General features: G+C 38.1%; 4 protein-coding genes across 6 annotated transcripts in view; 1 reads left to right on the plus strand and 3 right to left on the minus strand.

Annotated features, from left to right (window-relative positions):
• Window positions 1-396: 396 nt before the first annotated feature.
• MCUB (mitochondrial calcium uniporter dominant negative subunit beta) lies at window positions 397-32,749 on the plus strand. 3 transcript variants are annotated; one of them, XM_087962953.1, is made up of 8 exons: window positions 397-723; window positions 23,138-23,213; window positions 24,209-24,379; window positions 25,733-25,837; window positions 26,081-26,241; window positions 29,171-29,374; window positions 31,057-31,173; window positions 32,376-32,749. In XM_087962953.1, exons 1-8 carry the CDS (start codon window positions 586-588, stop codon window positions 32,451-32,453), a joined length of 1,050 nt encoding a protein of 349 aa, XP_087819079.1. In that variant the 5' UTR covers window positions 397-585; the 3' UTR covers window positions 32,454-32,749. The 3 variants fall into 3 exon arrangements, with proteins under 3 accessions (XP_087819079.1, XP_026524470.2, XP_087819078.1); XM_026668685.2 differs by having other exon boundaries at window positions 417-735; XM_087962952.1 differs by having other exon boundaries at window positions 424-813.
• Window positions 32,666-48,056, minus strand: CASP6 (caspase 6). Its single transcript, XM_026668686.2, has 8 exons — window positions 47,930-48,056; window positions 44,027-44,068; window positions 43,008-43,050; window positions 41,312-41,464; window positions 38,609-38,685; window positions 37,337-37,512; window positions 36,720-36,879; window positions 32,666-33,959 (listed from the first exon to the last, which is right to left on the minus strand). The coding sequence occupies exons 1-8, from the start codon at window positions 47,970-47,972 to the stop codon at window positions 33,724-33,726; spliced, it is 930 nt and encodes a 309-aa protein (XP_026524471.1). The 5' UTR covers window positions 47,973-48,056; the 3' UTR covers window positions 32,666-33,723.
• Window positions 48,057-55,878: 7,822 nt separating this feature from the next.
• Window positions 55,879-61,996, minus strand: PLA2G12A (phospholipase A2 group XIIA). The gene is made up of 4 exons (XM_026668687.2): window positions 61,539-61,996; window positions 60,009-60,085; window positions 58,010-58,175; window positions 55,879-56,994 (listed from the first exon to the last, which is right to left on the minus strand). The coding sequence occupies exons 1-4, from the start codon at window positions 61,798-61,800 to the stop codon at window positions 56,876-56,878; spliced, it is 624 nt and encodes a 207-aa protein (XP_026524472.1). The 5' UTR covers window positions 61,801-61,996; the 3' UTR covers window positions 55,879-56,875.
• Window positions 61,997-68,033: 6,037 nt separating this feature from the next.
• CFI (complement factor I) overlaps window positions 68,034-72,089 on the minus strand; it is a 19,373-nt gene continuing 15,317 nt past the window's right edge. The window contains exons 11-13 of the mRNA XM_026668684.2: window positions 71,181-71,458; window positions 69,553-69,654; window positions 68,034-68,832 (exon numbers count right to left, since the gene is read on the minus strand). Coding sequence (XP_026524469.2) covers window positions 68,615-68,832; window positions 69,553-69,654; window positions 71,181-71,458 — 598 coding nt within the window. The 3' untranslated portion in view covers window positions 68,034-68,614. The remainder of the gene's footprint in view (window positions 68,833-69,552; window positions 69,655-71,180; window positions 71,459-72,089) is intronic.

Genomic DNA, 72,089 nt, shown 5'->3' on the forward strand with positions numbered 1-72,089 from the left:
GCCGAATCACTGGAAGTCGAAGCCTTTGAGGAGCTGAAAAGCGTGAAAAGGGTTCTTGGCTCTGATCGTGATAAAATCTTTTAACTTTTCGGGGTGACCGGGTTACTTGTTTAAGGACTGCAGCGGGCACACCCGCCTTGTCACAACGTCTCTCGCTTCACGCCTTGCGATTTTCAATAAACCGCCCAGTTCACAAGCCTCCCCCCGCAAGCCAAAGACAAAAAGCTGCCTTCGGAACGGAAGAACTCCGAACCTCCGCTTCGAAACGGGACTTTCTCTCTCTCTCTCTCTCCCCTCCCCCGCCTCCACTTTTCCCTCAGCCCCACCCCTCGCGCGCCTTTCGCCGACCCGAAGAAGGGCGGGAGAAGGAATAGAACGCGAGGAAGCCACGCCCTCTCCTTTAAAAGCCCGCCCCTTGTGTTTGGCGGCAGCGGCGTTGTGGAGATCCGAGCTCGCGACGGAGTCTCGCGCCCGAGCGAGCATCGCCTCAGAAGAGCGGGTGCGCACGCTCGCCCCGATGCCTCTTTCCTCCTAGCCTAGCCAGACGAAGGGCGCGCTTGGAGGGAAAGACGCCGGGAGGGAGAGATGCTCTCTGCGGCTCACCGGTTGCTCCGAAGCTGCCGAGGGACATGGCGAGCCCCGTCTCGGATTCCGATGCTTCCGGGCCCTCCTTCGGCCGAGGGAGGGCGAAGTCCGGGCGGCTGCTTTCTCCTCCTCCGAAGGGTCCGGTTGCAGGTGAGGCTAGAAACTCGCCCTCTCGAGAACGGCGGCGGACTTCATTGCTCTCCTTCCCTTTCAGGCCTTAGGAAAGAGGTTGTTTTTATTTATTTTTTTGATTGCACGCTTCCCGTCAGGCAAAGACGAGAGTTGGGCAAAGGGAGGGAGGCTGGCTGGCAAGCGGCGTTAACTTCTCTGGCGTCGCTTCAGGAAAGCCTGGAACTTAAGCCTCCCTGTGGAGACGCTGGGCTAGGAATAGAGAAGGCGAAAGTTGGAGTTCGGCTTGGAAATGAGTCTCCTTTCGCTTTCTTCCGCCCCGGTCTAGCCTCCCTCCTTTATTTTTCTCTCAAGCTTTAGCGAATGCAATCGTCGTTTCTCCCCCCGAGGAGAAACCCGGGTCCTCCTGCCGCTGAGGAAAGCGTTTTTCTTCTCTCTTCTTGCAGACATTTCGCTGACTTGGACGTTCAGGAAAAATAGCATCCTTGTTAAAAGTTTTCCGTTTAAAAAAAAAAAAAAAGTTTATCTGCTGGCATTCAAACACAGTGCGCGTCTCGAGTACATTTTCCACAGAATCGGATCAGAAAACATCCTGTTTAGAGAGCCTTCAATCATGGCCTCGCTGGTGGTTTGTAGTCCATTTTAGAATAATGCAAACCGTCTTGTGTTAAGTTAAGGGGAAATAAGGACAGCCTCAATGGTGTCCGCTAAGTTGCCATAGATCATGAAAACAATGAAGAAATGAGCTTTATTCTGCCAGTGCTCTGAATTTGCAATATAGGCAGGCAATTTTTAAGCTAAGCTGTTGTGAATTCAGCTTGTGTTGTTGGTAAATTCAGAAAATTAGGTTTGTTATCTGGAGGTTGGTGTGTTTTACAGAGTTAAGCCTTAAAAGATTTTATTCACTGCTGATTAAAAATGGATAAGTATGTATGTCAGCCCATATTGTTTTCTTCAGTGCTTAGAAACTGTGTGTAGTTTCAAACTAGGCATTCATACTTCAGTGGTCTCTGCTTTCTGCTAACGCTGAGAAAATTCATAGTTTTAAGCCAACTTTTTTCTATTAATGTATTTACAGTTTGGCGAAAGTTCAATAGTATACTCCTTTTGCAACAGAGTAAAGAATGAAGAAATGTAGAATTTGATTAACATTTTAATCTGTAGCTCTGCCTATTTTTGAAGGATCTCCTTGTTAATTAGGCTCCAGAACACGTAGAAAGTCTGTGGCAGTTACTAGAAGGGACTAATCACTTCAGCTGAAGAACATTGTGATCAAATGAAAAAAAATGAAATTTAGAAAAAGATGCTGCAATAATAAGGGTACTAATGAATCACTATCCAAATTAATACAATTTTCCATCATAATGTTACGTGCTTTTGAAACCCAATGATTCCAAACTGATCAACAGAAGTTCCCCTATCAACAATTTTATAGATACATTTTGCTAAGCCATCATACAATCTAATAGGAATTTGTGAGTTTCTGGACATTTTAGGAACAAATGTAATTTGGCAGCGGTTATTGCATTGTTTGGGAAAAATAGGAGTGAAAGTAATCAGCATCAAAACCTTTTTGTTTCAAAATATCTACCCACCATAACTACCACTTTTGAAATAAAAACAATTGTGCATTAAAGTGAAATTTCTAAATAGAATCTTATATCTGAAGTTCCTAGTGAGTTCCCTTGCTATTACAGAAGACTTGGCTAATATAAAAAGGTTAATCTTGTTAACATTAAGATTGTATATATCCAGCATTTTTTGGATGTGTCATTATGTAACACAAACTAGAACCCCGTCATAACAGTTTATTATCCGTGTAGGTTTCTATTTGATTTTCTCTTAGTATTGAGTAGTTCAGTAGTCATGTAGGAGTAGAATTGGAGGGGCAATCATATTCGCTTACAGTTTTATTACTGGGATGAGCATCTTGTAGTCCCAAGGCTCCAGACCTCCTTTTTATTTAACCCTTTAAATCCCTTTGACTACAATTGCTGAAAATAACAGAATTTCCTTCCAGTGTGAGGTGGGAAATGTGCGAGAATTTGTTTTGAATATCAGAACTAAATGGTAGTCAAAGCACTTTTGCACATAAATCAGATCTTCCAGTTATCATTGTCTTTTATGTCAACGGTCCCCAATCTTTCTTTCTTTGTGGACTGACAGGGGAGGGGATGATTTTGCATGAGCGCAGTTCCATTTGTGCAAGCAGTGGACACACACCCACCTGCCGCTCACTCGAATAGAGCTTCGCACTCACCCATTATGCACTCAAGTGGAGCTGCACACATACTTGCCTGCTGCTTCCACAGCCCGGTTCCAATCAGGCCATGGCCCTGTACTAGGCCGTGAGTTGGAGACCCCTGTTTGAGATAATATTCGGGAAGGAAAGTTACCATATTTTTCTGATTATAAAACGTTCTGGACTATAAGAGGCATCTAGCTTTTGGAGAGAAAAACAAGAAAAAATCTGCCTCTTTTTATTATTATTAATATAAATAGAGCAACATGTTCAAAATCCATATAGACAGTGTGTTGTCTGGCTTTTGAACATGTTGCTCTTTCTATTTATATTAATAAAAAAAATCTGCCTGTCTCCCAGCATCCATCCGGTATTCTGGCCCATATGCCACCACCGTGGTCTGTTTGCACCGCTGCCACCAGTTCTAGAACAGCTGATCGACGCCACACCAACCCCTTCACCCCCCCACCACCACAATATTAGCTGTATAAGACGCACAGACATTTCAACCCACTTTTTTGGGTGGGGAAGTGAGTCTTATACTCCGAAAAACAGGGTATTTGTTATGTCAATTAAATGGCATATCTTCATGACAGTCTACAGCAGATAATTCGGAGAATTAATTTTTGCTCATTCCTGAGTTAATGCTTATAAGTCAGTGATCAACAGTATAGCAGTTCTATTAAACAGATCTCCAAAATTACTGTTATATTCTTATGTGAGCTCATGTAATATTTGATTGAAAAGGGCAATTCTTCTCTTATAGGGCAATTTCTAAAAATTGAAAGGGGAACTGTACCATTACTGATTCATGAAAAGCTTGCTGACTCCTTCTACTGGAGACAGACACCTTATATAAGTGAATCACAGTACTGTATTCACTCTGTTTTAACCATGGTTTGTTAAATAACACACAGGGGTTGGGTTGACACACATGATTTAAAACTTGTCAAGTGCCAGAGAAATCAGGAGATCCAGGCAGTTCAAATGGGTATATAAATTTATTTCAAGCTTAATCTCTATAAGAATCTGAATTACTAACAGCCAAAGGAAATTGGTGGTAGAGAAGAGTAGAAGGCATTCAAGAAGGGTTGGACTCTTTTGTGGGCACGAAGGGACTCCTGACTGATGATGCATTTCATGACTCTTCCCAGCCTGGTCATCTCTTACAAAACCACCGAGACTGGGATCTCATGTATTCTTTAAAGATTTGTTTCAATTGGCTTTAAAAGTGCTGTTATAAATATTAAAACAATATTGATCCAATATATTTTTATTGTCTAGCTTTATACTATTTGATCCTGTGGGGTGACTATTGTCTTGTAAAATAGTTTTTTTAATGGTAGGTTGGACTGCATCCAGGTGCTTAACACTGGTTCTTGTGCTGATATAATATCTGCAACATGTGAAACAACTGTGCTTATTTTTTATTGAAATATAAACCTGTCATTGTAAATTCTTAAATCACTAGCAAATATCCATAACAGAGACCCTATAAAAACAAAAATACCATGTTGGTCTATGGAAAAAGTTCTGAAATATTTCTCATAATAATGTCAGCAATATACTCTTCTAGTCTGATGCATAGTTAGCAATCTTTTTCAAATTTTGCTAGGTTTCAATATGCAGATATTGAATTGGAAATAGGCCACCAGACTTAAGTTAATTTTTTTATATTTTTACGTTTTCCCCACAAATGCTTATATAAACATGAATTTGCATGTTGCTTTTGAAACTAAGTATGTGTACAAGTGTAATTACAATTCTGCATTTAAAAAGAATGCTACAGCTTCAAGCATTCTGGAACCAATAAGCATAACTCTGTAAAACTTAGATAATCAGATTTATGAAGAGTCAACTGAATTCCTTTCTTGGAATTATGGAAATGTATGTATGCTACTATTTTGTGAAATTCCTTTAATTTTTCTTTTCTACTCAGTAGTTCACACATCATCCCTTCTGTTTATTAATACTCTTGCTTCAGTTTGAAATGCAGTTAAGCAGGTTTAGTTAATTTGGAAATATTATTTGCCATGTTTCAATAAGAATTCAATGAAAAGGTTTCTAACAATACCAAACAAGGTGTGTCGAATTTTTCTTTCTGAATCAAACTCAATTCCCAATTATCAGATAGCTGCAAACCACATTCAACAGTTTTCACAACTGCTGCTCATATTGGCTTCTGGGTAAGGACTAATGGCAGGTTATGTGCCCTGTGAGCAGCTCTGTGTGGGGACACCCCTACAGTGGAATCATTGGTGTGATGGAATATACAACTGCAGACATATTTAGTTTGACTATGTCATGTAAATCAATATAATAACCCCACCCAACCACCAATACTCTTCTACCAGATTTCTATCCTAAATCTATTCATAAAATGGGATTATTTTGCTGCTGGTTCTAGTAGAATAGATTGCATGGATCATGGATTGCATGCACAGTAGGTTACAGTCTGAGATAATTTTCATTTTTTTCCTTATAGTTTTACCATCCATAAGGCAATTACAGGTAGAAATATCAAAAGTTATTGTTGGTCAATCATCTTTAAAATGTCTTATTTAATGAATTAATATCAGTTTTATTGCAAGCAAACTTTTAAAATAATTTGTAAGAAGCTTCTATTATAGATCATGTCTGTTCCTGATTCTTGTAATATTAGAATAGTGGTCATAACAAAATCTGTTTAGGGCATCTGGTACATTATGCTGATGTATTAAAAATAATCTTAATGCTTTTTGGGATGTTACTGCATCAGTTCAGAAACTGGTTTAAAACAGAGTGAAGTTATACTTACATATTCCAACCAACCTTCTGTGAACCAATTAATAAAGCGGGATTAAATCATGATGTTATTAATCCAGTCTTTTTGTTTGCAGATTGTGTCTTGACATGCTGGTTTATCCAGTTGATGGATAAACAATGTCTTGTGCACAGACTAAGTCATTTTGTATTCTAGTCTATGGAGATTCTTAGTCTTCCAGGTCATGGCTGTCACAAAGCTGCTTTTTCAAAAGGCAACTGGATGTTCTTGAATTTTGATCACATGACCATGGGGATGCTGCAATGGTCATAGGTGCAAAAAATGGTCATGAGTCACTTTTTTCAATGCTGACTTTGAATGGTCACTAAATGAATGGACTATTTGTATTTTGAGGGTTTTACTTAGCAGTTCCAGAGGCTTGAAAATAGGAAACCTAGGAAAAATTACTCCTATCAGTGGACCAATCGACATTTTATTTTCCCAGCTTCCTGCTGCTGGATAATAATGCGTTTGAAAAATAAAGCTTCAGGTGGCATCTTCTCACGCCCTGGTGTATAGTAGTGTAGGTTTTTCTATTTCTCAAAAGTGTCTAATGTATACATAATTGTACAGTATCATGATCACATCTCAGGATACTGCTGGCTGCTTTGCACAGTCCTTTATGTGACTAGTATTTGCTAAGCCCATTATTGTATGTCTATCCAGTTAATATCTTATTAATGTGCTGTTATCCCACTGAGTTCATTTTCTAATAGATTTTATTTTGGGGTAAATGGGAAAGGCATTATATCTAATCAAGGTATGAAATCATACCTTGATTAGATACAATCAAGATATATGCCGCAATCTCCTTTAAAAACAAAATTTAATTGCTTGGAAGTGGTCAGATTGCCTTAACACATTTTTACAGGTGACAGATCTTGTTACTCATAATTACCCAGTCACAAAGTAGTTTGACTTAATGTGCAATGTTTCTTGGTTTGATAGATCTGTCAATGAACAATTCATTTTCCCTAATGTGTTTCTGGTAGAAATGACATTTGAGCCATCTTCATCTGCAGTGGAGTAAAAGAATGGGTTAAGTGTGGGATAAAAATAGATATTTGTCATCTGGTTTCACAATTATAGTGACTTCAGGTTTGCCCTGTTCTTTCCACAAAAAGTAATGCAGGCTTTCACTTCTATCTGTGATGCATTTATTACATTTTTCACCTGATTCATATACATGTTGAGCATGTTAAATGCCAGATGTTGATATATTAAAAAAATCTCAAAGCAAATTAAACACATTTGTGTGTTAAAATATAAAATTATCCTTTTCTTCTAGGATATTTCAGCATTGAGGAAAGCAATCAGATCATCTTATTTCAGTTAGAAGAGATTTGCTTCCTTCAGCACTTCTAACAACAAAATTTATCCATCTTCTGCTTTTTCTTCTTCTTCAGCATAATGGAATTGAAAGTGGCATGCTGCCATCACCGTGTTTGGCTGGAAGAGAGGATGCTGCTACTTTCAAATGAAAAATATTTGCTTATTTGTAACTTTAATTACATAACATTATAACCATCTCAGCTTTTCTTGGAATTAATTGCAGAAGCCCACCATTGAAAATAATTTACAAAAACAAAATGATCTAAAATAAAAATCATGTTTGTTGCCAGCCAAATAAATATTTTATTATTATATTTTAATCATACCTTTATTACTTTATAAGTAACTCAAGACAGCGAACATGCTAATACTCCTTCCTCCTCCTGTTTTCCTCACAACAGCCCTGTAAAATAGGTTGGGCTGAGACGGAATGTCTGGCCCAAAGTCTGTTTGCTTTCATGCCTTAGGCAGGATTAGAACTCATCATCATCTTATTTCTAAGCCACTACCTTCATCACTAGACCAAACTGACTGTCTATTATTCAATAGGAATCATAAATATTTCTGTTGAAAGTTCTAGCTAGTACACTTTTAACAATTTGGGAAGGGGAATTTTCACTCTGAAAATATTTTATTGTTTTCCAAATATTTATGTTATGTTAATATTTATTTTATAGGTAGTCCTCAACTTCCAACCACAGTTGGGGCTGAAATCAGGTTCTAAGTTACATGACCAGGCCTTTTTTGCGGAGAATTTTTGTAGCGATTATTAGCTGAATCACTGTGATGGTTAAGCAAATTCACAGTCATTAAGCAGATAGTGAAGTCATTAAGTGAACTGATTATTCCAAATGGGCATTTTTTTTGCTGGAAACTGGCATAACTCACAAATTGCAGTTATGACCATGGGATATTGCAACTTGTCATAAAGGTGAGCTGGTTTTCAAGTACGTGAAATACAGCCATGTGACTGGGGAAAGAGAAACATTTTACAATGCCAAGAAATGCTTTACAGGTACAAAGCATCCATTCCAAATCCGTTATAACGTGGAATGTTTGTCAAACAACCAGTAAGTTGAGGACTACTGTAATGTGTTCAGATAGTGTCTTTCTGGTTGTGTAAAGTTATCATTTGGAGACTGAGTATGGTATTAATATATATGAACTATAAAATGTCAGAATTATTTTGTTTAGTAGTATTTAAAATTCACCATATACAGAAGGGAGCCATTGTGGAACACTAGTTGGCAGATTCTGCAATCTCCTGATTTTCCTTTAATGCTGTATGGCAGGGGTCACCCACCCCTGGTCCGTGGACTGGCACCAGTCCGTGGCAGGCCAGCAACCGGTCCACGCAAACAAGTGAAGCCCCATCCGCAGGATGCAAGCAGCACATGAAATCATGCCTCCTCCGATCCATGGAAAAATCTTTCTCCACAGAACTGGTCCCTCGTGCCCAAAAGGTTGGGGCCACTGCTGTATGGCATACTTGGTGAAAACAGTGTGGAAAGCTGTCTTATGATTTTAAAGGATCAGGAAACAGAATTCATTAATATTTATTGATTCCAAGAAGGAATAAAGCTTCTTAATTTTTCTCAGCATAATGATATAATGATTGCAAGTGCTACTACTGGACTGTTGTATTTTTCATAAGAAGCTTATATGCTATAAACGCTACCTTCCAATAACTGGCTTGGAGTAGCTGCATTACAGAGCATTTGAGGCTACCTCAAGCTTCAGTTCTATACAAAAGTGGAACAATGCAGGTGCAGTATTAAATTGGAGATGTATTTGCTGCAGTGCCCTAATTCTGTGGCATAATGAAAATTCTAGGTTTTTCATTTGACTGGGTTTGCCCAGATAACTGTCCCAGATTTGGATTTGATTGAGAAAAAAGGGTATGGAATATGCTGGCCTATGAACAGAGCGTCTGTTTCTGGCTCATTAAAGCAGTTGTGCTTTTTCCCAAGACTCAGTAACTTTCATGAAAGCCTCACTGCAGTAACCATCCAACTCTGATGCTGCTACAGCTGCTTTAATGGATGGTAGACGGGTTCTGAGTTCCAAAACACTTCTTCCACACTGTATCATGACAGAATTCAAATAAAGAAGGAAATATTCTCTTTAGATGCACATTAATTTTACATTGGTCTATCAATGGTTCATTTAATTTGGAAGTCCATTAAAGACCAACATAATATCAAAATGCAAAAGGATATTCTTAGGCACATTGTATGAGTTTGATCTTGGTTCAGTTTAATTGGGTTCCTGTTTATTTTTATACTCAATTCAATATGCTGGACATATTTTTTGAGACAGCAAATGGTTTGGAAGGAATCTTTCCCTTACATCATCTGTTTTAAATTAATCAATACCAGAAACATTTCTGGAGTTGTTGTTTTTTCTGTGATGGCATTATGGCTCTGGAATATTGAAACCTATTGTTATTGTTCTATTTGAATTTACTTAACTTTTTATTTTGGTGGGCTTTTAATGTGTAATATTTCCTCATTTTTCTTGCTTAAGAGTTTTATGTATATAAGTTTAGAACAGCTGGGATTTATATTGATTTATGTTTATTTTTCACTCTTCTCCTCAGAGCATACAGCGAAATGCATCACATAAATGATTATTTCATAACATAATGATCAGTAATATTTGAAATAGTTCTACTAACAGCCTCTTTATTTTTCTGATGGATTCTTATAAAGGCAGACTGGAGGCTTCATCAAAATTATGGAAGTAATTGCCTTCTTTAATACTCCTAAGTTGAGACAGATCATATGGGAGAGTGTTACATGGAGAAAATAGTATTTATCTGAACGTTGAAATGTTCCTAGTATGGATTCCCAGGTTTCTGCTATTATTTTGTGATTGCTAACTCAGTCACAGCTAACTAAATAGCTTTTAAATGTGCTTGGTTGGGCTGAGAGACCAAGCCACGTCCAACAGTAAAAAGTAATCCTTTCTAAATTTGAATAGAGGTATCATGTAAAGAGAACAACTATTATCTATACAGAATCAAGGCTTGTTTTGCCTTTGGTAATATATATTTCTTACTTATGCCTATTGCATTCCAGGAACCTGGAGGAGAGATTTTAAAGAGAAAGGAGCAGCAAAGTAGGATCAGTGGAATGATCAGTAAATGATTTTATCAGAAAAATATAAATTTGGAACTTTAACAATACCTGACCTAGTCCTACATAAAATTAGCTTTTTGCACAAAATGTCTTAACAAAAAATTCACTTTTAATATATTGAAGCATTATTACTCAATTTTACTTTTCAAAAAAATCATATGCCATAGCCACTGCAGATTGATAATGGAGAAAAATTCCCTCTTCTCAGAACTAAACATAGACAAAGAAAGAACAAAAGTAAATTCATGGTAATAAAGCTTCTCAATAGATGTTATACATTTTTATCAGAAGGGAAGGTCATTTAAGACAAAACACTTATGATACACTAGCACAGAGGATTAGGAAGGTATGTCCAATGAAGCAATATTATAAATATGAAATTCATGGCTTGAAAATAGTTTTCAGTATAATTGAAAAGTTTGCAGCATAATTGTTCAATGTATGGATGCTCTCTGTGAAGAATGAGCAATGGTAAATCTAAGGAAGGTAATGTTTAGTTAGTAATAACATCTGTGCTATGTTGAATGATTGCCTTATGGTATCTCTTAACTGTATTACCAAGAATGGCAAAATGTAATATATCATTTCAGGTGTCACTACTTTTCAAAGCAGTGCAAAAAGCCTGCAAACATTGCACGACGTGTATGTCCTTTGAAAATACTGGTATTTCATGCAGTGACTTACAATCCAGTTAGTCATAATATTTGGTATTAGGTCATGTGGTATTTGGTCATGCATTGAGTAATCTTCTTTTTCCCCTGTGGGGCTTGTGGGATGAGCTTGTAAGAAGAACTGAAAACAAAGACAGGAATGTATTTTTGACCAGGGGCTAGAATTGCCTTGCTCTGGTACACGTTCAGAAAATCTTGCTTTTTTGTTAAGTCAAGCTAGGAATCAAGCAGTAAATGTTCAGAATTGCAGCGAGAGAACTAAAATAGTTAAGGCCAGATTATAATCAGGCCTTGCTTATTGTGGATTTCCTGAGGAAACACTCAGCTGAACATGAAAATAGGACAATTGAGTACAAGAATTAAATAATTCTGCAGTTAAATACAACAGTTGATCTGCCTCCTTCCTTAATTAGTAGTGAACAGACTTCTTTTAATAATTCCAAAACTCCTCTTGGCCCGCAAAACAAAACCATTATCTTTTATGTGAGTTTAAATTTGTTGTTTTGAAGAATTATTTTATTTTATTTGTTATAGAAGCTTTTGCTTTTTTATTGGTTGTGCCTATAAATATCCTATAAATAAAGGGTTTCATGGAATTATTTATAATTAGAAATTTCAAATGGGTTGGCTTTTTCATTTGAATGAAATCAAGATAATCAGGTGATGTGATTTCTTTATTGTATTAAATATACTGGTAGGTGGACACTGATGCCACATGACTGCAAGTAGGTATGGGAAGGGGCATTATGGAGACAGATGTGGGGTTTCTGTGGGCGGGCACACACGACAGAGTACAAATCTCTGGGAATCCAAATCCCGCTTAGGAGGCTTTTGGGGATGAAAAACAGCAGGAGCAACTTAGGAGTGCAACTTACAATGTTCTCCATTGACTTTGCTTGTGAGAAGCTGGCAAGGAAGGTTAGAAATGATGATTACATGATCATTGCAAATGTTTTAAGTGCAAGCTGGTACCAAGTGCCTGAATTATGATCATGTGACTGAAAAGGTTGCAACGATTGGAACTTTGTCTACAGTCACAAGCCTGCCTACTTACTGTATATTGCTTACTTTTACTTATTTGATATAGAACTGTTCTGCTTTACTTTTTTGGCTCTTTGAGGCTGACTGCATAATCCACACATTCTCACATGGCAGCCAACCTTCTTTCAAATTCCTACTGCAGAATCATAGTGAAGGTCTTGCTATTCTCCTCCCCTCCCCTGCCCTCCCCTCCCCATCCCTCCCATTCCATTCTTTTTGGCAATTTGTGCTCAATGTAGTCTGAAAGAGGATGGGAAAACTTTTATTTAAGAGGCCCTATTAAAAACACTAAAAATTACGTGTAGTACAATTAATATTATACTGAAAAGCTGATATACTGAAATGCCTAATGCAGACTGGAGCTGGAAAGGCCACCGTTTTGGATTACCTTGGGTCAATCATTACATCCCAGATTATGGAATCAACTCATTTCATATTTGAAGTAGATGTTTGATATTTGAAATGGTTGTTTTGAATTTGAGATTTTTGCATACCCTTCCTTGTGTCTGTTAGAAGGTGGTATCAAGCTGTGTTGTCTTCTACCACCATCGCAAATTGTGCACCCCAATCTCAATGACTCCAGGTTATATCTTGTCTTGTTGATGATGAACAGCTATTTCAGAGGAAGATGTTGTGAGCTATAAAGAAAGACAGCTTTCTGTGAGGGATGCTTTGTACATTTTTGATAAAGATTTATTTGTGTATTTAATTTGTAAAGACAACACTGTTTTTCAGGATTTCTTCAGAATCCAGGTGACTTAAGCATTCATTGCAGTATTTGCCCTGCTTGCATTCCTGACTATGTACAGCCTGGATATTAATAGCTTGGTTCACATGTTGTGCTAAAACATAAATTTCTATGAAGATGATGTACTGAATAAATTGCATGAAAGTATAAACCTTAGTTTGCAAATCACAGTAGCTGAGTTCATAAAATCAAGTAAAACCACATAATTTAATGTATTGTATGGGCCTGGTTGATCCATTTCTTCACTTTCTTGTATAGTTTTAACACTATGTCTTGGTTCCTGTCTTTTATTTGCTTGCCATTAGTGTTAAAAATGTCACCTCCAAAAAGTATTTGCCTGTCACAGACATAATTGATTGGTTGATATCCTTGTGATTATGGGAGGGATGTCTTGATTCACAGAACCAACAGTCAACCTTCAATAGATAACCACACCACGAATCAATTTGGTGGAAAAAGTGTGAGATAACTGAAATAAGTAAGCAGGTGTACAATTATTGATTGGTGTGTAAAATTCATCAACAGGCAAAATCTTTTTGATGTACAAAAAAGAAACAACACCCTTCCTTTCTAAGGAATAGGATTCAATATGACACAGAATTTGTGTGTTGATGACAAAAGGTATGACCTAGATGAAAACTGGATATACATGGATCTTAGCAATAAATGGAAATCAGTACAGTACATTTGAGAAAGTATTTTTCAAATGCTCAGATATTTTTATATGCCTCCTTAATTTCATTTAATTAATATTCTTTGCATTTAAAGCCAATTGAGATAATTGGTAGAAATGAGTAGCGAGCAGTTTTCAGACTATCAGTCTTCCTTTTTGTATTTTCAAAATAGTCAAATGCTATCTTTTCCAGTGTTAACTGTAATGGCATTAGTTTCCTTCCTCTCCAGATTAGAAGAGCTACTTTGAAGAAATAAGAATAAATGAGAATCATTTGTCATTTTTTTTTTCCGTTGAAGAAGTAGGAAACTGTATTAACAATAGCCAATGAGATTTCAAAGTAACAGAGATAAAAAATTAAATTATTTTCATGCCTGCCAATAGTTAATACAAATACAAACTATATATTCCTGAAAGCACTTTATATGACACACACATATCTTCAGTAGTAGAAACATCATTAAATATACTGCTGGATACTAATAATTTCAATTATGTTTTAATACATTTAATTAAAATGGTTATTTTTCCTGGTCTATTCATTTTTTGGAGCATGGCTCTAATATAGTAGATCAGTTAAAGACTGAGTGCAACATTTGGTCACCAAAATTGTGCACCCCAATTTAGTAATTTAGCAAATTCAAATTTTGTTCCTCATCTGTTGATAATCTAAAGTGGAATTACAGCTACTCTTTTTATGGCTGTTGAGAGAATACAAAGTTGTATTCAGAAGAGAGGATCACACAGAACTTTATTTGATAAATATGAGCACTGTCTACTACTGTAAAATTAAACCAATCAGAAAGATCCATTAATTTGTTTTCTGGTATAACTGTCCCAAAGATGCTTTTTCAAAAGGCAACTGGACTTTGTTTGTTTCTCTCTGAAGACATTTTGCTTCTCAAGAAGCTTCTTCAATTCTGACTAAGGCGGAGAATGGAAAGATTTCTTCCTTCCATTCTCCACCATTTAATCGGAACAAAACAAGCTTCTTGGATGAGAAGCGAAATGTTGTCAAGGAAAAACAAAGTCCAGTTGTCCTTTTGAAAAAGCACCTTTGGGACGACTGTGACCTTGGATGACTGAGAATCGCCATAGACATTCTGGTATAACTCCACAGCAAAGCTTGAACAGCTCAGCTCTGTGTAGATACATTATTGTCTTTTTTACTTGAAGTATAGCAAAGAATCCTACAGCATTTTAATAGTAAATAAATACCTATTTTAGCCATGCAATCCTGTTTTCATCTATTTTTCACCAAAACATATCCTTAATTTTCTGCAATCATGATCAAAGAGAAATCCAGGGACCACAACAAGGGGGCTTTAGGCACTGCTAGACAACCATTCCTTTTTATATGATGAATAAGGTTTGTAAAGTATTTAAGATGTCATAATATTATACAAAAGACTAAGAAAGCTATTTCTATGGAAGTAGCATTTTAAGTGGATGTGTATACATATTACAGCATGATGTACAGCCTTCAAATTATATTTATTTAATAAATAAATTAGGGAAATCATATTGAAATTGTGTATTTCACCACGAACCATTGAAAACCTCTTTACAGAATTAGATATTTAATTTATTCATTGTGTTTTGTAATGTGATATTCTTTCTTCATACACACACTAGTTTTAGTATTCTTTTATTTATTACCGGCTAATTTATGTTTGCTGTGGTGCATGCATTCAGCAATGTTCTCTCATTCATTTTGAATAAACAGAAAGTCATTTTTCATCTGCTAGTATGTGTCACACTGGGAATCTGTCTATGGCTTGTGGAAGCAGAAATCCTCAAGTGATTTTAGCTGTTTGTTATTATCTTTGACATCCACTTGGAAAACTAATCTACCTTTTGCCAAATTCTGCCGCTTATTCTATTCGTATTTATTCAAAGCATTCAGGCACTGGCAATTGTTGTATGCAGGAAAGTGAATAGTAATAAAATACAGCTATATTTTGATAGGATCTTTTTGTGTAGTGCAGCCCATTCACAGCATGGTCCTGTACAACTGAGTCCCTTAATGCGGATAAATCTAAGAGAGTGTGTAATGACATCAGGATTTAATTTTGATATTAGATTCCTTGCCAGTTTCATTTAACTAGAAGCTAAAGATTGATATTTTTTTCTTATTAAGAGGATGAAGACAGGCACGTGTTTACAGCAGTTAGTCTTAAAATAGAGTGATGATAAATGAAAATTGACACAACCATTTTTCAGTGCTGTTGATAGTTTGAGTTATTAAAAATCACTTTTTATGTATATACATTGACAGTGCTGACTTTTGAAAGCTACCCAGTGTATTGCATTGCTTTTTTAAATTGCTACCCTTTTTTTGATGCTATGTAATTACATGTAAAATCAAATCACTTAGTAACCTTTTCCTTAATAATGAAACATGGTTAACATTATAGCCAGGTTAAATGGGATGATGATTGAATTGGACTGTTCTTTTTAATTTGTTCATAAGAGAAAATAAATGAGGGTGTGAGCAGCAGTGGTATAATCATGTCTGCTTAAGAGTATGTAATTATGAAATTTAAAAGAGAAATGTTAATGAAGGATTCCAAAAGAATATCTATCAACTGGATACATGGGACTTTCTTAGCTTAAAAAAATAGTAAATGTAGTACAGCAGGCTGCTTAGAAAAATGCAGGCACCTGTGCTGCCTTGCATGTGACCCTGTTCCCCTGAGTCAGCACAACAGAGTTGCTAATGAGACTGCAACCTTGAAACAGATGTGAAAGGAGACAGGGAGAGATGTGTGTTTGGAAGCTCTGCAGCTAGCAGCTGAGTAAAAGAAGGTGGTGTTCCTTCAAAGAGAGTGGATGGTCCACAGGTAAAAAAAATATAGAAGCACAGTAAAGCACAGTTGGAAAAGGTGCAAGTACTTGCTGGCCGTTAACAAGGAAAAAGAAGAGATCCTAGAGAGCGGAATAGGACAACTCACCACCGCCAGATTGCCACCACCAATTTGATGCAGGATTGCCACAGGACAATTCACCACAGGTGGCCAGAGAGAGAGCTGGTGAGCAGGCAAGAGCATGAGTGGGCAGAACTCAGTGTGTGCGGCGAGTGGGTGGATAGAGTGGTGGGGTATGTGAGTGAGTAGGCAATGCCTTGTGCTGCTGTGCCAAACTCCAGGACTGAGGACAGTGGATGTGGCAATGGTCACAGGCAGCTGAAGGGGAGAGCCGAGAAAGGGAGTGAGCACAACACGTGGGGTACAGCTGGTGAGTGAGCAGGTGGGCAGAGTATGTAGGTGGGGTGCAGCAGGTGAGTGAGTGGGCAGAATCATGAGGTGCAGTAAGTGAGGGGAGGGCAGAGTATGCAAGGTGCAGCGAGCAATGGGTAGGCAGAGTGCACCAAGCCTCTTCTGCCTGGAGTCTGATGAATGGGAACACAATCCACTTGCTCACTCGTCACCCCAGTTCTGCCTAACTGCTTGCTTACTCATCCAGCTCTCCCTCCAATCACACTTGACCACTGCCCCCACCACCCCCTGCCTCTTCTGCCTGGAACCTGGTCCAGTGGAGGCACATTCTGCCTATCTGCTCACTCACTGCACCTCGCGCACTCTGCCTACCTGCTCACTCACCTGCCCAGCTCTCCTTCCACCACCAATGTGGTCGCACCCTACAGGATCTGCCCTCCTGCTCACTTGTCCTGTGGACTCTCTCTCCAGCTGCCTGCAACAATTTTTCCCCATAGCAAGTTGGCTGTGTTGAGTTGTCCCGCATCGAGTTGGCGCCAACCAGTTGGCAAAGGAGTGTTAGCAAGCTGACAGTGGCAAGTTGGCCATGGTGAATTGGTTGTAGTCCTAGAACAGGGGTGTCACACTCAATTTCATTGAGGGCTGCATCAGGGCTGTGGTTGACCTGGGGGGGTGGGTGAGGAGGCATGGCCAACTGGGTAGATGTGGCCAGCTTGACACCACTCCCCAAACTGCTGGCATGTTTCCTCTTCACACTGGGTAGACCGGGCCGAAGCCACGCTGGCCCGATGTTTCCTCTTCGCATTGGGTAGATTGGGCCGAAGCAACACAGGTAGACTAGGCCAAAGCATCACGGGCTGGCCCCTTACATTTTCCAGAATGGCCCTGCAGGCCAGATCCAGCCCATGGGCCTTGTATTTGACACCCCTGCCCGAGAACATGTTAGGTTGCACCTCCAAGGTTTTCCAGGTGCTCCGGAAGCATATCATGAAAACATTAAATCCATTTTCTGTGAAACTTCAAGGGGTAGAAAGTAATATGATTGTTTCAATTTGCAGAAATACAGCACAAATTACAGATTTCAACAATTCAGTCCAGACAAGAGAAGAAGCTTGTGTTTTGATCTGCTCAAAGCCCTTCAGTAGATCAGCAGAAGTGACCCTCCTCAAATTTGGAAAAATAATATGATGGCACCCATACTATCCAAAGCATATCAACGCAAAAAGTTTCATGCTATGGAAAATACTCTATAGAATAGATGCTTGACATTGCAGGATGAGAACTGTTTTAGTCTATGATGGCAAAAAACCAGGAGGCATCCCTTTGTGGCTAATAAATTTTATTAAAACAAAGAGTTTTGAGCTTGTGATGACCCGGAGTATAACACAAACATAACAAAATCCAAAACGTAAACAAATGTCCTTTAATGCTTCCAACTTGGCCCTACTGTTCAATAATTCTCAGTTGAAGATAAAACATACTCAAAAATAGCAATACAGTCCGAACTTAATGAGCAGATAGAGGTGAAATAAAAAACCAAACAAACTACACTGATGAAAGTTCCACAACGGAATAGGATAAGTAATTACCAAATTCAAGGAGATAACAAGGCACAGTCTGTTGGAAGGACGCCAACCAAGGTAACTTCAGCCCAAAATAAAACACACTTTGCTTCTGGCAATGCTGTGTTGTCATTGTCGCTCTTATATACTAGTCTCCCCAGCTGCAACCAATGAGGAGGATCATGTCCGCTTCCTCTCTCGCAAGCCAAGTTGTTGCCTTCTCTGTTCCCCCCTGCGTATCCTAGAGGGGATGCAGAGGGGATGGGCCTGATTCTTCCTCTGACTGCCCAGCCGGCCTCTGCCCTTCCCCAGTCTCCTCCACAACCTCCGGAACCACACCTCCACTCCCTGTAGGCTGTTCCTCCTCTCCCTCAGAGTCTGACTCTAACAAGGGCATGAAAGAGCTGCAGCTCCCTTCATCGTTCTAGCTATTCTATGCATTTTATAAGTAACTCCTGATATGTATTGCATGATCTCTGTATTGGGCAGATTTATATTTGTCAGCCAAGAACATGCATTTGAAGTGGTGCATGGATGTGGTTCTTTCTATATCTTTTGTGATATATTAATTGGATTCCTTATTAAAATAGGGCACCTAGTATTCATCCAGTATTAATCAGACCTGTTTCAAAGGCTGGAGCTCTGAACAGATGTTTTGGTCAAATGCTGATTTTAAAGGAGGCTTCAGATTTAGGTGCTAGTTTGTTTTTTCAACATTAAAATTTTGACTAGTTCAGATTACATATGTTATTTTTAATTTTTATCATAGATAGCAGCCTCAGCAGTTGGAAGTGATCTAAGTTCTTGTGCTCTCTTTAATTTTGTAAGCCTCCCAGAATCACTATATATGAGTTGAGCAGCCTTTTTTCCCCTTTTAACGACCCTGTAATTCCTTGCATCGGGGTGACTCAACAGAGCTCAAGTGTTACTGGCTGGATGTCCTTCCTGACGCCTACACGGAGTTTGAGGCAGACAATTACGCCCAGAAAGAGAACTATCTGCCATTACTTAGGATCAAATTTACGGACTGATTGTGAGGCTCCATCTCTAGGCCACTGCACCCCTTAGTTGGGCAGCCACAAAAATATGTTTAATAAATAATAAATCTCTGAGGGAGCCTGATATTTAGTGCAAAGATTTCATTTCCCACAATTAAAATATTCATGCTATAAAATTAAATCCTTTTTTTTCCTTGGGAGACCATTCCAATTTTTATGTTCAAAATCAAATTTGGGTATAAGTGTATCCCAATGAATGAGTAAAGTAGGGGGCAGTGAACCACTCAAAGGTAGCTTTGAGTTCTGTTATAATTAAATCATATTATCTGAACATTTGTAGGGACCTTTACCCTGCCGTTGTGCTTGCATTTTTATTCTGCTGATAAATTTATTGTTGATATAATCTTGTATTTGTGCTGTTCCTGCAAGATCAAGTGGTTGGTTTTTACAAGGTATTGAATTTGCAATACTGGCTGTAAAAATGTAATTAAGTAGTGATGCTCTGGCTGTTTTCATTTCCTAAATCATAAAATGCTTCTGCTAATAATCTCAACATGAAATATAGAATGCTGGTTATTGGTTGCAGAGTATGGGCCAAATAAAATATAGTGGGGGTAAATCAATAAGCAAACTTTAGGTGTTTGTTGTAGAATTAAGATTCAGTGTGAGAGAATTGCTCACCCAGCAAACTTACCATGCTTTTTTTGCAAAATGTTTAGTTAGAGGTTTTTCCCCGTACTGTGGCTCTTTGTGATTAGAAGTAAAATTCTTCTTGTGCAGCATAGACAACTAGAATGAAATTGGATATCCAATTCACTCCAAGCATATAACCCAGCCAATTTTGTTTCAATATCCATCCTCACTCTGTAGGGGATTGGCAGACCTTGGGTCTGGGATTATGATCTGCTATAATTACCAGAGAATTGAGAGGCTTAATTTGTAGATAAGAATAGTAGCTGTTAAAAACAAAGGAATTTCAAGAGGTACAAAGGAGTGGAAATCTCGCTGCTGCAAAAGGTGGGATACTCTGAAGATTGCTTTGAAGATTAGCTGTGGTTAGGAGAGACTGATTCCTTGGTAAATTTAACTCTTTTTGTAATCCATAAACAGATCTTCCCGTTTTTCTTTCCATCTCTGTCCAGTTGCTCCTTCCCTTCTCAACTTTTTCCCAGTCTTGCACCTGCCTTTGCATACAAAGAAAGAAGGATCTAGGACAACTCGCTGTGGCTAACTCACCATGGCCATCTCGGGGTCAATTTGTTGGGCCCTCTCATGGCAGCCAACCTAGGATGGCCATTTCACCAATGGGTAGTACATGCAGGTGGAGACCAATATGAGTACTTTATTTTACAAACTGTTAATTCAATTAAAATACATTTCTTTTTCATCCTGCATTTTTAGAGGTGGCGAGCTTTATGGTGTGTGTGTGTATGTGTGCAAACACCTGTGCAAATGTGAGCTGTAGAAAAGTTGGTGTAAAATTAACTAGTAAAAGTCCTCCAAGAAAAATAATACTTTAATTTTCATCTTAATCTTGCTGTATTTTATGGGAAACATTACAATTATCATATAGGATGAAGCAGTATCTTAGAGATGGGTATATCAAATCAATACTGATGCTATTCACCGATTATTCTAACTTTCTGCACAGCTGCCTATCTCCTGTATTCCAAACAGCATTTTCCATTAACTGTAGTTGAGATGGTTCTACCTACATTTATTTTATTTTATTTAAGGTCAATAGTAGACAGTCTAAGGTTAAAGTTTTGGGGGTTTGGGGAATTTTTTATAAAATATGGATTCTTCTTTGGATTCTATGCTGGCATTCAAAATAATCTTTCAAATGCTATGCTTTTTCTTTGAAGCTGGAGATTATTAATCAGATTTAAGATGACGAATTGTGGTGTTTATGTTTATGTACAATCCACAAACAATAAATAAGCTTAACCCTTATAGGCTCTATATCTATGGTCAGTTATATAAAACAAATAAGAATTACATAAAGCAGATGAATTTATTACTACATTCCTTAATTAGAAAAATGGGTTATTGCTTGAAAAGATGCTAAAACCTGAGCATGAAATGAAAAAAAAAACATTAGAATTTGACAGCAATATACTATACATCTAGGAAATTGAATATTGACTCAAAAGCAGAAACTATGAGTTTCCACTAAAAACATTGTAGGAAAAAAGTCTTGTTAGTCTATGGTGGAAAAAAAAAACCAGGAGTCTGGTAGTACCTTTTCTGATTAAATATTATTAAAAGCCATTAGTGAATGTCAGATGAAATGAGCTGTAATCCTTGAGAATTTACATTTCACAAAAATGGTTGGAAAAAGTGCTGCCAGGCTCCTGATTTGTTTCTATTAAAAATATCAATCAGGAAAAGGTGCTTAATTTACCTTGCTGTGGAGAATTTAGCTGTTAAAAAATGCTCGGTAGTAAGTTTCTATATTAAGTTACGTTGAATTTTGTCCTTTCGTTATGCAGTCTCCTGTTGTTGTCCTTCTCATCAGACATGTACAATAGATCCTTCAGGGGCTTTTTGTTTTATAGATAGATGAGGTCATCTATCAGAGGCACTCCATTAATTCTTTCACTGAGCAGAGAGTTGAGCTAGATGACCTTTGAGATTCCTTCCAACCTGTGATGCTGTGAATATGCATTCAATGAGAAGAAAAATTGCTTAGGAGCATTCAAGTCATTTGACTCCTTACACTCAAAATGAATTTCTTTCAAAGCATCTTTCTGTGAAAAATTTAATTATCTGAGAATGTGAAGCTTCTGTTCTAGGACAGTTGTTTTCCAGGAGCTTATTTCAGATTTTTACCAGATTAATGTGAATATTCCAAGCATGCAGCAATCTTTCCTACTTTAGTACTCAAGATGTGTTGGGCACTCTCATTGGCCTTTTGAGCATTGGCCTAGAAATCCAACTTGAAAAGTAATTTTTTCATAGGTAGATATTGATATATATTTTTTGCAATGCCTAAAATTTGCTGTGCACAATGTACAGGTTGTCCTAGACTTAAGATAATAATTGAGCCTGGAATTATGGTCATAAGTTGTGGCACTCATTAAATAGATCACCACATGACCACACCTGATTTTACCATTTATTTGGTGGTTGTGGTTTACGCTATACAGTGTGGTTGTTAAACAAACCTGTTTTCTCCAATGGAGCTTTTTTCCAGAAACTGGAAGGAAATGTCAGAACCAGCAAAAAATGCTGAAAATTGCAATCAAATGACCAAGGCCATAAATATCAGTCAATTGCCAAGTCCCAATCACTTAACTGTAGGAGGTACAGCCTTTGGAACTTCAGAACTGGGTTGTAAGTAGCTCTGAGGGAGGTCTGTTATAATTTTGAACAGTTGCTAAGTGAAGATTACCTGTATCTAATTTGACATGCTAGAATAATGGAGAAAAATCTGTCCCATCCTAAAGCACATCTTGTCATTGTTTTCATCATCACAGCTTATATTGGCTGTGTTTGTTTATGACCTTAAATCACCCTTTATTGCTAAATAAGATCTGAAAAATTTCCTAATGCCTGTATTAATTAAATGTCATAGTTTGCACATAACTTCCTAGAATGCTTTCTTTTATATTACTTTTCAGAAATCTTTGTAATTTAATGGGTTAATGTAGCACCAGAAGTTTGGCTTTCACCAGATTGACTGATTACCACAACACAATAACCACCTTTCTTTAGTGCACGGGTGTCAAACTCATCGCATCACATTGCCGTCATGTGACGTATTGTGATGTTTTTCCCTTCGGGGAGCTGGGGTTGGTGTGGCCTGCGTGTGACGCATCCAGCTCACAGGCCACCAGTTTGACACCCCTGCTCTAGAAACCCAGCTATAAAATGGGAATCCTCCATAGATGTCGGTCTTCTGAACCATACAGTGAATTCCATGGGAGAAAATCAAATAATTGGGAAGGTATTTGATTGAACACAGTGATATCTGAATCAATCTTCTTTGCCAGATGCTGTGGGTGAGACGAACTGGAAATTTGAGGCACCACAGAAGAGCTCTCTATAGCACTCTAGTGCCACCTGATGGTATGGTTTCTAACTAATTGCTATCTTCATATCAAATATCCCAATAGTACCAATTTCAAGGTGCGTATCCCCACATATTCCTGTTTTATTTTAGGCAGTTTGAATCCTGCAGAGTTTATGTTGGCTCTGAAATATTCACTGCTTTCTGGAATAACATTCTTGTGCCCTCCTCATCTTTCATGAGAGGCTTATACCTTTTTATACCATAGGTATGAATATCTCTTGATTAAAATAAAGAGTTTATGATGCTGTAATTGGAGGTTTGGAAGCTTGCATGGCAAAAATTAATACTGCCTTGAGACTAATAGTTTAATGTCTGGCAGCTTCTGCCTCCTTTAAATCCTAGGTCTGTTTAGAGTCCATTATACTCTAGCATGAAGTCCTAACACCAATATACTAGCTGGGATAAAATTCAGTCTGCTCTCCACAGATATCTCTTTCTTGCAAGCACTGTGGAATATAGCTTGAATATTCATGTTCCATATCCTTGTAAATTAGATCTATTTACATGTATATGCTTCCAGAATGATGTCAACACTTGCACCCATGTCCATGTCATATGGCAACACTTAGCCAAAAGAAAGTCAAGCTAAAAATCAGATTTGTTTAGTACTTGGATAGAAGACTACCAGATGGTACGAAAGACCAGGAAATTGAAAAAATATTGTGGAAGAAAGCACTAGCAAAATATTTCCATATTGCTGCCAAGAAAACTAACTACATGACGCATCATATAGTCAGCAGGGGCTGAGCTCAGTTTGAGTCTTTAAATTATTGAATGTTACTCTTCACTGAAGAGCTCATAGATAATGTATCAATGGCACAAATAAATTTAGGCTGAATTTCATAATTTTCCAAAATATACCTCAACTCTTGACTAGCTTTAAAAAAAAATCCCTGATTATACAGGAGTGTTTGTATGTACGCAAGTGTATGCCCCACACATACAATATACATATATCTACATCTGTTTCCTTCTTTTTTTATCTTTGCAGAAGTAACTGTTCATTATAAATATGGTCTGCCTGTGATAACACTTACATTGCCATCAAGAAAAGAACGATGCCAGTTTACTATCAAGCCAATGCTAACAACTGTGGGCAACTTCTTACAGGACATAAAGAGAGAAGATAATGCAATTGAAATGGTAGAAGTCTTCACAACAGGTACTAATGCCGATATCACTTTGAAATCGAGGTTGGTCCAACTTTTCCTAGGTATTGCAAAATCTAGGAGATCTTATTAATGTTTGAAGCCTGCCAAGGTTACATCCTGGCAGGGCACCCACTATAATTTATCTGCTTCAACCTTCACCATTGCTGCTCCTTTTGCTTCAATTTCTTTCCATTTTTCATCCTTTCACTGGCTCACCACTAAGGGGGAAAAGGGAGTGCATGAAATAAATGAGAGCTCTGAATAAGGCAATGGGAGGAAATCTACAGATGGCAAAAAACTCATAGTTAGGAACTTGTGTGGTTAATGTTAGATGAAGTTTAACTTCTTAACGTTGTATGTTATCGATATAATAATAGACCACTTCTTATAGTGTTTACTCCAGAACATTTGTTAGTCAGGAAAATATATTAAATAAGAATATTAGAAGATGGGACGTGGTGACTCAGTGGCTAAGACGCTGAGCTTGTCGATCAGAAAGGTCGGCAGTTTGAATCCCTAGCACCGCGTAACGGAGTGAGCTCCTGTTACTTGTCCCAGCTTCTGCCAACCTAGCAGTTCTAAAGCATGTAAAAATGCAAGTAGAAAAATAGGAACCACTTTGGTGGGAGGGTAACAGCGTTCTGTGTGCCTTCGGTGTTTAGTCATGCCGGCCACATGACCACAGAGACATCTTCGGACAGCACTGACTCTTCAGCTTTGTAATGGAGATCATTAACCATCGATTAGGATAAGCCAACTTTCAAGTTGGCATAGTAGTTGAAAGTCCCAAGTTTTACTGGTCAAGACTCAAATCGCATAAATTCTTCTTCTTAATTATACGAGGAAAAAGTTGGGTTTTCCCTCAGTAGCCTGCAGCAGAGAAACCAAAATGGGTGATAGCATAAAGGACATAAAGTTGAACTCATTCCTCTTATTCTGTGAAGCCAATGCATATGCATATACTATCAGAAATTCTATTGGTCTTGGAAGAAAGTTTGCTCACATTATGGACTTCATTAGTCATACGGCTGGGATAAAAGCCAATTAATCCAGTAAACATTGCTGTAGGTAAGATTACTTAAGAGCAGGGATCCCCAAACCCTTGTCTACTGTCTAGTACTGGTCCACGGCCCGTTGGGAACCAGGTCATACAAGTGGCAGACAAGTGTGCAAAGCTCCATTTGCACAAGTGGGCATGTGAGCAAAAAACCATCACCTGCCACCACAACTGCCAGGCTGTGGAGCTGTAAATATCAGGGACTGCTGGCTTAGAGCACTGACTGCAATGAGCATGGTAAGCTGTTTAAAAAGAAATCCATGTAGCCTTTTATTACTTTGACTGAAATGTCTTTTCTCTCCTGCAGATGGCAGCAGGATTTCAAGTTCGGTGTCGATGGAAGTTCTGCTAATGAATGATTTTAAACTCATTGTCAATAATGCAGAATATAGTGTACATCCACCACGGAAAGGTACATAACTTCATGACCACCCTGAAACGAAATCTTTAATGATTTAATGAACTATTAATAATTAAAAATCCAGTGAAAGCTAAGTGTTCACATCTGCTCAGAAATTAATTCCACTGAATTTACTGGGACTATACTTGGAAGAGAAATTGTGTAGGATACGTAGGGAGAAAGTTCCCTGCAGGTTTTCTGAGGATATGGATGCCGATAGTATTTGTAATGACACAAGCTTCACTCTTCTTTCAGATAAAATGAGCAAAGAGCACGCCACAGAGATAGACGACATCAAATCAACAGTCCATAAGCTATTTGTAGCCCTTCACTTAGAAGAGCACCAGACAAGAAAAGAGAAAGAACTAATGCAAAAAATGGAACTTCTGAAGGAAAAACTGCTCCCTTTAGAAGAGGTTTGGAAAATTCTTTTTTAAAAAAAACAAATTTTATTAGTTTTTACAACACAATACACAAACAAACAAGGCATAATAACATAAAAGATCTTTTCTGAAAAAACCAATAGAACATACAGAATAATTCCAAATTATAATATATATATTTACGTTATCTGTTCAACTTCACATCTTATCCCAACTTCTCTTTATTTCTCCCTTTCATTCTATTATTCAAATTATATTTCTTGCTAATTAAAATTTTATTGCTTCTCAAGAACAATAAACAAACAAAACGTAGAACATAAAAACATAAAACATCTTTTCTGAAAGTTGCTTGATCCCGGGTTAAAACTCTTCATACAGACAGAAATTCAAAAATCATATTCATTTTATATACCATTCCATATCTTGTTACCATTTTCAATTTTCTATATAGCTTCTTCCCTCTTTTATCTTTCTTAATTTTATTTTATTTATCTCATCTCAGTTCAAATCATAATAATTATCATTCTTTGTCTGTTCTATTTCCAGCTATCCATTCATCTTTTCTCTTTAAACAAACTTCTCCTGTACACTGATTGGAGTATGACGCCTTTAACTCTTTCCCCTAACTTAATAATACTTAATATAACACTTAACTTATATTGGGATTCTGTTTAGTACATTCTAAAATTACACAATGTATTTTATAAGAGAAAAAAAACAGCAGCAACAAAAAAAAACATATTTATAAGTATATAAGACCACTATCAATGCCATTAAAAAACTAATACATATTAATACTCATTTATATCTTAAACATTTTATTCTAAATACACATATAAAAACACAATCTTATGTACCTTACAGAATCCCTTTTTCAATTTAATTTACCCATTGTCTCTAAATGAATTTTGTTTCTTTAAATCTTGCTTCCCACCATTAAGGTTCTCATCCCTTCCTTTCTCCCTTGCTTATTCTTCTCCTTGCCCTTTTTACCCCTTTGTCTCTCCTCCTCCCTTTTCTTCTTCTGCTTTCCCCCTTCCTGTTGTTTTCTAACCTTGTATCTACCTTTCACCTCATTTTTCTCTTTTTGGTTGTTTTTCAAGCCTTGAAATCCCCTTTTCTTTTCCTCTTTCTCCTCCTCCCCAAATAGGATCATTTGTTCATCAAAGATGGCTTCTTCTTTATCCCAGTCGTCCTGCTGCGCAGTCAATTTTCATAGGTACATACTGCCATTTCTAAAAGTTGAAAAAGAGTGCCCAAAGTATCTTTCCCATCTTGTTCTTCTTTTTATATTTTTCATATTCAGTTTTTAATTCATCCACAAGCGATGCCATTGTAAAGAGAAAGAATTTTTTCCAAAACAACCACCCGAGTGTTTTTAATCAAAAATAATTCCCAAAAGTTCCAAAGTCACCAAACAATCCAAATAAGCTATTTCTTTTAATACTTTTTCTTTCTTCCATTTCTCTTTCTGGGGTTGCTGTTTGATCAAAAAGTTCCAATTAAGATATATCTTTTAGAAGTCTTATTAATATTCAATAGCTCTTTAAAATTCTAGGCAGTCTCATCCTTGTTTAAATTCTGCTCCAATTTTTTTTCCTCTCCCTTCCCACTTACAGCAAAAAGATTTTCCTTTAAGTATTCAGAAATCCATACCTCCAATGCGAGTTTTCTGATTTCTCTTAAAGTTCTATCGCTGTCACATTCGGAAGGAGAGTGAAAAGACAAAAAGTTTTTCCTTTAATTTCCATTCGCCGCTTGACACATTCTGGAAACAATGTATAATTGTTTAATAAGCTTTAAATTCCAGGGTACTTTGTTACTTTGTCCCGGTCAGCAAAGATCACTTTCATTTCTTGACAGCTCCTCCTGCACTTTCTTTTTCCGGCTGAGCTCTTCTATGTGGCGGCCATTGCTGACCGCCGCTCAGCTGCCTTTGGAAAAGGGGGTTTAGCCGGCTAGGGAAGAGAGGTGCGATGTCTCTCGACCCTGCCAGACCCCCCCTGTCTTCGCCACCTTCTACGGAGGTGGCTTAGCCCCGAAGCCAAATGACTCGGGGCACTTGGGCAGTGAACACAGGCAGAAACCGCGCACAGTCACGGATTCCTGCCTGCTCCGAAGCACTGCAGACCGGAAATCCTCAGGTTTGGAAGATTCTTAATAAATTCAGCCTTGTGGAAATTGATAATCAGCAAGTTAATTTTGAATCTGTTCTGTTTCATGAAAACCTAAATCTGAATATCAATTATTGGTAGTTCACTTCCTTCTGTTCGGGACATAGCATATAGGCGATGCTTGAGCATGGTCCGCAGGATTGTCTAGGACGCTTACACATACTCTTCGCGGTCTGTTTTCCTTGTTACCTTCTGGGAGAAGGCTTCATGGGATCCAAAGCAGAACATCCAGATTCAGTCACAGTTTTGTTCTATCTAGGATCAACCTTGTGAATTCTCAAGCTTCCTCTTTCCAATATGTATTCAAAATGGACAGTGATTAATATGTATGTATGTAGCATGGGTGTGTGTGTTATGTACGTGTAAGGGTAAAACATACTTTCTTTTGAGAGCAGGCAACAGAAGTTCATTTTTAATGTGTGCCAGTGTGCTCGCAGTAAAAAAAAAAACAATAATGATTATCTTTTCTAATAGCTGCATTTTTCTAAATGCTAGAGAATAGCATGATTCAAAATCAATGCTTGGAAGTATATCCAGGAGTGTCTAGAAAAGCAAAAAGTTGCATCACAGGTCATGTTCTGAAGTGTCTTCCTTGAAAGTAGTAGTTATTGGTATTAGAATTGAATTTATATGTGAAGCTTTATGCTTAAGAAACTATTAGCATGTATTTGGATGAACTCCAAATTCCATTTGGGAGTATCAGTTTGAATACAGCAGTTCTAAATACTACATTTTAGAGGAGCAAAATTGAACACCGTGAAATGTAACATAGCTTTTTTTGTTCCTAGATGAAGGCTAGAATTGCAGCAGATATTGATGGAAAGACCTCTCGCCTTTTATGGATTGGTTTAGCCTTAATGTCTACTCAGGGTGGAGCCCTGGCTTGGCTCACCTGGTGGGTCTACTCATGGGACATTATGGAACCTGTTACTTACTTTATCACATATGGAAGTGCCATGGCATTCTATGCATACTTTGTACTTACTAAGCAGGTAAGGGGCTTCTTAAGGTGATACATACAAAAATCAGTTTTGACTGCTTGAAATTTGAAACACATGCACAAGGCTTTGAAGTATTATGCTAAGGGTCCTTAACTTTTACTTTTGAGAGAACAGTTGTAGGGTATTTGTTTCAAAAGTTCTGCAAATTGTTCAGAGTTCAGTTGATCAGTAAAGACACAAATGCTTCAGGTTCTGCAAGCCTGAAAAAAAATCACCTGCTGTTTATTATAATATAGCACCTACTTAAAGTAATGCAGTTTATGTATCTTGTGGATGCTATGCAGGAAGGAGTGATTATCTTAGTGGATTCAGTTCTTTTTTTAATTGGCAGTCTTTTTAATAATACAAAGACATATCAGCCCTTATTCAATTATCTGGGGACACTAATGCTTTAAAGAAAAATAGGTTCATCAAAGTCTTGCTATCCCTGTTCCCATTTCCTTTCATGTAAAAATCCTTGAAAGAATTTATTCTGTGGTAATCATAATATGAGGTTATTACCTTGTAGATCAGATAGGAAACACAACCAGGTGAATTAATTCTACTTTATTATAAAGTGATTTGAATAGAATCTTGCAAATCTAAAAATAAAATTTCCTGGCTCCTTTACAAAGTGATAAACTAGGGAGAGCATCTTCTGAGTCTCTTGCAATGAACATTACAGAGCTGAGGGCTCTGCTCTCTCTTATCTGACCATTCCCTAGGCAGCTTCTCTTCGCCCTGTCTCCCAAGGTCCTTCCCACCATTGCCATATCTAAAAACAATGTTCTAATATTATTCAAGATACATTAATTGTAAATAAGTATTATTTCTACAGAAATCTGATCATGCAAATCAATCCTTAGTAAATCCTTAGAAACCCTTTCTAAAAATTTTAGATATTAGTATTTGAGATATTGTTGAAATGATACCCCACAAATAATGTTTGTTACAAAACATTTTGTATAAACCAAGCTTATAGCCTTGCTGAGCACAATTAGAATTTGGTTTATTGCGTATGATGATTAAAATCTGGTTTAATGAAATATACAAGTCCACTTAATGCCTTGTTTCATTTTAATTCAAGGACTAAGCTTGAAAGAGATTTTGTATTCTGCAGACTTCCATGTGCGAACCAGGGGAGATTACCTGTGTGGTTGATTAATTCTCCAATGAGCTGTTCAGAGCATCCAGTAGTGGACCCTTTGGCAGAAGAGTTCTGCAACGGGTCCACAGGGACCAGGAAGGGATTCCAGGCCAGATGCAGTCCCTCCCGTAGGACAGGCCAAGCTTTGGTATGTTCCACTACTGGATGCTCTGAACAGCTCATGGGAGAAAGGGCGTTGGTACTTACCTGACACGCCCGTTCTCTTTGAGCTGTGAAGAGCATCCAGCCCCACCCTTTTTCCATCTGGTAGGGTCCTGTTTCGGCCAACGAATTGTTAGGGCATTGAGGACGAGGGCGTTTATTTCTCTCGTCTTCACCAAAACGGGAACACTGGGGAGGAGTCCCATGGAGAAGGAGGAGCGTTTCACAAATTAAGCCCAGCCTAGACATGCAGAGACTGAAGCACCTCCCACTACTGGATGCTCTTCACAGCTCAAAGAGAACGGGCGTGTCAGGTAAGTACCAACACCCTTTTTCAGGGTTATTGAATTAATTTTTTCTTGGGTTTTTTCCTTGTCATTTAAAGGATTATATTTACCCAGATGCTCGAGACAGGCAATTCCTTCACTATTTTCACCGGAAAGCTAAAAGCCAGAACTTCAATATGATTCTATATAACAAGCTAAAAGAGGACCTGGAAGAGGTAATTAATTGCATAGATCTGTCTAACTGATTTACATGACCTTCCCATCCAACTCTGGATGGTTCACAACAATAGGAGAGTACATGATATTGTATGCATAAGAGATCATGGAAAAGAGCTTCAGTGTGTTTTGAAAGTCAATTATTTGCAGCCATGACTGGCAGTTTTACTCCTTTTTCTTTTGTACAGAAAGCAGTTTAATCTTAACTTCTGAAAAGTATGCTTTTAAATGCATATTCATAGTCCTCCAGAAGAAAGGAAAGGAATCTTGTTACATTGTGGGAGTTCTTCCAATTCCATCTGTTATAGCAGCTGCAATCAGTGTATTAGGCATGAAAATTTGAAATCTTACAGATTATCTGCTTTGCTGCCTGCAAAAGCTGATAGGTTATTTTAGTAGATTGTAAACTAAACCTGCCAATTTACTCAGATCTTCCAGTTGATGAAGGATGGCTTGGAGAGTAATCTAGTTATAACGTTTGTTCACAAAAATCACAGTCATTAAGCCCAGAAATGATAATCTAGCCAAAGTGTTAAGTCTGTCTTGCACAGATTAATTCTGCTGCTAGTAACTGCAGTTAAGATACCTTTTTCAGGCAGAGAAAATACTACCCCGTGCCACATAGCACATTTACCCTGCGTCAGGACCTGCCAAACAGTTGTGAATTTAATGCAGAATAACTACAAAGTCTCTTGCTTCCTAAGCACATTCATTCATCTTTTTGTATAATCATTTCCTTTCTGTTACTTTTTCTTCTTTGCTCTTTTAAGTATTTGAAACGCACTTCAAAATTATGGTTTAGATCCTACAGAGGTAGTCTGTAATCATGTATGACTAACATGTTGCATGTTGCAAACTCAATTCAACATTTGCAATTGATTATAATTCAATTAATTAATTCCTATGTTTCTCCTTTATTGAAGAATAATTTATTGGTACGTATTCTGGCTAAGTTGGTCCAGCATCCACAGAATAGAATGTATAGAAAAGTTTATTTCAGAGTGTCTTGCTGATTGCTAGCTAAATCCATTTCCTAATTTTAAAAGTCACATTTAAAATAAGATATGTAAATTCAAGTTAGTAGGGTGCCCTGGTTAACACAATGCATAATTGAAGAATGTAGAATTTGATGGAATCTATTTACAACTATTTAATTTTAAACCATAAACTCATCACTTTTTTTTTCTTTTTACACTATCAGGTGGAAGAATCCTTGAAACGACTGAGGAACCCCTTACAATTACAACTTCCAGTGCAAGAAATCAATGACAAACATTAATTCTAAGTTTCAACCTGTTGAGTTCCCTCAAAAAAATAGCAAACTGGACATTTTGACCCACTATATTAAAGCTGAATGTAGATTTTATAAAAAACAAACAAACCCAAACCATACTTTTTGTATATATCATTTCTCCACAATATTCGAGTTTAGAAAAGAACAATCAACTTAATCTTGGATGACCAATCCATTCTTAATAAAACAAATCAATGTTTTCTTAAAGGATGGTTTTATTTTGGGATTCCTATATTTGAATGTAATTTTCATAATGAGCTAAATAAAAACAGATACTTGTCTTGGATGTCTTCTGAGTGTTCTGTTTAGGATGTTAAGAAAATGTTCCTTTCACACTTGCACAAAGTATCTCAATGTTGTAATGAGTTACATATGTAGCACACATACCACCTGAAAGATTTATGACAACAGGTTTCACAGGCACAAATTCATCTTTATCAAATAATAATAATAAAAGCTGATTTGCATGGAAAGTAATGCAGATGTTTCAGTTAAGTTGCAGTAACTCCACAAGTTAGCAGGAGCTGCTATAACTAACTGAAGGAGTCACAATATCATATTGGTCGCATAATACACTTTTCCAAAATGTTAAAGTGGGAGGGGAACAATTTATATAGTACAAACAGATTAAGAAAATGATTCTCACAAGACAATTACTATTTATGTTGAAACAAAAGAATAAAAATTTAACCATTAGTACAAAATATCCATTATAACATCCATTATGGAATGTAAACCTAAAGACAGCTAACTTTTGATTAACTGTTCCTTTATTATCCCAATGTCAAGTCTGAAGTTATTTTTAAAACTCCCTGAGGGTAGAAGAATATCTAACAATTTCAAAGGCTGTATAAAAGTATTTCTGCCTGAGTTGCTAAACTTCACAGAAGTTTTTTTTTTCAATTGTTAATGTAGAACTTGTATTTCTGTTTACCATTTCGAACCTGCAATTGTTGGCTGTGATTTTTATTACATAGATCTTTATTCACCATCTCCTGAAGATCTCAGTTTAGCTAAAGTAATAGACTATATATTAACTAAACACACCTTTTAAATTATCACTACAATTCTATATATCTATTCAGAATCAACTCTCATTGAGTTTAATGGAGCGTATTTTAGATAAGTGGATATAAAATTGATCTATTTTAACAGTACTGTTTTTTTGTTTTTGTTTTTGCTTTGAGTCCTGCAGAGCACACCACCGCTGCCCACCACCTACATAGCCAAAAATAATAATTACTCTACCATGCAACTATGATTTGGGGTAGAAGTACAGTTTTTTAGTTAACATTGAAGCAAAGCAAGGGATCTGCTTTTTCCCTATAGCACCAATATCTTTGCATACATCTACCCTGCGATGTGATACCTTCCTGTTAACAAGCATCAGTAATTCTGTGAATTCCAGGGAAGCACCATGCTTTCGTATCATCTCACACAGATCTTGAATATACCAAGAACCATATACAGTCTCCCGATGGGAATAGAAACCTATTGGAAGAGGAGGGAGAAAGGATTACATTACTGTGTCAAGAAATCAGCTTTAGCTTTTGACTTGTATTTATTAAGTAACCAAAACAATGTTGGGGTAAAAGTTTGTGTTTTTTTGTTTTGTTTTTTGAGCTTTTTCAATGTGCCAGGATTCTGAAATTTTTGTTACATTTGTAGTATTTTTGCTTGGCAAAAATAATTGGAGGATTTTTTTACATGTCCCAAAAATTTAACACTCCCCTTTTATTAACTATGTTTATATAAGTAGTACTAGCTGATCCAGTTCTGCTATATTTCATTAATAAACACTGCATCTAGTGAAGTCCAATTATTTTAATGGTGGCCTTTGTCAAGCTGAGCAAGGAAGCTGATAAATGGCCATAAGAGAATGTGTTCCCAATGGCATTCTCTAAAGTGAAGTTAAAAAAGACTGGGAAATGAATCCTTACATTTATTTGAGCATGCCAAGCCACAAACTAGTAACCCCATTTTAGCCTATCCTAGCTGGTATAAGTCTTTCATAAATTTGTCATCTAAATATTATCATCAAAGTTGCATTCATAAATAGAATACAGACCAAATAGTCCCATTTCTGCACTCATTGCAAGCATCCGCAACAAGGAAATATTAGAAAGCTGAAAACCAAACATTACAGATATAGTACATTATTTGGTTGTGAGCCCCCTAGAGTTGCGTCTAGGTAAAACAGGCAGGCATATAAATTTAATAAAAATAAATAAATCCCTAAAGATTTATTTCTTGTAGGTATTTAGTTTGCTATTTAGGCAAAGATAGTTAATATGTTATCTGATGTGATGGAAATATGGATAGCTGACACCACCCTGGTTAGAAAGAAGTTCCAGTAGTGATTTATACCAGGGGTTGCCAACCTTTTGGACCTCGGGGACCACCAAACTCATAATTTTAAATCCTGCAGACCACTAATAAAGCTGCCTGGGGAATTCTGGGAGTTAAGTCCGCCAGGCTTAAAGTTGCCAAGTTTGGAGACTCCTCGTCTCGATGATGGTCGATATGGTCAGACTTCTGAACTTCACTTAAACACCGATTTTAGCAGCTCGGAACCCCTGCTTTTTCAGATTTAGGGAGGAGGAGGAGGAGGAGATGTTCTTGGGATACATACAGCTGCGAGGCTTGTCACCAAAGCGGCACTTGAGTTCCCAGAGAATGGAAAGCAAAACGCTAACCCCTCCCCCTCCTTGGCCAAAGTTGCAATCCCGTTGCAGAGGCCACCAGTCTGCTCCATGGCTGTGAGAATCCTTCCACGGGCAGGGAGCAGTTTCTCCAGCCATGCCTTCTTTGTTGACGCGGGGGTGGACATTTGGAGAGGATCCCTAACTTGGGCCGAGAGGCAGAGCGTGTGTGTATGACCAGATCAATCCAGGTGCAGTGGCGGAGCGAGCACTGGGCTGCTCAGCAGCAATGGCAGCAGCACTCTGGAAGTGAGAGCGAAAAAGCGGCAGCAGCAGCGGGTGGGACTCTGCCCGCCTGTCCAGCAACTACGACACGCTGCCTGGGCGCTTTGCATGGTCATTTTCCCTTATTCCCTTGTTTCGCCCCTTGCAGACAGCTGCTGGTAAGAGCTGGGCTTACCAGCTCTTCCTCTCTGCTGCTCCGAGCTTGCCTTCTTCCTTGGGGAGTCATTCCCCCCACCTGCTTTGGTGTCCTTTCTCCTCCCTTTTTTTAGGGCTCAATCCCTTTTCTGCTGTTTCCTTGCTCGCTTCTTGTCTGCAAGAAAATTCCCCACCCCTTTTTCCTACCGACTGATCATTATTTGGGATTGCAGGATACCGTCTCCAGCTTCATTCTCAGGAGGAGAGAGAGAGAGGGAGGGAGGGAGAGAGAGAGAGAGAGAGAGAGAGAGAGAGAGAGAGAGAGAGAGACTTACTTACTTACTTACTTTTGGCTTCATACAAGGAAAGCAGCAGAAGTCTTTCTCTCCCCCAAACTCCGTCATAAATGAGTATTTGCCGGCACAACCTCTTGGAGCAGGATGCCTTGCAGGGTCCCAAAGACTCATTTCTGGCAGAGTTTGGGGGAGAAAAAGAAAGACTTTTGCTGCTTTCCTTGCGTGCAGCCAAAAGCAGAAGAAAGAAGCAGAAAGAAGCAGCCCGGTGGCCAGGCCAGGCATGGGATGAGTGGGGCAAGTTCCCCCCCTCCACCCTTCCCCCCTCCCTTCACTACCTCGTGTTGTTCAAAATGCAAGCAACACAAATCTTGTGTTCCCAAGGGCCATGTGGGCGGCACAGCCTTGTGTTCCCGTGAAGCCTGGATTAAGTGCTTTGGGTGGTGCTTTGGGGTGACATTTCTCTGCGACCACCAAAATTTTCTTGGTGACCACTGATTTACACAACTAATGGTAAGTGTTCCACCATTTCTTGCAGATTCTTTCTATCTGACATTTATTTACTGATTAGTTTTGAGGAGGTTTGTTTTTATTAGCTTGGGAGGGGTATTAAATACAAAAACACTTGGTTGTCAATATCTATTCAATGTATAGCATGAATAACCAATAAATGATACATCAAAGCAACTTTTCTTTAAGAAACTATTGCTCGCTTGATGAGGTTAAACATTGTTTTCCTCTAGGACAAGGGTGTCAAACTTGTGTCATCATGTCATGTGACATATTGCAACTTTTCTTCGCTAAAATGGAGGTGGGTGTGGCCAGCATGCGACGCATCCGGCCCACAGGCTGTCAGTTTGACACCCCTGTTCTAGGATAACACTGATTTTGTTTACCTTCTGCCACAGAATAACACATGAGGAAATCAGCACCAGCAGGTAAAGTATAAATTGCAGCAGAGTCAACTTCAGTTTCATTGACAAGTGAGCGTTCTGTAACGCTATCCACCCTATCGTGAGCAAAGACCGGATCATCATGCTTATCTCCTCTGCATGCCTAAAATTAGAAATAAAAGAACTGTTGGAAATGAAATGAAAGTTCACTTAAATGATTGAACATATAAATGCCTTTAATTATGCCCTGCTATAGATACCAGTGATGTTTTGAATTTTTTTTAAGATGAAGTTATTACACAAGGACCCTTGTGTAACATAAACAAAATCTAAGGTGATTTTGGCACTTCTTCCACCCATCAATTTTCCTACTACAAATTGCCAGTCATAGACACAAGATTTTACACACTTTGATGGTAAATCCTCAGGGAAGTTTAGGTTACATAGGTAGAAATATATGAAAGTACATCAGATTTTGACTAAATCCACCAAACGTTACACTTCATGTTTGCATTGTGTGCATTTAAAAGTGATGCCTTTAATATATAGAGGTCAATTTCTCTCTTTCAAGAAGATTGATTTTAATCTCAGCTGTGGAATCAAGAACTCCGCCATCTCACCTGAATTACAAATATTTTTGGCTTCCCTATCAGGCTAGGGCATTTGTCACCTCTGAACATATTGGTCAGTTTTTGTATCTGTATTTTAGCATCATAAGCGTAAACATGGTTATCTTCTCCATGGCTCAAGAAAACGCACATAAAGCAATCCGCATCTTCATGTTGCTCTTTGGACACTACAAAAATAATAATGCAATTTATCTACACAAAGAAGTTATTTTTATATTGGTGGCTATAAAAGTAATGAGGTGTAACTTCCTTTAGCTTGCTCTGGACATAAATCAAACCAATCCAGTTCTCCCACATGTGAAACAAATAGTTAATTTTATTCTGAGCTGGATTTAGAAATTGAAAACTCAATCGACACTCCAATACTCCCTGGTGCCTACTGCATCATTAAAACTATCTCATCAGATGCCATGATTGCTTACTTTTGAGACCTTAGCCTCAACCTTAGTGCTTTTTCTGCTGTCTTTTAAACATAGCAGATAGCAGCAAAGACATCTGAAATGCTTATTTTCCACCTTATTTTCTAAAAATTAGAGATGTGCAAAATTCACCAAATGGGAAATGAAACCCTTCAGAAAACAAATATGCTGAATTAACTTTGTTCTGGACCAGTTGCCTGAAGTAAATTCTCTGAACTGGTGATGATCTAGAATGATCCACTCATGTCATTCCAAGCGAAACAAGCCTGTTTCACTTGGAATGACGTGACTGAAATAGTTCAAATGATTTCCAGTTTAGCATAATTTACTTCTATAAACCACTGAACTATTAGAATAGCACAATCTGGAGAAGGTTCAAGATGATTTGGAAGATGAGCAGAATGGTCTCGAATTTTCCAAAACATTCTGTTTTTCAACTGATGAATTTTGCATACCTACCCCTAACTAAATTCGCTATAAAATTGTTAATTTTTAGTTTTAAAAATGAAAAACATTACATTGTAAAAACAAAATATTTTTTTTAAAAAAAACTTAAGATGTTGAGAGACAACACTGGCTTATTATACTGTAAACATACAGTATAATTCAATAGTTAATAACAAATATGATAGGTGGAATGTGAATAGCTTAACAGGCCAGGCCTGGGAGAAAAAAAAAACATAGTATGCAGACCTTTCTATTTGGTTGGCTCTCCCACAGTTCAATAAATTAAATCTTCATTAACCAGAATTATTTTTTTCACTAGGAACATTAATATTAAAAATTTTGCCAATAAAATATAACCACTAGCCAAGCATCAACATCAAATACTTGCTTTACCTACCATTATAAATGTTCTGCAGCACTTCTTCTGCTCTAAGATCATCAAAACATTTCACTTCAAATCCAAGTTCAGTAAAGCTATTTTAAACAGAACAATATTTCACTCCAGGATCATGTTCATATATTCTTAATGACTCACATATTAATATTTAGATCTTTCAGTGGATGCAACATTATCTAATGTCAAGCTTTAGCAATTTACCAAAACACCACTTACCGCATTCTTATGCTAGGAGTCCTCTAGAAAAAAGAAGAATCTACTTTCAGAATCAGATTGAGTTCCAAATTAAAATATAAATGCAACTAAAACACCATATTTAGTTAATATGTTTAGTTTAACCATATTAAAAATACACAATATTTAATATCAATAATATTCTATCTGTAACCTTAAAACACCCAATGTTTAAAATCTGTACTTGACATAGTACAATTAGGATTAGAAAAATATTTTGAGAAAATAATTCTACAAGTTGTTTCTTTCATTGCCTAACCCTAACCCTAATATCTCAGCATATGATCTTCTGAAATATTGATCAGGAATATTTAAAGATGTGATCTTTCACGTAGGTGCCCATGTCCTGATTTATAAATTATACAATCAATAATGAAATTGCACAACTATTCACACTGTTGTAATGAAATAAATAGCATTCATATAGACATTTAGTATCAGCCTATGATACTGTAGATCAGAGGTATGTTTGAGGAAGCCATGAGATTCCTTCAACATTTTTTTTAGAAATCCTACATTGCAAAAGCTTTTCTTTAACATATAGACATACTGTTTCTGCTTCATTTCCCCTTCCATGCTCCATTATCCTTGGAATGCAAGAGATAAGTTGGGTGTGTTCCATACGCCATTTTTAATCTATTTAATATATTGTCATGAGCCTGGATAGGGTCTAAGTTAAAAAAAAAAAAACTAGACAGCTGGGTTGAGTCAGACATGTGAGCATAGGGTTGATTCTGCAGATGAAAAGTCTGAAACAAACTCTAACCCATCATGAGTACCAGAACTGACCTGAGCTCAAAGTTGTTCCATTTGGGGGCCATTTTCCTGAGAGCTTTCCTCCAAACAGTGTATGAATGGAAGAGAATATACTAAAATAGTATTTTTATTTATTTTAAATATACTTTATTAATCTTTTATAATTTTAAAAAGTCAAACAACAACAAAATAGATCTTATATCAACAGTGTGACATTTGTCTTATATTTTAAAATGTATATTTTGTGCATTATTTACAAATATACAAAAATGTGTGAATATAAATCATTAACTTATCTAGTACTTACCTCTATTTACAATCCATTTATCTAACTAAAATAGTATTATTTTTTTTAATGGTGCTAACTTTAAAATCTGGATTTCAACTGCCAGAATTCCTCAACCAATACGGTATCTGGGGAATTCTGCGTGTTGAAATTCACACATTTTAAAGTTACCAAGTTTGAGAAAAATTGTAGTAAAGAATACAGGCAGTTCTCAACTTACAATCAAAACTGAACCCAAAATTTCCAAGATAGTTGTTAAGTAAGTTTTGCCCCAAGTTTTATGACCTTTCTTGTCACAGTTGTTAAATGAATTGTTGCATCGTTAAGTTAGTAAGATGGTTTGTTAAGTGAGACTGGCTTCCCTATTGACTTTTCTTGTCAGAAAGTTGCAACAGGTGACCATATGATCCTGGGACACTCCAATTGTGATAAATATGAGTCAACTGCCAAACATCCAAATTTTGATCACATGACCATGGGGATGCTACAATGGTCATAAATGTGAAAAATGGTCGTAAGTAACTTTTTCAATGCTGTTGTAACTTAAAATGGTCACTAAACGAATGGTTGTAAGTCAAGGACTATCTGTACAGAGGAGGCTTTTCTGTCTGATCTTGCTTTGTGATGGAGAATGTCAACTTCAGATAACAGATAATCAGAGTTGGAAGGGACCTTGTAGGTCATCTAGTCCAATCCCCCGCCCAAGCAGGAGACCTTACACCATTTCTGACAAATGGCAATCCAATCTCTTCTTGAAAGTCTCAAGGGATGGCGCTCCCACAACTTCTAAGGGCAAGCTGTTTCATTGGTTGATTGTTCTCACTGTCAGAAAGTTTCTTCTTATTTCCAGGTTAAATCTCTCCTTGTTCAGTTTCCATCCATTATTCCTTGTCTGGCCTACAGGCGCTTTAGAAAATAGCTTGACCCCTTCTTCTCTGTGGCACCCTCAAATATTGGAAGACCACTATCGTGTCTCCCCTGGTCCTTCTCTTTACTAGACTAGCCAAGCCCAGTTCCTCTAACTGTTGTTCATATGTTTTAGTCTCCAGTCCCCTAATCATCCTGGTTGCTCTTCTTTGTACTTTTTCTAGAGTCTCAACATCTTTTTTATAATGTGGTGAACAAAACTGGATACAGTACTCTAGGTGTGGTCTTACTAAGGCCTTCAGTTTAGGATTGTCTTTTATTTGGGTAAATATGTTAATTCAAGCAACAGAAGTTACTTTGCTGGTAATTGAAGGGATGGAAATTAATTTATTGAATAACCGAGGGTCAGAAATCTGTTGCAAAATCAGCCAATCAGCTCTCATGGAATACTTTCTTCCTTGACACACAATTTCTTAAAAAATGGAAGTAGTTTTAGAAGTCATTGGATTTGTCTTCTTCATTGTAAAAGAAAATACACTGAACAACAATTATTCCTTTACCTGCGGTTCAGATTGTCTCGGTCAGCACAAGTACCACGTCTCTCCGGTAACATTAAGTGCCAGAAAAACCTCTCATGATTAAAGATCAAAGCTAGTCCTCTTCTCTTGTGTTTCATTTTGTATTCCACAGATGGATCAAAGAGCTGGTTGAGCCTGCAAAAAAAAAAAAAAAAGGTAGCCCAGTTAATAAACTTAGGCCTTTCTCATTCATACAGTATAAACACATCTGTACAGTTAAGAAGTCAGTGGTTAGGATTCAAAGAACTGTACAATTAGTGCAAATTTTGAATAATTTAATTTGATTTACAAGAAGGATATCCTTTACCATTACAGGTACATTTTTGGTACCTACATACCAATCATACTATTCCTATTTAGGATAAAAACATTACACAGAGTACAAAAAGGCAAAAGGAATATTAAGCCAAAGAAATTAAAGACATAAAAGAAAAAAAAGTACTACAGCTAAAACTACATTATATCCACACCATTCATCATAACTTTTTTTCCAAACTACTTGTCTAAGGATTATTCTTTATATTATTCATGCTATCTTGTAGTCTTGTATGGACTGCACTAGTAGAGACTAAACCAATATCATTGTGTAGCTGATGTACAATGACAATAAAGGCTTTGAACTTGGAAACTATGCTTCTTTCTACCATGTTCATACTTTGTTTCACATATAGCCTTTTGTTATTTAACTTTGCTAATTGCCTCTTTTTAGGATCGTTACCCCATGCAATCATGGTCTTCTTTTTCAAGATTTCCTTCATGTATTTCTTTAGTGATGATTCTGGTTCATTCTCTTCATGTGGTCAAATAACTTAAATATACTTTCATAAGGGCATTCAGTTTTGTACTCTATCCACATTCATTCATTGAGTATGTGGCCCAAAGGCATCCATCAAATTTATGGTGATTAAGGATGGATTTGAATATTAGTCTCTATGATCTTGGTCCAATACCTTAACCAGTATCTCATATTGTCTCTTTTCCTGTCCTTATTTGGCAATGAATAACAGATAGTCTTCTTACTCTGAAGATTTACATGGTTATTATTATTTTTACTGTATAATACACGGATTCTATTTTCTATGACTTGTTTATTGCTCACTGGTATTTATCACTTTTATTCTTCTGTTATATTTACTATGTAAATAACACTGCAAAAACCATAGCCTTAAAGTGACTTAAAACAATTTCCAATCAACAGCTAGATCCAAGTGTATAATTTAACTTGGAAATTTCTGGTTGTGATGATTTCCTCCCCAATAAACTTAAGAATAATACAGGAACAAAGCGTATGTGAAGAAAATGGAAAAGAAATTAAGTATACAGGTATAACACCTTTTCTGTTTGATATCAGACATCTGATCTGAAGCGATATTTGATTTCAAAGTTTTTATAAAGTCTCACTTTAAGAGTTGCATTTGAAAAAGAAGGTCATACCTTCTTTCAAGCACTCAAAATACATGTATCCAATGGGAAAAGGTGCAACACTGATGGATAGCTGTAATTTTAAAAGGAACCTGATTTGGTTACAAAATCAATTATCCAGCTAGGAGATCAACTGATCCTAAAATGGTTATTTTTATTATAAGCTTCTTGGAGTAGAGCCATACAAGACCCACAAATAATTATCATGGTTATAAGGAAAAATCCTTGCAAAATCTCCTGACCCAGAAAAGATTACCTTTCATCAAAAGCATCTGTTTCACTGAAGTTTTGCTGCTCATCTGTAAATAGAAAACAATTCAAACATAAATAAATCAAAATAATTTCGCTTCCACATAAAAAATGTGCACATATAGGTAATACATTTACACATCCACTCTATTTTTAAAATATATTTTAAAGATGTTTTCACTGCAAAAGCACATTTTTTTAGGGAAACATGTTTTATGGAAATCCATAAACAAAAAAAATATAAGTGATCAAAAAAATAAGAAAAGACCCAAACTAAAAGATGTACTTAATTTACTTTAAAACATGCAATCTAATTTTACATAGCGAGAAACAAAAACTGCAGTCCTTCACCATCCTGACATACAGTTAAATGACCCAATTAATCCACAGAAACTAGACTGGATCCCAGATAGCCTTGTTTGAGATTTAACTAACCACTCTTCCAGTCTACTAATTCCTGTATGGTATGTAAACTCCTTTGGTTAACAGCCTCTCCCAATATCAATTACTGAACTAGAGAAAGAAGTGCTGCAAAAAAGAGACCAATATAGGCCCATCTCTGCTGCCGTTTGTTTTTCATCTTGGAGCCATATGGGAGGTGGGAAAGGGGCAAAAATGATACACTTATGTGCCTGCACCCACAATTCTGGCCCTGGCACTGTCAACTAAATTTGTGCCAATGTGGACTTTTAATTATTTGTTCCTCCAAGAAGAAAAGAAATTAAAAGCAGAAATCTCGGAGAGAAATTTCAGCTTACCAAGTCCCATTTATGAGTATCTATGGGGAGCAAAAACATGACCAGTGGCGAACCAGTCTTCCCAGATGCTAATTTTTGTGTGCTGCTGGGGTGCAAGAGTTACTGAATTCACCATGACCATGTCATGCAAACATAAACATTCCTCATAATTTTGGGATGGTTTCAATCTCTTGCTTTTTTTCCTATTACATTGCAATTTAGAAAAAAATAAGTGTCAAATAAACACACACACACACACACACACACACATAAATGCTGGGTACCTTACCTTTGCATTGTAATATGTTCTTGCTGTCCACGTGGATTTCTTCTACAGTAAAAAACAATACAATGAGTATCTCTCTTATAAACCATGTTCAAACTCAATTGCAAAGAAAAAAAGACAGGACTCAATATTTACAGCAATATAGAGTATGTATTTCATAACTGAGGCATATTGCAATATACTACAATATAATCAGCAAATGAGTTTTTAAATACAAGTTAATCACATAAAGCGTTTTCTCCAAAGGTTTTTCAGTGTTCTCCTCAATGTTCTTACGAAGATTGACAAGGCAAAAGAGCAGCATTGCTGTTTTTATACATTCTTCCACATGGATTTAATATTGTATTCTTAATTATGAACATGAATCACGGTATTTCAAATCAGAACTAGGAAGTAAATCTTTACTGACTGGTCACAAAGTCAAGGGCCAAGTGTATTCTTATAATATAAATTGTAAATTTATTCTAAATATTACATGGTTGTAAATCTATATTATTAGAAATCTTGAAACATTACTGTACATTGTTCAGATACAATGATATCTATGCAGTATTTAACTTTATTGATAGTCTATTGTTTGTGTAACTGAATGTATTGGAAATAAGAAGAAACAAATATTCTGTCAATATGAATTACAATTTAAGATGTTATTACAAGCATAAGTTACAGTAGTCCTCAACTTACAACAGTTCATTTAGTGATGGTTCAAAGTTACAACAGCACTAAAAAAAGTGACTGAAGACCATTTTTCTCACACTTACGACCATTACACGATTCCCCATGGTCATATGATCAAAAATCAGATGCTTGGCAACTGACTCATATTTATAATAGCTGCATGTCCTGGGATCATGTGATCCCCTTTTGCGACCTTCTGACAAACAAAGTCGATGGGGAAGCCAGATTCATTTAACAACCATATTATTAACTTAATAATTGCAGTGGTTCACTTAACAACTGTGGCAAGAAAGGTTGTAAAATGGGGCAAAATTCACTTCAATGTTTCACTGAACCAAGATAAATTTTGGGCTCAATTGTGGTCGTAAGTCAAGGATTACCTGTATTTGACTTTTTCATCCAAAATTGAACATAACATTAGAAAAAAACCACCCAAATTGCAGAAAAGTATATGATACATAATAAAGGTTTCAAATTGATTGTTAGTCTCTGTTATATAGTTGCTTTATACCAGTGGTGGGATTCAATTTTTTTTACTACCGGTTCTGTGGGTGTGGCTTGGTTGGCATGGCAGGGGAAGGATACTGCAAAATCTCCATTCCCTCCCCACCCCACTAACCTGCTTTCCAGCTCTGTTCTCCTGTGCGGGGCAACAAAAGAAGACCCAGCTCATCAGGTGGGACTCAGGAGGCAGAGAATAGATGGGGGCAGGGCCAGTCAGAGGTGGTATTTGCCAATTATCCAAAGTACTCAAAATTTCTTCTACCGGTTCTCCAGAACTGGTCAGAACCTGCTGAATACCACCTCTGCTTTATACATACATACTGTACATGATATATACATATATACACATACATACATACATACATACATATACATACATACATACATACACATATACATATACATATACATACACACACTTATAGATCTATGTATGTATACCTACATATACCTATAAGTATATAATGTGTATAGATTTATCTATATACCTGTAGATATATAAACATAGTATTTAACATACACATATATATAAACTACACACACATATAAACTATACAACATATATATATAATGACAGAAAATGAAACATGACAATGCATAGTTATCAGAATGTTAACATGATAATTTTTTCTCATGGTATATGTTGGGTGGGACAGGAATTTCAGCCAGGGAAACCACAACTTTAGAATTTGCATGTGAAAGCTGTATGGATAGTAACCCAGCCCTGTTTCTGGAGCACAATATAGGTGCACTATGGAGACAACAGCATGATTTAGGGCAGTTTAATTTCCTGTTGGCTCTAGTAGAGAAGAAAACAGCAAGCAACTGTATAGATATGGCTGATGTCTCATTAGCCAGGTTTATGAGAAGGAAAAGAGACTTAGTTTATTGAATCCTAGAAAGTGGATATGTGTACTCATTCATCAATAAGTACATTAAGATGACCTATTTGATAGCTTTGATACTTTTGCTGTCACTTGACTCAAGGGGAATTTGCTCTCTGTTTAGCAGATAGGAAAGATGTTTGTGTTTGCTATGTAATATTTTGGAAATATCTGTTCCTATTCTCAGGGAAAGAGAACTGTGTTACAGCAGAATGAATTAGAACTGCATAGTAAAGAAATTGGAGTAAGAGCTGACTCAAAGTTTTACACTGAGAGGGAGAGACAAAGTTTAAAGATGCTTTGATAACACTCAATGTGTTTTATGAAATGGGTGGATACTGTACCACAAGATTGTGGTACAATATCCACCCATTTCATAATTCTAGACTGTCCAACCTTTTGGTTTGCCTGGGCCTCACTAAGAGAAAAGGAATCGATCATCTTGGGCCATATAAATATATATAGTTAATGTATATAAATTTAAAATACAACTGTAGGGCTGCATTACTAGTTGTCCAGGGCCAATGATGGGCCATGGATTGGACATGCCTGATCTAGACCACTATTCTGCATGAACAATGTACAGAAATATAATTACAAATTTTACACTTGTGTTATTGTCAATATGAGGTAATGAATGAATGCTTTTCTAGTGCCAACAAGTTGATCTGCTCCTGTTAAAAAAAAAAGGCAATTGCTTCCTCTTATTATATTAAAAGGCAATTGCTTCCTCTTATTATATTATTATCAAGTTGGCACTATGATCAAATTACAGCATTTAATTTCTGAATTAAATGTGGGGGGCTTGCAACTCATATAGAATCTGGACAGGCTCCGGGGATCTCTTCCGGGGAATCAAGCCTCCATTATCCAAACACTGCTGCCTGTCCCCCGGAGCGACAAGTTACAGTACAAGGCCAGGCAGCTACTGTACGGTCGAGTAGTAAACACTGCGACGCCGCAGCCACGCTCGAAGTAAGTTAATGAGGCGGAACAAAGGAAAGGCAAGAAGAGGAGCGAGAACAAAGGAAGGCGGCCTGCCAAAAAAAAGCAGCCGCGACGCTTCGGACCGCAAGTCAGGAGGAACTGCAGACCTTTAAAGAACAGAAGCCGAAGAGAAGGGCAGAAAGCAAAAAAGCTGCCTGCGGCTGCATTTGAAATCGCAAAGCTGGATTCTTTATTCCAAGCAAAGATGGAACACGCTGGCCCCCAAGGACTGGGTTGTTTTGTCTTTCCGTCTTTCTCCCTGCATTTCACTGTAGAGACGCCTTCAGCAACCAGCGGAGGCGCTTGGAAACTAAGGCTCCTTTCATCCTGATCTGTCCTAAACTAAAGCACTTACTCCGGGGCTGCCTGCCTGCCTGCCTGCCCTTCGCACAAATCCTTCCACCAAGTGGGAATAAAGACCTAGAAGCTGCCATTCGCCGGACCTGCACTTCATCCCTTTCAATTTCGGTTCGGGGGTTGCGTGGCACGTTGAGCAAACCCAACTCAACCAGCTCAGACCGCGAAGGGTTCAAGGACTTGTGCCACGGAGTGGCTCGCTCACCAGGTTAAGCGTGCTGGTGTGAACACAACCCTCGCGTGCCCTGCCTGCCTCTCCCTGAAAGAAAAGCCGCGTGCTTTTAGCCTGGGGTGCCTTTTCGGCTGAAGGCATCCAGCCACGCGTGCCTGGGAGAATCCGTCCGTCGCCGCCCTGCCTTAGCCGGAGCGAGAGTGGCCTCTAAGCTCTACCAAGGTCGAGCCGTCGATGAGCCTTCCTGCCCCCGAAGCGCCCACTCCCTTCGGCTCAAAGAGCTCTTCGCCCGGAGCGGCTGCTGCAACCCTTTTCTGCGCCTACCTGAGGAACTGGTGTCATTTTTCTGCCTCTTGACGTTCGCCATGATTGGGCTTCGGCTCCAAAGCTGCCTTCAGAGAGAGCCTCCCCGGGGCTGTTGCTACCACAGTCCTCCCCGCCCCCGCACCTCCTCCTCCTCCTCCTCCAGTTTCCTAGAGGGAAGACAGCCACCCTCCGTCGCCCGCCCTCTTCTCCTCCCCCGCGAAAGGGGCGCCTCCTCTCCTCAACTCTCCCCGCTTGCTCTTAATCAAGATTGGGCGGGCCGAGCGCTTGTCTTAGTTCTCCGCGGACAGGCTCAGCCCTCGCCTTTGGCCTCGGAGGAGTGGGAGAAGCGCAGCGAGGCCGGAGGTTTTCGGAGAGGTGAAGTGTAATAGACACGCGTTGCCGTTTCCTATGATAAAGAAGCAAAGGAGGCTGGGATAGCCTGAAGGGAGAAAGTCTCCGTCTGAGGACACACCAACTCAAGGTCCACAAAGAGCCAGCAGGCTTTCCATAATTACCCCCTTGTTGTTTTATAGCTGATAAAGTGAAGGATTTGTCCACAAATCCATTCAGGATTGGCGCCCCATTCTGTGACCTGGCTTCCAGCATTAGGCGTACTGCTGATTTAATACGGACTGTGAAACGACTTTTTATATTGTGGGAAGCCACCCACCTCCTAGAAGAATGAAATATTTTGAGAAATATTTTTAAAAAGGCAGGATAAAATATTTCCCCTAAAAGAGAAATAAAAATCTTAAGGGAGACAGAAACACGGAGCCCCAGCTCCCTGCCATATATGTTGTGCCCATTAAGAAAGACTGGGCCATCCTATGTACAAAATAAAAGACCTTCAGCTCCAAGATGATGAGATTATTAAGGCATGACCCTTCAAGACACAATAGAATTAACCCACTATCATTTAGCAGCAGAACTCACTACATTGCACAATATCTTAAGGGCATTGCATCACCCTCCAAACTTAGCTCAGACAACCTATAGAGCCAGCTATGACCCCTACAACAGCCAATAGAATACATGCTTGATTTGTCAATCGCTTACAAGATACAGGTATAAGAATAAACATAGTTTTGAATACATGAGATAGATACTTATAAGAAAAAAATAAAAAGAAACAATAGGACAGGGACGGTAGGCACAATTGGTGCACTATGCACACCCCCTTTCTTGCACAGGAACAGGAAGCTCAAATACAGAGCCCAGAGGGAATAAAAGCCACCCACTCTCAACTCCCTGTGATCACTGCCTAGAACTATCCATGTGGTTCTGCTTCATCATTAAGCCATCCTTCCAATCAGCCTACATGCTCCTGGCTACTTTCCTAGGCAAGCTTGCCTTACCAATAATGAACCAAGACACAGTGAAGGCCTTGTGCATTAAAATTAGGAGATAATTTATGCACAGTGTGTCAGTTAATATTAATCAGCTATTAGGCATACTTAGTTTTCAGTTCTGGGGATATTTTATGGCTCCTTAGAACAATAGGTTCTTTCCTGTTTTTCAGTTTAGTTGCCTTTCTTGTTATCCCATTCAGTTATCTTTCCCTGGTTAGCCATTTCTCAGGAGCTGTTTTTACAGCTTGTATTCTTCCTTTTCCCACTCTAAAATCCCTGCTAAGTTTTGCCTACGAAGTTTCCACTACACAGCAGATTCAAGTTTAAAGTTTTCTTTCAATATTACATTTGAAGATCATTCCCTTAATCTTATCACATACAAAGAAAATACAGTATATAATAAAAAAAATGGAAGGAAAAAGGGGGGAAGATAGAAAAGGCGTTGGCTTCTGACTCCTTTTGTGCAGTAAAATAAGACATTAACATCAAACCTCAACTTTTTACTTTTACATAGTAATTTGAATTAATCATTTCTATAACAACAAATATATCTAATCAGTCAAACCAAAAATCAAAGTTACATTTTTTTCCCATCTCAAGCACAAAGTCTAGAAGCGGTTTCCAAGAAGAAATAAAAGTATTTGTATTTTTTTTCTTTGATCAAAGCAGTCCATGTAGCCATCTCTGCTAACTCCATTAATTTTTGCAGTCCACTGTAGGGATCGAGGTGACCTTCCATTTTTGTGCAAAGAGTAGTCTTGTTGCCGTTAACATGCATAACATCAAAGTTCCAATTTTTTCCCGAGAGGGAGGGAGGGGGAGGAAAGAAGGAAGAAGGCAATGAGAAGGAGGGAGGCAGGGAAGGAAGGAAGGGGGAAGGAAGTAGGAGGGAAGGTAGGAATGGGAGGAAGAAGGGAGGGAGATTGGAATGAGAGGGGGGGAGGGTCTGAGGGAAGTCCTGCCTTAGCAGTTGGCCACCAGAAACCCAGCTGCCCTCTCGCCATCCTCTTGCCCCCCTCCTGATCTCTCCTGGTGGTCTCCCATCTTATAGTTGAGGCTGCTTTGCTTAAATGCCGGATCTCTTTGCATGGAGAGGGAGTGGGCCTCCCTCTGACCCACACACTTCCATCCCACACCCACCATGAGTAACCTAGCCAAGGAAAGGGAGCACAACAGCAGTAGCCTCAAAGACATAAATGCAGCTGCCCCCCACCCACCCCCGAGAGAAGCGGGGCTGGGCTGGGCTGTGGGGTCTTGGTACTCCAGAAGCTTGAGGGCTCGAGGAGCCTGCGCTGGTACTCCACTGCCCAGGGCTCTTGGTACTCCACTGCCCAGGGCTCGAGGAGCCTGCATTGCTGTCCAAGTGGCCTGAGAGGGAAAGTAAGGCTCTTTTGGTGAATGAGGCTTTGGGACTTGCCCTGGTCTTACCTTCCTCCACTAGAGACCTCTGGACCCCCCTCCCAGCCTTGCCTGCCCCCCCCCACAGGAAGTGGAGGACAATGCTGCTGCATGTGGAAGTGCAGAAGAGAAAGTTTGCAGGAAGTAGTTTCCTCCAAGTCCAACTTCTGCCTTGACAGATTTCTGGAGAGGAGGAGGGGTTGGAAGGGGGGAGCTGCATGAGGGAAGGTATTTCCTTTCCAGCCTCCCTCATACAGGACTAGGGAATGCTGCTCTCCTGTCTCCTCTTGTTCTCCCATGCCATGGGATGCTTTCATATATAATTATATTAGCTATAGTGAAAAGGTCAACCTGTAGAGTACACAAGTTCCCCATAATTAGAATGGCTGCTTATAAATGAGATATTTATTGAATATTCACTTTGCCTCAAGTGCTGCATGGGTAGGGCCCATATGGAGTTAATTTTTACTTTATTACCTGTTTTTGAAGCAAAACTAATAATACAAGAAATTAAGGATAGATAGTTGGAATATATGCACAATATCTTCTGACAGTGTCAAGAGTCAGTCATCCACTTGGAAATATCTGTTGTAATAAATAGCTAAGCTTTCTTTACTGTATTTTTAATTTTAGATTATATAATAGTGTTTATAATTATGTCCATAACATTTGTTAATTAGTTTAGTTTAGTTTACTTTATTGTCATTGCACCTCGTACAATGAAATCAAACACCATCTTCAGTGCACATCATGACCATGACCATGAAAATAAACACAAACACACAACCTTCACCCTTCACACATTGAACCGGAAAGCCCCGACACCACACCCTGCACTTCAAAAGAGCTACTGCCCTGGGATAGAAGCTGTTTTTCACCCTCTTTGTCCTTGTTTTTATTATTCTGTACCATCTGCCAGATGGTAATATCTGCATAGTATTTGTTTTATTTTATTTATTGGATTTATATCCCACCTTTACTATAGGTAACATATAAATAACTTTATAAGTATTTTGGTGCCGTCAAGTCTGCGTTGAACCTGGGCAAGTCCCTGCAGTTTTCTTGGCAAGATTTCAGAAGTGATTTGCCATTGCCTCCTTGCTAGGTTTTATCAGTATAAAGTTTATAAGAAAGTGATTGGGTCAAGGTCACCCAGCTGGCTTTGTGCCAAAGGCAGGTCTTGCACTCATAGTCTCCCAGTTTCTAGCCTAGCCTAGTCTAAACTAGGTTTTAACACCAAACCCATTTGGCCCTGATCAATTTACAAATTTGCAATTAATTTTATATTGTACTCATCAGATAATAAACAGCATCTAAGAAGTGCAATTATGAAGCCGTTTGAAGCTGTTTGTGTAACATGAAGATCCATTTAATCAAATTAACTGAACTGCCTACAGTTTGCACAATACACTAAATAATACATTAATCTAACAGGCTTCATTAATCCAACATGCTGAACAATTAGTAAGAGAACCATACACTAATTCATCATGTTTCACATATCTAGCCTGAGTTTGACAAATCACAGTTTGCAAATTTAAATGACACCCATTTAAACTCTTTTGCAGTTCATGGAAATACTCCAGTTTCAGCCGCTTGCCTGTGACTTTTAGAGTATGCCTATTTCTATAATTTCACTTTGTTCTATGTCCTGTCCATGAAAGGTTTATACCTTCTAATCAGCTAATCAACCACACCAATCTTACATAATGCTTTAAGTTTTCCATATGTTTTGTAAGTTAAATTTAAGACCCATGTTGTAAATCTAAGACAGGAAGGGGTTACTTCCTTGGATTAAAGTTTAATCTGTCTGTAAAATCACAGAATTGGGCAATAAATGTTACTGCTTAGATAGCCATCCAGTAGACACTGATAAATATTTAAAAATTGTGACTGATGATTTTGTTGGATTCTCTGAGTGCTATGCTGAGAGTATCTGCCACAGTGGTTATTTTTCTGGCCATAACAGATATAAGATTCATTGAAGAATATCATGTTGAGTAACTAGAAATATAATTTCATTACCTAAACTGTAACAGCTTGCATAAATATATATCTATGTTCTACTTATGGCCATTTTATATTGGTCTCATAGTCCATTCCTACCCTGTTTCTCCAACAATACGGCCTCCCCCAATAGGAAGTCCCAGCAAATTTTATAGGCATGAAATGAAATTAAGCCCCTCCCCCCAAATTAAGGCCTATATTAAAACATTCAAAATGGGGGGAATGGTGGTGGGGGCTTGCCATTAGGAAGTACTTTTGTTGCGCACCCGGATATGGTGCTGCCTGCGTTGACCCCGATACGAAGTGCCCCACCAATGTCGAGGTCAACTTCCAAGCCGTCACCGCCCGCCCGAAGATGCAAGGGGGGGAATTAAGTCACCCCCAAAAGGACGGCCTAGCCATTTTTTCGGGGCTAAAAAAAAAAAAAGACCCGGCCTTATTATAAGAGAAACACGGTATATATTGCATAATGAAGTCTTTATGATAAGAGCAATGCATTTTATTAATATACATAAGAAGCCTCATAAATAATTTAAAAAATAAATAAGCCAGGATTTGAACATAGAATTGCGATTTCACTCTCCTTTTAGATTATCTCAGCTGAAGATCTTTCTTTTAAATTACTCTATATTTTAAAAAAAACAAGTTAAAGAAAGTTTCCTTTACTCTTCTTTTCCTCTTTTTCTTTTAACTTGTGCTTCACAGATTATTCATACTGTACTTTGGACCTACAACAAGATAATCCATACAAATTCCTGGGTTTGAGTCATTTTACAAGGAAAGTTGGTGGCAAGCCAAAATGCTGTTCAAATTCTACGGCAATTACATATCTAAAAGTCTAGATTTTTTTTTTTAAAAAAAGTGCTTGCTAAAACCATCAAAATATCTTTTGTCAAACATCTTTATTTAATCTATAAAGCAGAATCCCCATATTAACATACTTTTGCTATGGATCCATTTTATCTCTATGAGCTGTATCAAAAACACAGTGCAAATATTTTCATGTTAGTAGAGTTATAATTAATATACAACTACAGATTCCCAAGTTAATCAGAGGGGATTTTGAAGACACCTGAAAAACAGTGGCATGTACTGAGCTAGAAATTTTTAAATTGTGTGTCAGGAAAACTTCCCTGAATGATTACTACTAAAGATCACAACTAATGATTCTAAATACAACCACAAGCATATGATGTAGGAATCACATTGAGTTTACAAGGCCCATCAATAAAGCTGAAAAGACACTTCTGAATTTCATATCAAAATATTCTGCAAAAGTTTTGCCAAGTGTTTTAAGAACTTCCTAGAGACCAAGAAAGCATTTCAGAAATGTGTTGGAGACAGGAACCTTTCAAGCCACTGGATCAAGGGTCTTCAAACTTGGCAAACTGAGCTAACATGACTGGAGGAGGAATTCTGGGAGTTGAAGTCCACAAGTCTTAAAGCTGTTAAGTTTGAAGACCCCTGCGACTGGATCATGAACTGTCTTCTGTATCTTACACTCCACAAAAGTCAAATGAATATTAAATTTCATCCAGTTGGGGTAAAACAGATATTATTCTCAAGGCACAGTGGTATTTTTTTTACTTGACATATGAAACCAGTAATGATAACATTCTATTTAGGTATGTAACTATACATATTAAGACCCTTAACATTTATTACACTTATTTATTAATCAAATTTGTATCCTATACAAATAGAGAGTCCCTTAAAAAAGGACTCTGGGAGGCACACAATAATTGGTTAAAGAATAGATTTAAAAACATATAAAAATCTACATTAAAAATATTATTAAAACAGATATACAAACCATAGACCAGGGGTCCCTAAACTTGGCAACTTTAAGACTTGTGGACTTCAACTCCCAGAATCCCTCCTCCAGTCATGTTAGCTCAGGAATTCTGGGAGTTGAAGTCCACAATGCTTAAACTTGCCAATTTTGGAGTCCTCTGCCCTAGACAAAGAAAGAATATGAATAGCCACCTCAGCAATGGACCCTTGCAAGGAAGGCTCTAGTTCCCAGCTCTGATAACATAACCAGGTTTTGAGCATGTTCCAGGATATCAAAGGCTAATCTAATTTTGAGAAGAGGGTGGGAGAGGATAAATAAAGCCAGCACCATGGCAGAGATGTCTCTTCTGCTCCGAAATGTTATGTTCCTGGCTGATGTTCCCACAGTATGTCTTCTCTGCCAGATCTAATGGGATGGGCTGATGGTAACTGGTGATGCATCAGATAGGACGGTCCCATGTTATGGAGCCCAGTCCTATGTCTTCTTTATGAATGAGACATGTAGCTGGGTTTTTTTTTTTAGGGCAGGACAGTTTTTATACAATACAGGTAGTCCTCGACTTACAATCACAATTGAGCCCCAAATTTCTGTTGTTAAGTGAGTTTTGCTCCATTTCCTTGCCAAAGTTGTTAAGTGAATCACTGCAGTTGGTAAGTTAGTAACTTGGTGGGTAAGTGAATCTGGCTTCCCCATTGACTTTGCTTGTCAAGAGGTTACAAAAAGTGATCACATGACTTTGGGACACAGCAATGGCCCTAAGTATGAACCAGTTGCTAAACCTCTGAATTTTGATCACATGACCCTGAGGATGCTGCAAAGGTCGTAACAGTGAAAAAAGGTCATGTCACTTTTTTCAGTGCTGTTGTAACTTTGGTCACTAAATGAACTGTTGTAAGTCAAGGATTACCTGTATAAAGTATTCCATATTGATTAGTGTAAGTACTTTATAAATTAGATTTAACAAAGATTTAATAATGTGAATTAATTCCTGCTTGGACAGAAATCTTTGCCATTAAGGATCTTCTTGACTGACCAATCTCACAGTTTGCTATGAAACTAAAAAAGAAAAATAGGCTAAAACTGAGTGATAAAGTAATTATTTGTACATTTTGTTACTTTTGTTAAAATCAGAAAGCTACAAATAGCTTTCAAGCGCATTCACATATTTTAATTAGCCACTGAACTATGATTATCGAATATGCAAATTACCAGTTGAAAGTGAAGAGTCTTTTGAGTGGTTATTCGCTTTTTGGTGGACTTTCCTTTTTAGCAAAAAAGGCTTATTTGCTTTTAATTGCCCCCTCCCCATGCATTTTGTAAGCCACCCAGAGTCATGAATGATTAGGGCAGCCTTTATATAAGTTCTTCTAGTAGTCATTTTCTTAAATTTTGTTGATGGAAAAAATACACGACAGGTATTCAATTTAGCATGTTTAATTTTTTCCCTTTCTAAGCAGATAATTTTATTTCACAACTTTTAAAATGTCAATTTCATTAATAAAGGCACTAGAAGAAATGGCATCAAAAACCACTTTTCAAGTAATACCAAGTAATTCAGCAGATTTTATAGTTTTTTATACCTGAGGCAGAATTTTCTTCAGTAGAGATTATTCATAGAAACATTGAGAATGAGAACTATAAAACTGTGATGTAAAAAAAGAATGAAATTATGAAAACCCATGAAAGAATCCTTGCACAGTTAAGGTGATTCCTAGCCATAAGAAAGAATGATTAAATTAGTCCTAAAATTAAATTTTGAGATATTCCAGAATAAAAGGGATGTAATATTTAAACAGCATACACAATAATGGACAAATATCTTTGTATCAACCATTTTTTCCTTTTTCAATTCATGATAGGATATTTCTCTTCAATGAACATTTTTTAAATAGTTAACAAACTATACATTGTTTTCACAGAATTACAATACCCTTGGACAACTTGGAAAACAGCTATTTTGTGGTAGGGACAAATATTACATACATCATACAATGTCAATATACAAATAACTGAATGTTGACAGTCATATTTTTAAAGTCTTTCAGATATTTGGTTTTTGCCTTTGTGGGTACTTTTCTTCTATAAGAAAAATCAAAAGAGATATTGATTCATTGTGACCCCAAGGATTGACCTTTTTTAAAAAAAACTTTATCCCATGCCGTCTTCAGGACCTTCAGTTTAGAGCAGAATTCATTGACAATCCTATCTACTTAAGGCAGTTGCCAAAATATCCTTTTCATCTCTAAAAGAGGTGCCCCAGATCCTTATAAGTTTAAGAATGCTGATGAAAGAAGTGCTACATAAAAATATACAGATTAATGTCTTCTGGCAAGTAGACAGTCTATTTGCATGTTCACTGTATCCTTAGGACAGCTTTGTAACAATAAAGGGCTCTATCATGTCAGAAAAATCTTGTTACAGGTCTCTGTTAGCTTCATACTGGCACATACATGCAGCTCTCTGACTGTCCAGGTATGGCTTGCATCCGAGATGTATGACTGCATCAAACACTAGTTGTACTGTAGATTCACAAGCTGCAAGATAGGGAAATATCTTTAATAGAACAATAAAGAAAAGCTGTCATTACCTGCTTGAGGAGAAAAGATAAACAAACCACAGTACAATCATATCTTTGGGCAATGGGTGACTCAAATCACAATTAATGTTATGTTATTTAACCAAACTGAAGTTGCAGAAATTAACCTGCAAAGTCTTGGAATTAGAACTGTGGTGTTTAAAGAAGCTTGCTAGTCATATATTGTATATAGTATTATTTTATTGCTAATGACATTGGGAATTATTTTGGAGCAGCTAACTAATGTACGTCTTCTACATTAGTGTAAAAATGCAATATGATCTTGTATTACAGTTTTCTTGGTAAACTTCATCCAGATAGCTAAAATAGGAGAAATTAATAATTCAAGAGTATAGACATACAATCTGAAAAGCGCTGCAAATAGCTAATTTCCCTTACTTCCCCAGCTGAAACATTTCTACATAATCAACAAATCAAAACAGTAAGTATTAAATATTAATCACAATAATATTAATGCATATTTGTAGGCACAACTGCAAGTATAATTTAATTACTCCTACAATACCAATAAATTATCACAAATATGTTTATTAAGCTACACAATGATTTTTTAACTAGCAAAACTTGGACATTTTTATTCTCTCTTCATTCTCTTCCTTGCAGAACATGTTTTAAACCCACATTTAAAGGAAGTAAAGAGAAAAAAAAATAGATGGAGAAACAATTAGATTAGCCTGCAAGTAATTTAATCCTGAAAACTAAGTGGATGACTTAATCTGAAGTTTTAAGCAAAACCTAATGGGGGATTCTGCTATGTACTTTATTTAAACATGATTTCCTTTAAATAACTAGCAAAAGTATATACTTATCCATCTGAACATGTAGAAAGACCAAATTGTAGATAATGCAATCACGTTAACCTGATCTTCTGGTTTAAATTTCTGTTTAGTTGGGCTCAGATTATACAACCTTGGTAAATCTCTGTCACACTGTATTTCTCAAGAGTGGCTTACCTTGTACAGACTCAGCTATTCCTAATGTCTTCTGTACATCTCTGCAGATCTTTGAAAAGCAATATTGAAACTGCTCATCACAATCATGTTTTTTGTTACCACAGGTATCGTAACATCTGTCATGTTGATTGCAGCATTTTGTCATTGAAGGAATGCCAATGTCAAACTGAAAAACAAGTTCCAGTGATTAGCATCTTGAGAGTTAAATGCTTCAAGCCCATAAATTAAGAAATTGAAGGAGCCCCAAGAATGGATGAAAGGTGATAGGAATGCTGCAATGCATTGATCAAAGAATAAGAAAACCTCCTCCAAACAATAAGTAAATTGTTTCTTGAGGAGAAGGCAGCAATATGATGACAAGCGGGGGAGGACACTTTTTAACTGTACTTTTTGAAAGTTGGAACTACAAGGAAGTGACAATAGTGCAATGACGTCAAACAACTGGTATGTTTTTCAGGCTTTTGTGCTTATTTGAAGAGATAGGAAAAGGGTTGGCAGGTTAAAATACACTAACTTGATTTAAACCTTTCCACTCCCAATTTCTTTGGTCTCTTCCATTAGCAGGAAATTATATTATTGATACTTTTCAATCTGATGCCAAATATTGATAATAGATTTCCCAGCTGGTTGGGAAAATCATATTGTGAGGGCCTTAAATTTTTTTAGTAACAAAACCAAGTGAATAAGAAATGAAAATCTTAAAAATCATCAAAGTTGGATGAAATCTTAATAGATTTATCAGAGCAACTATACCACAGAAAAATGAAAGTTTGATTTAGCAATGGACTTCATACACAAAGTTCAAAATTCTCACTGAATTTATATCATTTGTGTAAAGATACCATTATGCAAATGATGCAAAGTCATTATGGAAGTGATAGAATACAAATTATGCATTATGAAATAGTTTGCATAATGTTGTCTAGTTCAAAGTGCACTCAAGAGTAAAACCCACCCCACCTCAAATTGATCTTTTAAACTTTCACTGATGAGCCTCCATAAATTGTACTGTAACAGAATTACATTGATTTTCTCTATTATACCTCATTGATTTACATATTATCCCTATAAGTTATTTTCTGGTGCTTCAACTCTATTATCAAAAGTAGAAAAGAGTTTTAATTCAGAGCTTAAAAAATTTATTATGGCATTGTAGATCAAGAATATTTTCATAAGACACCAAGAAATATTAGACTAAGAGATAACAAGATTCATCGTTTATGATTTGATGTGCTGTTCAACTCAGAAAACTTTGGGTAAATGAGTCATACAAAGAGAATCTGGTTGTTCTCAAGTTGTGAAAATTGGTAACAAGAGGCTGATCATTAGTTTTCTAAACACTGCAAAAATTAAATACTTGGATGCCAAGAAAAAATATAACTTACTCTCTATACTGTAAAAATGCACTTATTGACATTTAACTCAGATATACGTTGTTTTAGCACTGCCGCTTTCTTCAAAACATACATTCAGGAGCCACTCTTTAATTAGACGCTAGCGGTGTGGGCAAAATGGAACCTGCAAAAAAATTATATTCCACAATTCTGCTGAACCACTCTGGGTAAGCCACAGTTCAGGAGAACCAAGACTTGGGAAGCTATGATTATTCAGTGTCTGGATGAAATAAAATTAAATAGGATGTGTAGGACAAGGCTGCTACGCTTTCGCCCTTCTCTTCTGTTCTCCACATAACAGCACTTGTCATCACTCATCCACATCTTCCCAGTTCCTTCCCTCCCACTCTGCCATTGCTGAAGTCCCAGAATGGCATACCCCATTTCCTCAGCCACCCCACTGCCTTCCCTCCTCACTTCAGCTGCTAGTACCTTTGACTTTTCCTGTACTCTCAACTGCCACTTCTACCTAGAAAAAAACAAATTCATTTTGTTCTGTGCATAGGTCTAAACATCCAAAATGTGTGTTTGGACTAAGTCCCCTCATGGGTTCTGTGAAATGATCAATTCATACATAGACTATTCTGCACGCGTTAGTAACTTACATGAACTCCAAAGAGTGGAGAACCACATCCATTGGGTGGTGAAGGCTTATAGTCATAGCGAGGTAAAGGTTTGTATCCTGTAAAACATTAAGTGCTTAGATTAGAATATGTAAAATGTTTCTGATTTTTCCAGACTCATTCAAGGCAAAGCTAATAAATTATTAATCTATTATTATAGATATATAAACATTTATTCATTGGTTACATATCACAACTTTCAGGGACTTAAGGTATTGTACATAGCACTTTCTCCTCCAAACTTTTCCTCTTAACAATGACCTGGTGAAGTACTTGGGATGAGATGAAATGCAGCTACCAGGTCATTTCCTGAATTTCCACTGAGCCTGGATTTGAACCAAGTCCCAGTTCCACATACATACCACTTTTCCATCTATTGTCTGAATTTAACACAGTAATAGTCTTATTTTAATGGTACAAAAATGACACGCTAAACAACTTAATCTCACAGTACTATACACGTCTATTCAGAAATCATGCCCCTTGAATTGAGTGAACTTACCAAGTGAATGAATATAAAACTGCAATGCAATTCTCAAATTGTGAACAAATAGATCACTAATGTCTTTGGAGTTATCGCCTGTTAATTGTTTTGAAGTGCTGTACTGGATACCCATTATGAAATCAAAATGCCAGTCAGGGGTTGTTGTTGTTGTTTTTGATAGCTACTTAGTTTGGCCATGTTAATAAAGTTCCATTAATTTACTTTAAACTTACTATGCAGAGGTTTATCTCTAACCACTTGCCAAGCTTCCCCTAATGATATGGGCATAAGATTAAGGTTGTGAAATCACAATAAATTCAAAGAATTAAAGCAATAAATAAACTGGATTTCAGTGAGTTAACCTAGCCTTTTAAGTACTGTTGAAAGAAGAAGGGATTATGTTTCACATCCATTTCCAAATTTTCTAATCCGTTTAGCAGAATTGACGTAACCTCTTCTGCCTTCTGCAATATAATCCTTGGCATTTTCACAAAATAACATGAACCGAATATGCTCGAGATCATGATAAAATATAACAATAACTATATTGTATGGAGTAAGGAACCAAAATAATGTTATTGCTAGTATTTTAAACAAATATTTTAGGCACCTCTTGAGAGTACAAATATGAGACTTCAATCCTATAAAATTTACCTGAGATTAAGTTCCACTAAATTTAGTACAACTATTTCTGTCAAATATAGGAATATGCTGTTCAATCTCCAGTTTATCATCATTAATGTTTACATCTGTCCTCTGCAACCTGTACGCATTGTGTGATTTGAATAACTATAATATATTTATAACCTGTTTTTTCCTCTGTTATAAAGCTGGCTGGAACCTCAGATTTGCCTGACCTTAGCAAAAACAATTCATATGTTTTCCTTGTTATTTATTTTTTTATGACATTCTCTCAACATACCTTTGAATAGGAAAAAAAATTAAATTCATTAAACATGTTTGGCTTTACAACGAATAGTCAAACATACATACACCTTTTCTTTTTTCTAATATAGTATGATTATTACCATCACTGCATTTATACTGACAGAGTCCATCTTCTCCTCCCAGGAGATCCAGAGCAGCGTTTAGGTAAGTATCGATCCTATGAACGCCGTTTCTGATCGTCTTCAATGTCATCCTCCAATCCGGAGTTTCAGGCTCCTGGCACCGGCTGGGCTCTAGCAGCACGGCGAGTAAGGCCCCGGTCACGAGCAGCGGCAACAAGACCGCTCGCCTTCCGGACATCTCCGAACGGCCGCGGCCCGCAGTTCTACAACTCTCGCGCATGGAAGCCTGGAATTCTGGGCACAGCAGCGCCCGGAAGCGAAGGCTGGGTGGCTCCCAAGGCTAACGGGCCGCTCATTACGGGCACGGCGCCCCAGGAGCTTCCCCTCACCCGCGCGGGTAACGGTCTCTCGGAGCCCTCGCACCTGTAGTCAGCCGAGGCTTGAAAACGTCCACCATGCCGCAAAAAGCTTTCGGTCGGTACCTGCTTCCGCAACACCGTCAGGTCGCCCCGCCCCAACCTCACGAACCTCTGGGCAGACGGGGGGGGGATGGGGGCGGGGGGGCGTTGCCAATCTTTTGGAAAGCAAAGTCGTGGCGCAAAAGAGTGGGGCCTTGCGGGCGCTGCGAGAAGCACAGATTTTAAATCTTTATGTTGTCCTCAAAACTGGGCCTTAGCTCGGTATCGAAGCCAATGAATCACCAAACACAAGGGTTGAAACAAGGATATACTTTTATTTTGCTTCCGAGATATAAGGACCCTGGCTTTGAAAGCTGCCATGGCCCTGATTACAGTTGTACAGCAATTTTTTTTTTTAGTCAGAAGTGAATTACACTCACCCCTTTGCCCTCGCCCTAATAATGCATGCATAACATGTAATAATTGATTGGTTACCTAGATTACAATCCCCCCCCCAACTTTTGCTATCAAAATAGCTAAATGTCATGCCACCTGTTGCCTACTTCATGTCACAGGTTTCTTGCAAAGCTAGTTTCGTGTTGTAGCTATGTGGTTTTGGGTTTTCTTGTAAGCAAGCTATTCTAGCATTCATCATCCTGGCACAGTGGTTTCTGACTGGCAAGTTGCCTTGCTTCATCCACCCTGCGTTTCCCCCATTTCCCACAGCAGGTCCCTCACAATGCTATCAAGTATTGGCAACTGTATTGCAAATCCCCTATTACAGCAGGAAAGCAAAAGGAATAAAAGCTGTTTAATTGTATGTTTTAAGGCAAAGAAATGAAGACGAGAAATGCTTTTCCGAATTCATATTCCTCACTCTCATATCCTTTATATCCACACCTAGGTCCTATTTCCACTATGCTCTTCCTCACTCCCCTCAGGCCTCGTCTGCCATTCAGTTACCACCCACATTGGTCCTATCTCCACATATGACTCTTCCTGGGGTCCCCACATCCGAAAGAATATATGTACATATATTCTTTCATCTGATCCTTAGCTTAAAGAGACAGAAGCAGTTTTCTCTGGCATTCAAAGCTTCCTAAATGTGATTTACAATCAAAACTGACTTGAAGGGACAGATTATTATATTATTATAATCTCAAAACAGTATGAAGCCTCCCTCCCTGCCAGGTGATTTGTTGCGTGAAGACCATCTGTTCCCAATGGATTTAATGGAAGCAATGGGTGGAAACTAATAAAGGAGAGAAGCAACTAAGGAGGAATTTCCTGACAGTTGGAACAATTAATCGGTGGAACAAGTTGCCTCCAGAAGTTGTGATGCTCCAACACTGGAAGTTTTAAAGAAAAGATTGGACAACCACTTGTCTGAAATAGTGTAGCGTTTCTGCCTGAGCAGGGGGGTTGGACTAGAAGACCTCCAAGGTCCCTTCCAACTGTTAGTCTGTTCTGTTCTGGTCAGTGAAACTTTGTGCATAGGACTCCTTCACTTGAGGACAAAATGTTAGTCTGTAGCACCTTTTCCAACTAACCAATTGCATCAGATGTGTTGATGAAGTGTAAGGTGTAGTTTGCGAAAAGCTTTGTGTTTTAATACAATTTACTAGTCAGAAGTGTGCTGCACACTTTTTTTTACTACCATAAATTAACATGGAACTCCTACAATCTCCACTTGAGGGAGCATTTTATAGTGTCAGTCATTCTCTCTATTTACCCTCCCCCTTCGGTGGATAAAGGAGATACTGTACAATAGAGTGGAGGGAACTTTGGAGAAGTGCTTTTTTAAAAACCCATTTTAAAAAGCTTTATTCCTTTTCATTTGCATTTTCCTTAGCTTGCTAATTTTTAAAAGGCAATGCTTTTTCACAGTTGGCCCCTTGAATCTCATGGGGTCACCTGACACACAGATCCATAAATGTTTATGTAGTCTGAGATCATGTGGCTTGTATAGGTCAATGTAGTTAGCTAACTTCTGGCCACGTTGATTAGAATTTCTGGGTGTTGTAATTCCAAAACAAGCTCAAAAGTATTCCAGCTAACTTTTTCTTTCTTTTCCGCCTCTTCCTTCTTATTACTGCCTGTTTTTTTCCTATTTTCCTCATTCAATTATATCAAATTTTCTGAAACTGCCCAGAAAAGTCCCTGCAGTTTTCTTGACAAGGTTTTTCTGAAGTGATTTGTCACTGCCTGGTTCCTAGGGATGACTAGCCCAGGGTCCCCGAGCTGGCTTTGTGCCTGAGGTGGGACTAGAAGGTGGGTCTTGGACCAGTCACTTTATCTCAGTTGTAGGAATGGAAAACTTGTCAAGAAAACTGCAGAACCTTGTCCAGGCAGTATCCAAGAATCAGACATGATTGAATGAAAGAATTTTTTTTAATCATTACTATAGAACAGATCATGGGTGGGAACTGGGAGAGACCAAAATGGTCAACCATAGTTTATCTGGAACTACACATAATTTCATTTTCTACTAAAACACACCATGACAAAATATACATGGACTTTGTTTTTATGAAATATTTCTATTGGTGAATAGTTACCATATTTTTATTAAAGTGGATGGTATCTTTTGAAATAATAAACTGAATATTCAACCATGTCATGTCTGGGTATTTTATAACATAATATCAGGAATAATCTCTGACATCTTTTGATCCAATTCCCTGCCTAAGCAGGAATTATTGAATCATAGAGGATGATGGAAGGAACCAAACAGGTCGTCAAGGCCAATCCCCTACACTGCAAGATTTTCTAATGGTAAAGTTTCCCCTGCCAGTTGTGTCTTAATCTAGGGGGCAATTGCTTATCTCCGATTCACAGCTGAAGCACCAGCATTGTTGAAGATGCTTCTGCGTCATGTAGCCGGCATGACTATAGCCAAAAGCGCTGTTTTGGCCTGTTATCTTCCTACTGAAGTGGTACCTATTTATCTACTCACATTTGCATGCTTTTGAACTGCTAGATTGGCAGGAGCTGGGGCAAGTAATAGAAATTTACTCTGTCATATGATACTTAAGTCTTGAACTACCGTGTTTCTCCAACAATACGGCCTCCACCAATAGGAAGCCCCAGCATGATTTATTGGCATAAAATCAAATTAAGCCCCTCCCCAAATTAAGGCCCTTTTAAACATGCAAAATGGGGGTGGAATGTGGGGGGCTTGCCATTAGGAAGTACTTTGTTGCATGCCTGGATATGGTGCTGCCTGCGTTGTTGGGGCACTTCATATCGGAGACTCAGTGCTCGCGCTTTGCTCGGAGCGAGCGGTGGAACATTTCAGGCGCTCCGCCTCCTCATCCATCGCAGGTGGCGGTGGTGGCGGCAAGCGGCGCTTCGCTGAGGGAAAAAGAAGATAGCGCAGCCGCCTTGCTTGCTTTCCCGCCTGCCCACCCCAGCCGGCCTCAAGAGTGGCGGCAGTGGCAGCAGGCGTGCACGCTCCTGCCGGCAAAGGGAGGAGAGGCGAGGAAAGAGAAGGGAGCTGCAGCGGCGGCTGTCACAGTATCGTCTCATAGCGGGGCAAGGCTGGCAAGCTGAGGTGGCCGCACCAGAGAGCGTCGCTGCCGACCCTGTCATGAGGATAAAGGAGCAGGATAGAGATTCAGTCAGACGTCAGCCTCGGCTAGAGAAAAGAGCCAGCCTCTCGGAGCACGCCGGCATCTTTCTCTCTCTGTGTGTGTGTATGAAAGAGCTCGCCTCGCTCGGAGCATTTGGCGAAGCATGCGAGTTTCGCAGTCGGAGAGGGAGGCGGCGAAAAGGACGCGGCGGCAACAGCAGGATGCTGCAATTGGGCAAGGTCAGGACCTTGCATTGAAGCAGGCCGGGGGTACGCAGCCACCTCCCTCCAGCCCACCTTGAGGATTTGCCTTTTGTTGTTGGTATGCACAGCTTCAGGCGCTCCTGTCGCCGCCTTCCCTTTGCCTTTGAAGGCAAGCGAATTATTTAAAAACCTCTGCTCATCTCACCAGGGCCGCGCCGAGCCATGTGGGCTGGGCAGAGCCAGGAAACACCCGTGGCTCGCTTCCCGGCCAGGGAGGAGCCCTGATTGGCCGCACGTGGCTGCGCCAAACGCTGCGGCGTTGCTCTAACACCGCGGCAGCAAGGGAGAAGGGAAAGCAACGGTGTTGAAGGTCTCCCGAACATCCAAGCTGTCACCGCCTGCCCACCCGAGGATGCAAGGGGGGGGAATTAAGTCACCCCCGAAAAGACTGCCTAGTCGTTTTTTGGGGGGTCAAAAAAAAAAAAGGCCCGGCCTTATTATGTAAGAAACACGGTACCAACCTTCTGGTCACAAGTCATCTATCTAACCTATGTTTGAAAATCTCCAGTGAAGGGGAAGCATCTGCTCCATGTAGTATAGCCTATTTCACTGACTGACAGCTTATACTACAATATATTCTTTTAATTGTATAATGTATATCTACATCCCTAAAGTTTCATCTCATTAGTTCTTATCCTCTGGAGCAAATGGGAATAAATACTAAGCCTCTACAATGTGACTACCAGTGACGACAGCCATCATGTTTCCTTTCAGACTTCACTTCTACAAGCCTAGGTCTTTTCATCTTTCTTTGTAAGACTTAGTTCCCAATCCTTTCACTGCCTTGGTATCCCTTCTTTGGACATGTCCTTAGACCATGCCCTAAAAAAAACCCTCCAGTGATGGAGCACTAAGAACTCCAAAAATTTCATTGCTTAATAGTGCTCAGGAAACGACTCCTTATTTTGAATTTGCATCTCATTTAAGTTTCAACATAGGAGTTATTGTCCTACCTTTAGGCACTATAAAGAATAAATTTACGCCCTCTTCCTGACGACTTCTAGTAATGAAAGACTGTGTCATGTTTCTCTTTAGCTTTCCCTTCTTTAGGTTCTGTTACTATTCTTCATAGAATTCATCCTCTATGCCTTAATCATCATTATTGCTCTTCTTTACACTCTTCCCATTTTCTCAGCACCCTTCTTGTGTAGAACAAAACCAGATATGATATCCCCTGACCAGCACGCAGAGGAACAATAACTTTCCATGATATTGATATTATACTTCCATTGGTGCAGCCAAAGATAGAACTGGGCTGAAGACAGAACCCTTAACTATCCCACTGTATACCTTCCTCCATGTAGACATAGTTCCATTAAGCACCATATGTTGAATGAATTCATTGGGTGATGGATTATCCACATTATTACATTTTAGGTTTGATTAATGAGGTCAATCTGTTTTTCACACCCTGTTGCTTTGCACCTGAGAATGGACACATTTCCTTGGTATCATGTCTTGTTTGCAGATTGCCAATTCCATTCCCTTCAGCAGTGATTCACTCATCTCCACTATAGGCCTGTAGTTCTTTTGGACAGCTGTCGAATTCCACACTTCAGTGGAAGCCTGAGCATATTCCCTTCCCTTCCTTTCCCTTCCCCTACAAAGATTTCTTAAATGAATGCTCTTTCCTAATTTGTTATCTCTCTTAAAGTTGCCTGAACCTTTTCCTGATCACAACAATGCCTCCAGCATTGTATATCTATTAACCTTGTAGTTATTCGCATGTCCACTGCTGAAAGAAGAAACATCCTAATTCTGTCAAGCTTCCTTTTGTTTTCCCTTTGGCTTGTCTTTTTGCATTTGTGGTTCAATTACTTTCATTTCCCTTAGAAATGCATATAGATTACTTTGGGTTCTCTGCCATTTTAAATAAGAAAGAGAAAAGAGAAACATTGTCCTTGCTGTCTTTCAAGTAAATAAGCTTCTTTTACCTGTAGCTGCCTGTCCAGGACTCTTAATCTTTTTCAGTAGATACTACCAAATTGTGATGCCTTATTCTGCTTATTTCTAAATAGTGGCAAACAAGTTTTTCAGTCTGTGGCATGTGGCCACTTCCATGTTTCTAGAATGTGAAAACCTGTCTGTGCTATGGATTTTTGTAAGAAATATGTGCCATTTGATATGTTTCACCTTTCTGGATTTAAATGATATGGAAAACAGTATGTAGTAGTACTCTGTTATATGCTAGGATGTATATTTATTTATATTTATAATATTGTTATATCACTAACATGTATAGTTAGTGGACCTTAATACAAAACAAAACCAATGAGAAACTTATTGCTTGTTGCATGCATCATTTTTTTATTTGAATATACAAAGTGAATACATAAAAAATAGAGCAGATTTTTCTAAAAAGTCAGCAAGGTTTTAAAACCATTAATGTAAAATTTTATAAGTCACTAAAGCTCTTCTTCTGGGGCATAATCCATATTGAAATAAGCTTTTAAGTACTAGAGATTTTAACAGGCTTAAACTCTACTTTTATATGTAATATGTATCTACTTAGGAAGATGTTTCAAATAATTCTATTTCCAGTTTAGTATTGTGGTTAAAGCATCAGGCTAGAAACTGCCTTAGGCACAAAGCCACCTGGCCAACCTGGGACCAGTCAGATTGCATACCAAAATTGCAGGGACCAGGCAGCTGCCTGGAGTCAAGACTGACTCAAAGGCACAAACAACAAAGCAAAATTTCAAATTGTATAGGAACTGTTGTTGCTTGGTTAAATCAGTTAAACTTCAAGTACTTAATATATGTTGAACTGAGCCACCAGTTTTCTAGTTGAACTTTATGCTGGTAATTAATCATTAATGCTGGTAAAAGGGGGTTGGGTGGGAATATTTGCATTCTAACAATCACACATTGTATTTGGAAATGAGACTTATTCCAGTATGTCGAGCAATCCAATCAAAATAGTGTGCCACTTTTGTATAAACACCAGGATGTCCCCTTTCACCACAGTTTTCACCCCAGCTCACAATACCCCAAAGATATCCCACATTGTTAGGGTCAAAACAAACCAAAGGTCCTCCTGAATCACCTTTACAGGCATCAACAGAACCATCATCCGTACCTGAAATAAGAAAAACAAAAAGAGTTGACTATGAACATTCTTCATTTTATACTTTTAAGCAGAATTTCACATATTTGCTGGTCATTCACTGAAAATTACTACTACACATATGCAGTATATTACTTGTATGCTATGATTTTTAATCAAAAGTATTTGTAATTCATTCAGTTAAACTATTGTTATCACTCATTTTGTTATTTTATTTTATTTTATTATTTTTTGAGATTTACATCTTGTCCTTCCTCCAGGAGTTCAAGGTATATACACAGATTCCTTGTTCCTGTTTTTGCCACAACCAATCATCCTGTGAGGTATTGAGAGATTGTGATTGAATTGATAGCAACTGATTCAATGTCAACGTTAAGTTTCTATGGCTGAGGTAAACTTGAACTGAGATCTCAAATCCCTAGTTCAATATGTGACCCTTTATTCTATACTGGCTTTTAATTCTGAATTAAAACAAAGTCAATCTGGAAGAAAACCCAAAGTGCATAAAAACTTGTGTGTCCAGAGCTGGACAGATGTTGCCAATGAAATTCTTCCTCAAAACAATTTTAAATTACCTATCCATAATTGGTTTGTGATGGCTGGAAAGGAATGCCATTCGAAATTGGGGTGATACATTCAATATTGAAATTTTTGATCGGAGCCCAACATTTGATGGTCCACTTTATCTACCAGCACAGGTAAAGGTGTCACAGTATAGGTAAGAATGCTCACCGGCACATTCCATTCCTTTGAAATATCGATTCTTGTAGATTTCTGAACAGTTATCCATTAGATTAACATAACCCCACTTAAGAATATATTGCCTTGTAGATTCTAAACAAGAAATGGGAAAGAGTCAGATAAATGAATACCAAAGTTTAATTACAAAATGATTTCCAGTAGCTCATCAAATCTTTGTAATATTTTAAAATTCAAATTGACTTAATCCAATTCTATTTGTGACAAATAATTTAAATTTTAAAAAATCATGGATGTCTTTTTTCAAAATGTATACATTGTGAGGCATTTTTTTTCATCCTATTTAAGAATATTACATTTTTGCACATTTTTTCTTTGTGGTGTTGACCGTTAAGTGAGACAGTCTCACTGACCCCCTGCTTTCCCTGATGCAGTGGTTAAATGACCACCCAGCCTGTTAAATGGAATAAGGGGTGCTTCAGGGTTGACCCAAGGCCTACTCCACCCCTTGAGATACCCCATGTTCCACTCTCCACCCCTTGGGGTCCCCACAGTCCTTGGGCCTGCTTCTCCCCACACCAGATCCTTGCAGACATCCCCCCCTTTTCACCAGGTTGTTTCCCTGTCATCCATTGTGCACTTATAATTTGAAGATCTCCAGAGCTCTGGCACTTTTCACAGCTCTGTGCAGACTACATTAGGAATGCAGAACAGTATGGTCTGTCCCTGGGACCGACCTCTGGGAAATGGATGTCATTTTGACATGCCTGTAAAGAATTGTAGAAATGCTGAAATTGGTGCTCTCTTCTGGGAGGCAGCCGAACATCCCAGGAATAAGTGGCCTGCCCTCTTTCCCCAAGATGAGGTCCAAAGATCTTCAGAAAGTAAATGGAGGATGGGCAGGCCCAGGGGTGGGATTCTACTGGTTCTGTCCGGGTCTGTAGAACCGGTTGCTCTGAAGAGAAGCAGACATAGAACCGGTTCTATGTCTGCTGATGTTTTGGCCCACCCATCTGCCCAGGCTCTTACCTGAGCTTTATTTCCTGCTTTTTCAACTTCAGCTGCCAAGCGAGGCACAGCTGCGGTTGAAAAAGCAGGAAAAAAGTGCTTTTTCAACCACTGCGCAGCATTGCTCAGCTGTCCAGGCAGCAGCCTGACGACGATTCACACACACGCACAGCAAATCGTAAATCACTGAACCGGTAGTTACTCTGGTCGGATCCCACCCCTGGGCAGGCTCAAGGGTGAGATGGGGGAGAAAGGCATGGCAGCCATTACAACATCCGTGCTGAAGGCTGTAAGAGCAAATGACCATGGGATACTATAGCAGCCATAACTTCAAAATATGGTCATAAGTAGCTTTTTGGGATGGGGGGATGTCTGTTATAATTTAAAACAGTGGCCAGATGTTAAGTGAAGACTACATGTACCTAGCTAATTTTATTTATTTAAAACATTTATCTAACCACCCGTCTTATATCAAACTCTGAATGATTCCCAATCAACAGTTACAACATTATCAATAAAAGGGCCCTCTGTAGCTTTATGTCATCTAATGGAACCTAGATAGCCACTGAAGTTTAGATAGGTGCTAGACTATGAGCATATTCGCTCTGAAGAAAACATTTTTATAACCTCACCAAATAGTAAGCATTAATTACCTTCATCAAATCCCCAGCCAGATACTTTACATTGTTGACCATTTCTGAACATATATTGTGACCAGGGAATGCATGCTGGTACAGTATCAGGTGGAGAACATGGAGTCCCCCTATTTTTTGTTCTCATCTCCAGTAAAGCAATATCATTTTCATACGTTTTGGAGTTATAGTTCTCATGTATTATCATGTTCTCTAAAGAATATGTTTCTATCCTGGTATTGAACTTTAATGAGTCTAACATCCCAGTCCAAATCCTATAAATATGGAGACGGCTCTTCCTAGCAAAAAGGAAAAAAAAATTGTTTAAGCTATAACTTGATAGGAAAGTAAATTTGGCTCAATTTAGATTTTGAGTTGATTAAGAAGCAAAGTTTTTTATATAGTTATTTTCCACTTTTAGAGACATACTTAACACAATTGATAGGAAGGCAGATTCTTAATAAACATTAGAGAAAATCCCCACAATAGGAATACTTCAATGGTAGATTCAGTTAGCCAAAGTTGTGGTGAGCTACAAGCAGAGGCTACAAGACCTTCTATTAGGAGTAATTAATTTGGATTCCTGAACTAAGCAGAGGAGTCAACTGAATGATGTGAATACTCTACCCATTTCAACTTCATGAATCTAGGATTTTATAGATATTTTTACAGTTATTTCTAACATTCATTAGAGAGTTTGTATTTAGTTATTTCTGAGGCACTACCAGAGCACTCAATGCTCTATGTCAGAGGTGGAGAACTATGGCCCTTTTATGACGTGTGGACTTCAACTCCCAGAATTCCTGATCTAGCCATGCTGGCTCAGGAATTCTGGGATTTGACGTCCACAATTTATAAAAAGGCCATAATTCCCAACCCTGCTCTATGTGTATGTAGGTAAGCATTTGTATACAGATGCTTTAAACACAA

Source organism: Notechis scutatus, chromosome 4 (assembly GCF_049901735.1).
Source record: "Notechis scutatus isolate UNSWTSFEM ecotype Mainland chromosome 4, rNotScu1.2, whole genome shotgun sequence".
Taxonomy (NCBI): Eukaryota; Metazoa; Chordata; class Lepidosauria; order Squamata; family Elapidae; genus Notechis; species Notechis scutatus.

Coding starts and splice junctions, on each gene's coding strand:
- MCUB (XM_087962952.1), top strand. CDS start 586: ATGCTCTCTGCGGCTCACCGGTTGCTCCGAAGCTGCCGAGGGACATGG. Junction 29,375..31,056: donor ACTTTGTACTTACTAAGCAG/GTAAGGGGCTTC, acceptor TGTCATTTAAAG/GATTATATTTACCCAGATGC. Junction 31,174..32,375: donor TAAAAGAGGACCTGGAAGAG/GTAATTAATTGC, acceptor TTACACTATCAG/GTGGAAGAATCCTTGAAACG.
- CASP6 (XM_026668686.2), bottom strand. CDS start 47,972: ATGGCGAACGTCAAGAGGCAGAAAAATGACACCAGTTCCTCAG. Junction 41,465..43,007: donor ACAGATGCTTTTGATGAAAG/GTAATCTTTTCT, acceptor TTTTTTTTGCAG/GCTCAACCAGCTCTTTGATC. Junction 33,960..36,719: donor GTGTTATTCTGTGGCAGAAG/GTAAACAAAATC, acceptor CTCTTCCAATAG/GTTTCTATTCCCATCGGGAG.
- PLA2G12A (XM_026668687.2), bottom strand. CDS start 61,800: ATGCGCGAGAGTTGTAGAACTGCGGGCCGCGGCCGTTCGGAGATGTCC. Junction 60,086..61,538: donor TCAGTATAAATGCAGTGATG/GTAATAATCATA, acceptor AATGTTTTACAG/GATACAAACCTTTACCTCGC. Junction 58,176..60,008: donor CTCCACTCTTTGGAGTTCAT/GTAAGTTACTAA, acceptor CTTGTTTTTCAG/TTTGACATTGGCATTCCTTC.